Source organism: Xenopus laevis, chromosome 9_10S (assembly GCF_017654675.1).
Source record: "Xenopus laevis strain J_2021 chromosome 9_10S, Xenopus_laevis_v10.1, whole genome shotgun sequence".
Lineage (NCBI taxonomy): Eukaryota > Metazoa > Chordata > Amphibia > Anura > Pipidae > Xenopus > Xenopus laevis.
Window position 1 is genome coordinate 76,386,496 of NC_054388.1, and position 72,089 is coordinate 76,458,584.

A 72,089-nucleotide genomic window follows, 5' to 3' on the forward strand; every position below is an offset into this window, starting at 1 on the left:
AAGCAGAGTCCCCAGAGGAAACCTACACAACTATGAGGAGAACATACTGTACAAACTCTTTGCAGATATGTGTGATGTAAACATTGCAATACATTGTGTCCAGGCACACATATGATAAATGTTTCATTGCTTTAGGAGCAGAACCATTAGTCATAGCACATGGGTGACCGTGTAGAGTGTGCAACTTCCAGGACACACATGTTGTGCTGAAACAAGGGTTCCCCATACATAGATGCCATCAAGTCCTGTTCTGCTGTATTTCCATGATTTCACCACATTGAGAAACTAGATCGTGTAAACTGTGTAGAAATTATGTTTAAAACAGCAAATATGTAATTCAACCTATTGAAGGAAAATTCATCATTCTTCCTCCCTATAAGTTTGGAATTTAAAGCTATACAGTCCCTGTAAATAATAGGCCCTAGGTTGTCAGATGTGAAATTCTGAACAATACCAGCTAAAGGACATGGCAGAAGGCAATACATGATATCCTTATAAGCCATGAAATGGAAAGCCATCCCTAGAGAAGCAGAATTCGCACAATCGCAGAATCAAACACAAATGCTCTGTTTGCAAAGAACTGGACTGTATCGCAATGCTTTTTTTAGGCCAGCTCTCTGCATGGTAAAGCTGGAAACAACTCAGCAGAAAAACAGCTGGGTACAAGAAGGGAATATCTTCAGCCTGGGAATTGAATTCATTTGCATCACACCAAGAGGTGACAAATGAAGGGTTGACTTGGTGCCGCAGAGATAGATTCGATTATACAGCTTGGAAACCAGGGGATGAAAGCTTCTGATAGGCAGGCTAGCATGAAAAAAACTCCCAGAAATGTAGATGAAATCTCAGCCATGAGAAATACACACTATGCATATGTTTCGAAGGGTTTGGATTGCTGAGGGTTCATAGCAGTAAATTTGCACCTATACGTAACGATTGCCATCTTGCTTACCTCGGTGCCACCTTCACAGTAATTAAAGCAAATGCAGCTCTAATGCCCAAAACCCTTTCCACTCAGTTCAATGTCTGTGATAAATGCATAAAGTGGCTCCACCTTGTATGTACTGTGTTGGATTGGACCTCCTAAGTTCCATCTTCTTAATAAAGAGATTGTCAGTGTGTAACCATTCTACAAAGGCCATGTTGGGAAGAATGAATGTATTATGAGAATTACAGACCTCACATCACTAGGCATTATTGTGCTGTATCATTCTACACTAATCCTGTTTTGATCAGTGGCCAACACCTAAACATAAGCTACCCATAGATTCCATTCACACAAAACTCTATGAGCATTTGTACATGGCCCTGAAATCTTGATTTTAAGGTGGCCATATATGGGCTGATAAAAGCTGCCGAGAGACCGAGCTGTCAGCTTATTGGCCCATGTATGGGGGACCCCGACGGGCTTCCCCCGATCGAGATTTGGCCGAAAGTCGGACAGATCTCGATCGGATGTGACTAAAAATCCTGTCGGATCGCGGGCGCATCTGTTCGTTGATGCGGTCCTGCGATCCGACCACCCGTTCCCGTTCATTAGGATCCGATCTTTGGGCCCTAGGGCCCACGATCGGATCAGCCCTATATTGCCCACCTCAAGGTGGGCATATCGGAGAGATCCGCTCATTTGGCAACATCGCCAAACGAGCGGATCTCTCCGTGTATGGCCACCTTTAAAAAAAAAAGTTCTGTTTGATCAATCACCAGCACAACTACAAGCATCTCAAGCTACAGACTGGCCTGACTGGTGATCTGTGTGGGCTTTTTTGGCACGTGATCATGTCAGTCTGGTACTTTCAGATACTGATCTGACCATTTGTGTATTTGACCATTTGATTTTTGCCACAAAGATAAACATGCAAATAGGAGAAATACATTGGTTTTATCTCCAAATTTGGCATGTGAGTGGCCAAGCCATGTTCATTCATGTGGTCTGCAGTAACATAGAAGCTTCAAATACAAAATGAGTACAGGTATTATCTTCAAGGCTTGAGGCATGGGGTTTTCTGGATCAGGGATCTTTCCATAATTTCGATTTCCAAACTTGAAGACATATTAAAATTACATTTAAATAGTAAATAAACATAGAAGGGTTGTCTTGCCACCCACAGCCTGCATCTTATTTACCATCAAGGTATTGTTTCATTATTACAAAGAAAAAAGAAATCATTAAAAAAAAATGTTATTTCCTTCAAAATGATTTTATAGGAGATGGCATTCCTCTAATGTGGAGATTTCTGGATATCGGGTTTCCTGAAAGATGGATTGCAGTAGATGTGGGTCTAAAACTGTGTGAACACCGGGGTGCAGTATAGAAATAAACCCTATATAAAATCAGGTTTAAAAAGTTATATTGAATTAAATGGGGTTAAGAGTTTTTCAGTCAAATACCTTCTCTAAATGAAAAGTAAAAATGTATTTTTGTTATATGAAAAGCAAGCTCCCTGCCCAGCATTCCCTCCTCCCCTACCTCCTTTGCTTCCAATGTGCTGCACGGACAGGTAATCCTGAAAAGATTATTTTTCTGTCTGCTTCATAAAGTCCAGGTGCAGCAAGCTGATATGCCAGGGTTACATTTTCTCATGTGCCAAGTGCAGAGAGCTGCACATGGATGGAACAGATAAGAATTAATAGCATGTCCAGACACACGCCACTTCACAAACCTACCATCAAAATCAAAATGTTCTAAAATGATTCGGCACTTAGCTGCAAAAATAACCTTAAAGTCAAAATAAAGTGAAAATACACTAAAAAGTAGCCACCAAAATGATCTATAAACAACCATCATTTTTTTTTTACGTTAACAGGTCAGTAACTATAAACCATTAAAGGTCAAACAAATGAAAAATAAATATATAGTATTCACTAAAGCAACTGTGAATAGCCAGTAAGACTTACAATACAAAATGTATCAGTACAAATACTAAATGTAATAAAGGATAGTTGCAGCCAATGTTTCCTCTAATTCCCTCTCGGTTATGTGCACAAGAAAACTCTTTTGTGTACACATTTTATACTTGTGTGCGCAGTTTTTAAAAATGGTGTGCTTAGTCAGAATTAATACAAAATTGTGTATTTGCACACAAACATTGGTTGCAGCACACAGTGAATTCCCTTTGCAAGACGTTAGATTTTGCCCTAAGAATAGCTTTATTTTGATTGAAAATGTATAATATACTGCTTTCTATTGAATATTTATTCTTTTTTCCCATAGCATTATCAGCTTTTAAATAGTGAGACTGTGCCCTGAAAGTATACAGTTAGATTAAATAGTGTACTAAATGCTGGACAGGTAGCAAGGGAATTGAACACAGCTTTCTGTCAATCAGCTCAACATTTATAGAGATTCTGTTGTGATATTTATTTCTAAATTACACTGTAAATAATTAATTCTACCATGTAAAATTTTATTCCTAACCCAACAAGTGTATTTTTTAAGTGTAATATTAGTGTGTAGGCAGCCATCTCAGGTCATTTTGCCTGGTCATGTGCTTTCAGAAAGCTAGCACTTCAGGATTCAATTGCTTTCAGACAGGCTATTGCAGTGATCCCCAACCAGTAGCTCGTGAGCAACATGTTGCTCTCCAACCCCTTGGATGTTGCTCCCAGTGGCCTCAAAGCAGGCGCTTATTTTTGAATTCCAGGCTTGGAGACAAGTTTTGGTTGCATAAAAACCAGGTGCACTACCAAACAGAGCCTCAATGTAGGTTGACAATCCACATAGGGGCTACCAAATGGCCAATCACAGCACTTATTTGGCACCTGAGAACATTTTTTATGCTTGTGTTGCTCCCAATCTCCTTTTACTTCTGAATGTTGCTCACGGGTTCAAAAGGTTGGGGACCCTTGGGCTATTGGTTTACCTACTCAATGTAACTGAAGGAGTCACAGTGGGACATGCTTTTTACTATTGAGTGCTGTTCTTATATCTACCAGGCAGCTGTTATATGGTTACCTTTCCATACCAACAGTGACTTCATATAATTGAAAAAAGTTAGAATGGGGAAAAATCCTTGAAAAGAATCTGCAGCCATCTACCAGGATGCTGAACATGAAACAAGGGTGGACATTTCAGCAAGACAATGAGCCCAAACACAGAGCCAATGAAACTCTCAATTGGTTTCAGAGAAAGAAAATAAAGCTGGTAGAATGACCCAGTCAATAACCTGACTTGAATCCAATTGAAAATCTATGGAAAGCTCTTAAGATCAGAGTTCATAGAAGAGGCCCCTGGAACCTTCAAGATATAAAGAATGTGGAAACCCAGATTTATGACCTTACTTTTAAAGTAGTATTTTATCCAGATGGCAGGACAAATGTTTGGGTGCTACTATATTTTGACCCATAGGTCATATAACAGCAGTTGCCAAGACAAGCCAATAAGCCCTTGCACCATGCCAACTCCCAGTCCCCCCCCCCATGTAGTGGTTGCAGGTTTTTGTTTTTTTTTTGAAAAATATATTTTTACTTATTTGCCTTCTTCTGTTGCCTCTTTCCAGCTTTCAAATGGGAGTGATTGACCCCAGCGTAGCTACCATTTTATCACTATTACTTATCTTTACTATTACTTATCTTTCTATTCATGTCTTTTCCTATTCATATTTTATCCCACAGTGCACCATTGCCTGGTTGGCAGGTTAAATTGGACTGTAGCTGCCAAATGGCTGCTAACATTCTGGAGAGTTACTGAACAAAAAGCTATACCACAAAAAATAAAGTGCAGTTGCAAATAGTCTCAGAATATTAAAAGTTCATTTCAAGGTGAACTCTTAATTTCCCGATTTACTGAGACAGGGCCTTACAGTGAATTGAATAAAGCTCACTTAATTTGGGAAATACATCTCTACATCCTAATGGTGAAAGTTCTGCGTTCAGTTTATGCAATGGGAATTGTTTATTCAACATATCTTAAATGCATATACAGGGATCTGTTATCCAAAACTCCTTTACCCAGAAAGATACATATTATGGGAAGTCCTTCTCCCATAGACTCATTTTAAGAAAATAATTACATTTTTTAAAAATGATGAACAATCAATCCTATTAGTTTTTTTTTTTTTTTTTTTTTTAAATGTCAACTTTTTTTTTAAGCAGACTTTAGTATAGTGATCCAAATTACACAAATACCCTCTTATCCAATATAAAAAATACAGACCAAATATTTGTACATCGCTTTAGTAGTACAGGCCTATGGCAGGATGTTTGTAGGATGAATTCAATCCACAATAGCCATTAATATCCTTGTTCTCCCAAATGTATAAGTCACCAAGGAGTCTTGTAAGCAATACAAAATCCTCAATCACTGAATTCCATCAACTTCTAAAAAACACTCATATTAAAGTAAATTGGGACTGGCTCTGGAATTCACACCTAGAAAAATTACAAGGTGTCAGATCAGATTTGCTTGTTCATTATTATTTTTAGCTTAATATTTCAGTAACAAACATGAGTTCTATTACATTTGTTTCCACTTTAAATATCACATTTTAACATTAGCAGACACTAAATTGTTGTTTCAGACACAAAGAAACAACAAGCAAGTAACACTTTGTAAACATAAATGACTATAAAAATGCGGCCCAGGGCCATATTCTCGAAAAAGGTTCCTATAGTTTAAAATAAAAAAACAGAGCACGAAGAATTGGAAATAGAAGAGTGCAGTCAAAACATTTTTAAAAATATATATTCACACTTATATCCCTGCCAATCTAAATACAATCCTTATATTGTTTATTCTGTAAGTATTTGAGACAAAGCAAATGGGCACACAGACTGTAGGAATTACCTTAATACACAACTAAACACGCGTTGTTGGTGAGTGAATTACTGGGACTAATATATAGTTTTCTCTGTATAATACATTTTGATGGGTTCATAGCAATACTTTTGAATACATCGGAAATGTTGTGTCCATCCTTTTTGACTGATAGAAAAATATCTGCTAGTATGCATAACAAAAACTGGCCTAATTGCAGAATTACTATATTTCAAACATTTATAGACAATATTTCTTTCCACTCTCAAATGAGTAATATATATGACTCGCGGTTTTTTTTTCCCCGTTTGGTAAAGACATGCTAATAAAGATCTAACATTTGAATGGAATGCTTGTAACACTCTACAGCTGATTAAAATATCCTATTATAAGGACACGATCGTATGCAAGACTAAAATTACATACACGGACACTCTATTCTTTCCAAGCCCAAATCAGATTTTCTTTTTCCTCTGTTACTACTTGTAGAGAAATTGCACACATTTTTCTATGGAATGAGTTATTTGCTACGGAACTAGTTAATCACAGCGTTATTTAACACTGTAAAAAGCATTCTCTCGCTATTCAAAGGGCATCCGGCAAACAACATACTTCTAAATAGATTTTTTTTATAGCTAAATCTAGATCTGAGTTAAAAAAAAAATACAAATGCACTTTTGTTCCAGTTTGCAACACTAAAAAAGAAAAAAAACTTACCTTAATGACAAATAGGGAATAAAAGCTCCATATTAATAGGTAGTCACATATTAATAAATAGACATTGAGGACACTAATGCTTAGCAGCTGGTTTAAACCCTTCAGTAAGAACAGGGGAGTGTTTGCTAGCCTAACTCTTCAAGCAAAACTCAATGTATAGCAAGGTATGACAAGTTCATTTAACCCAAACATATCTTGCTAGCTATATTAGTGTGAACAGTGGATTCGTTTTTAACTAAAAAGAGCAAGTTAAAAAAAAAAAAAAACCATTGATCAAAAGATTTTCTTTTAAAAACAGTGTACCCATTAGCAACACTGCTTCTATTAGGTCTTCAATATTAAAAAACATAAAATAATAAAAAACTATATATATATATATATATATATATATATATATATATATATATATATATATATATATATATATATATATATATATATATATATATATATATATATATATATATTGGATCACATCCCACAAAATTTCATTCCAGCTGCCAATTGATAAAGCCCCTTACAGCGTGTAAAATTGGCAGCAGGAAGAGATCGAGCATAGTTATAGTTTTCCTTTGTATAGAAGGTGGCAGCCCACATTAAAAAATAAACTGGTTCCAGCTCCTGGAAAAGAGATGCTTGTGCAATGTTGTTCTCAAAAAGTGGGTTTAGTGGGTGACAAGTCCAAAAGTTATGGAAGATGATTGGCACGTTAGAGACAAAAATCAAAACCACATTTTAACTAGTGTTGATAACCCCTGCCAATTCAAAGATTACAAAAAAACAAACAAAAAAAAAGGTCTTTGTCCATTGCATTAAACATTGAAAGAAAACTGGTCCTGTTCTATGGGTTTTTTAACCCAGGCTCCCAGTCCTGTCTTCTGAAAGACTTTGAAGACACATTCTTTTGCAGACTGGTATTCAACCGCCGACTGTTTGGTATCATGGTACATGTTAGGTTTCCCGGTTTTACACCTCATGCTGGAAGACAACTGTTGGATAGAAGTAAATACAAATTATAAACATACAGCCAAGATGTTCTCTCATTATGAGTTTTTACTAGGGTTGCCACCTTTTCTGGAAAAAAATACTGGCCTTCCTATATATTTATCTTTTTTCCCTATTAATAACATTGGGATCAGCCATCATTTTTACTGGCCAGACCGGTAAAATCCAGCCAGGTGGCAGCCCTAGATTCTACACAAAGGTGTTTTTTGTGCATTTCAGACAAGTTCTATGTATATTTGGCTGGTGGGGGACTATTATGTGCCTCCCTTTCCTCTCCCACCCTTTAGAACTGTTTTTGCAGAAGTTGGTAGGACTGTGCCCTTCTGCAAAAATCGCACACCGTCCTGCTAGCATCTAAAAGGAGAATTCAAGCAAGGTGGGAGCTGCAAAGGCAAGCAAGGTGGGGCTGCAGAGGCAAAAAGAGCCTGGGCAGAAAACTGACCTAACACATGAGAAGATTGATTCCATTACATTCTGCGTCTGCACTTGTGCATTCAGATCATTAGGCTAGAAGTGACCAGGAGGAGGCACAGAGTATGTTGATTAGCACTAGTGTCTATCGTAAGGAGGAGGAAAAAGTTGTTTACATGGTACTTTCAGGTAGGCTGTATGTGTGTGTGTGTAAGGACTGTTTACCATCTTTTACTTTTCAAATATTTGTGTTTTTTTTTGTGCCAATTCATGGACTTTCAAAAAACTTTTAAAAATGGAAAAATGTCAAACTGTTGGGAATCTTTTTATAAATCAGCCCCAATATTTTTTCCAAGGAAGACTACAACTAAAGCCAGTGCTAAAAACACAACTTTATGAAAAATTACCTTTGCATGAATTCTCATCCATCGGCTGTACAGAGCATGCTTGCATAAGCGTGATGCACGCCCCATTTCATCTTTGCCTGTAGTTGCATTAATAACTTCAAGGCCAGAGTCTCCAACTGTCCAGTTTACACTGAAACCGGGAGCTTTTCCAGGCTGTCGTGCTTCAGCATTGCTTATTCCTAAAAAGATTCACAACCAGTTACAGTGAGTAAAATTGCACAATATCCTAACATAAAGCCATGAATAGTGTGAATTGGCAGGCAGGCTGGGCTTATTGATAACGCAAGACCTCCCATAAACAGGTGTGGCTAATTCAACTGATATGGTGCTTGGGCATATGAAACTTTTCACTTAAAGCATTTACTAAAAAGTGAAATAATAAGATTTTTTGTCAAACTCAACCCCAGAGATGACAATCATTCCCAAACAGTCAGGAAGGATGTTCAAAATTAGCCCTTTGTGTAGGGTGGCACATTTGAATTCTTACGACTTTAGGATTCTTTCGGAGATTGCCAGGCAAATTTGAGTACATCTTCTGTGGGATCATGTACAGTTTTCAGCTACAAAATTCAAGTTCATTTTTGAATAATACTTTTTTTTTTAAGTTAATTACAATAAAAATGTTTTTAATGAAAATACATAAATTCCAGCAACTGTTCTTAATGTTTTACTACCGGCAACAATTGCAACTGAACTAAATACTGGTCAGCCATGTATTTTGAAGGTTTTAATGGGAAGATACTGCAGCCTTATAAATGAATAATTAGTTCAGCTGTTTTGAGCAAAAGCAAGAGCATTCTTCTGTAAACATTATAATAGAGAGAAACACCAAATACATACCTTTGGGGTTTGACAATACAGAATCCTCCACAAATTATTTGATTTCTGAACCAAATCCAAAATTTTAGCATTACAGAGTTTTTGAATTCTAAGTAAATATACTGTTCTCTCGTTTGAGCTAACTGGCAATCTGCGTTAGTAAAGGAAAACATTTTGACCGCTACAATTATTTTGGTCATTGTCTGATTTAACCTTTACCTATTTGACATTCAATATTTTGAAACAGTTCCTACACTTAGGGGTTTTTTTTTTTTTGGTTTTTTTTTGTGGCAGCCCAGAACAAGGGGCAGAAGGCTGGCCAGTACAAGAAAATTTTTACAATTGTTGGCACAGAAAGGTATCTGCATATGCTGTGAAAGGTTTTGATATATGCCAGCATGCAAATTTTACAGCATTACTCATTGCTAGCTAGAAAAATACTGTGCCCAGTATATGCGAGGCAGGCTATAGCTGATACTATACAATGTCAGATGTGTACTGACAGCATTGTGATAATATTGCCTTGTATCAAACACTGGAGCCTCCCGTTGACCTCAGTAGTGACATTTCAAGGGCTTGCCTACTTCTTAATAAAAGGTATTTGTATATATTTACAGTATATGTATGCATTTTTTTATTAACAATGCAAAACAGACATTTTGACGTTAACAAGATATAATAACTACATGTTCAACAAACAACTTACCACTTAATAAGGGCTTATTGAGTGCGTAAAGTAGGGGTAAATCTTCTATATCCGATATCCGCTGATAGACAGCCCTTGATAGGTGGTCACCATGATACAGGCTACCCAAGATAATGCTTGACAGGTAAATTGGTTCAGCAAACAGGCTGAGCAGGGATCCCTGGATGCCTACAACATTCCACCTGTTTTTAAAAGTAGCATAAACAATTCTTTAGTAATTTGCACTTAAATTAATAAATAAATAATTGCACACTAATTAATAAATAATAGATGTACAATACTGCCACATTATCATCACTGTTTGCTATAACAATAGCAAACAGTGATTCCTCTGCACAGTAGGAAGAATTATACACCAATTGTCAACAGAAATATATATATATATATATATATATATATATATATATATATATATATATATATATATATATATATATATATATATATAATTCAGCATAGGCAGCGGCACTCTGATCCGGATCTGTTAATTTGATGGTGGGTGCTGGATCAAAATTTGTTATCATAGAATTCCACAAAGAACCGCACTCCAAAAAGGCATAATATACCTGGCATAGAAAGGTCATACGGTAAGCTGTTTCTATTACTGCAATCCCTATGTCCTTTTAAAATGACATTTAAATTCTTACCTTGCTAACTTGTCACTGCAGGACATTGTAAGCAACCGCTCTCCTTGTAGAACACCATCCCATGTCTGGATAGTGCTGCTTGATCGAACTGGTATGGTCCCTTCTCCAGACTCTATTTTGGTACGAAGTTGCCCTCTTGCCTTTCGGTTAGGATGCCGATCCCCTTGGTCTAAAAAGAAGATAGATTTATTGTTTGATATGAGAAAAACAGAACTTGACAGGCTACTTGTGCTTAACCTGTGCAATAAATTACTCCTTTTTTTTGTTTCTATGTTTTACAATTTGTGAAATAAAATGTAACTGTACATCAACAGTAGTTATTTACTACCATGGAGTTTGGCAATGAGTGCGCAAACTTTCACACTCAATTGTATATAAATATATATATATATATATATATATATATATATATATATATATATATATATATATATAAAATTAAGGATAACTAAACCCTAAGCCATGAATATAGCTAGAAATGCCATATTTTATATACAGGTATGGGACCGGTTATCCAGAATGCTCAGGACCTGGAGTTTTCCGGATAACGGATATTTCTGTAATTTGGGTCTTCATGCCCTACATCTACTAGAAATTCATTTAAACATTAAATAAACCCAATAGGCTGGTTTTGCTTCTAATAAGGAATAATTATTTCTTAGTTGGGATCAAGTACAAGTTACTGTTTTATTATTACAGAGAAAAAGGAAATCATTTTTAAAAATGTGGATTATTTGGATAAAATGGAGTCAATGGGAGACAGCCATTTCGTAATTCAGAGCTTTCTGGATATAGGGTTTCCGGATAAGGGATCCTATACCTCTACTACACTTATGGGCAAATTTATCAAAGTGTGAATTCCTATTAATTTCTATGGGATTTTTTACAACCATATTTATCAATGGAGTTCAACATTTGATAAATATGCTTTTTTAAAATCCCATAGGAATAAATACAAAGCAAGTTTTTCCGTGGGGAGTTCTAAATTTACACTTTGATAAATCTGCCCCTTATTGTTCCAGCTTAAATGTTCAGCATCTCTAAGGGTAGGGACACACTGGGCGATTTGGGGAGTTTTAGTCGCCTGGCGACTAATCGCCGCGACTTTTCTCCCCGAATGCCTCCCCTTGCTCTGCGCCTGGCTAAAATGAAAAATCGCCTGCGCTAATCACACGCGGCGATTCGTTTTCCGAAATCGCCCGAAGTTGCCTCACGAGGAATAAAGTATGTAAAAGATATATTTCAGGATGGCCAGCTATTAAAGATTGAGCAGTTACGGGCAAAATATGTATCTAAACATTTAACTATGTTTCGGTGCATGCAAATAAGGCATGCCGCCCATGCACAATTTAATATTCAGAAGGTCTTAATACAGACTACAACAATGGAGAGTAATTTGCAAAAACAAGAAGTAAAAAAACCATTGGCTATTATATATGATACTCTCCAAATTAGGGAAGACAGGATAACGCTCAAGTCCTATTTTAAATGGGTAAAGGATGTAGGTGAACTGGACCTGGATAAATGGGAAATGATTATGAAAAACCTTTTAACCCCTTGTATAGCGACAAGAGATAAATTAATCCAGGTTAAATTTATACATAGATCGTATCTAACACCAAAACGATTGCACAGTATAGCACCATCTAGAAATGGTCTATGTAGGAGATGTGGCCATCCCGGTTCATGGATACATATGGTGTGGAACTGTCCTAAATTGGTGATCTATTGGAGACAGATTTTTGAATTTGTATCCAATTTGGTCGCTTGTACTATACATCAGGACCCACTTATAGCACTTCTGGGGTGTGTAAACAATGTGACAGATTTAAAAGAAAAGAGAACGTTAATCCAGATACTATTTTATTATGCAAAGAAGTTAATTATTATCCAGTGGAATAGACATGAGGCTCCCACACTGGATGCCTGGAAAGAATTGGTAAATATAGCAATGCCCAAATATAAAGCAGCATACTATTCCAGGGGGTGTATTGATAAATTTTCGGGAATTTGGTCACTTTGGCTATTAAATAAGGGAACAAACAGTATGACTACATTTTAGAATGTAGCAGGAAGGTTATCCCTTCCCGCTCCCCTTCTCTCTTTTTCTTTCTTTCTCTTTCTTTTTTTTTTTTTTTTTATTATTTTCTGTGTGGGAGGGTGGGGTGTGGGTGGAATGCTTTTCTTTCTTTTTGTATGTAATGGAATGAAAAAAAAAATCTTAATAAAAAGAAGTTTAAAAAAAAAAAAACTCCCCAAATCGCCCAGTGTGTCCCTACCCTAAAACAGTAATGGATCCAGGTCTTAAAAGTTGTCACAGGAGCTCACTATCTTGGACTTTTGTTAGGTGTGCCAGTGACAATGACATACTCGTCGCAAATCAGCAAGCACAAAATGAGGTGTCTGCCATATAAGCTGCATATATATATATATATATATATATATATATATATATATATATATATAGATATATATATATATATATATATATAAATAAAATACATCTGTTATGTAGAAAGAACAATATGTCTTAACAGTACCTTCCTGTCCAGCTTCATGCGGTGAGAAAATACGAGCATCACCACAGGGTGATGTACTAATGTACAAATGAAACTGAACATTATCCTTAAGCTTAAATCCTCCCCGTTCTGACTTCGTAAATATAGACTTTTGATGGTGCTCCTTAGTGCTGGAAAACAACATGATATAAGCAACATGAGCTGTGTCTTTGGTGAATACAGTTACTTATAAATAGTATAATTCCTAAACAAAAAAATATATATTAATCGATTCTGCCAGTATGAAGACAGTACAGGTAATGGGATCCATTATCTGGAATGCTTTGGGCCTGAAGTGTTCCAGATAAGGGATTTTTCCAGAATTTGGATTACCATACCTTAAAAGGGGTACTTTTGAAAAGTAAACATAATTTCAAGCAACTTTGCTATATACATCAATTAAAAAATATGCAGACTTTTCATGATTTATAATTGTTTTGGACAGTTCCCTTAGCCTAGCCCCCTGCTTATCTGTCCGACTACTTTGCTGAGCTGGCTGACTATTGTTACTTTGTATCAGCAGCCATCTGTCCTTAGCCTGCATCCTCCAAACCCCACAATTCCCTGCACATGTAATTTCAATAAGGAACAGAACATCACAGTGCAATGCATTGTGGGTTATGTAGTTCCTGCATGTTGTCTGTAAGATGTGGAGAAGTTGTTACAATTTGTAACATCAGTGTTTAGTCCCTCCTTCCCTGCCAGGATTTCAAATGATGCAGAAAGAGAAGAACTAACAGCTGGATTTCAGCATAGAAAATGGCATTTATTCATACTTTTTGAAGAAACTGATAACTGTGATGTGTTTATTAAGGGTTTTTAGTGTTACCGTACGTGGGCCTCTTTATCAAATTTTGTTTTGAAAGTTGGAATTCCCCTTTAAATGTTAAACTTAAATTTTGGGAGAATAGTAAAAATAAAAGAAAAGCAATTGAAAAAAGTCTTTGTTTATGGTGAACAATCTGAAAATAACTGAATTGGAAAAAAAGTGATTGGAAGGTGAACAACCACTTTAAGTGTGCTAAAAATCATTTAAACATTAAATAAACCTAATAGGGTTGTTTTAACATAAATATGGATTTTTTCATTTTTTATCTACTTATTTAAGAGAAAAAGGAAATCATTATTTGCCTAAAATGGATTCTTTGGGATATGACCTTCCAAAACCCAGAGCTTTCCGAATAATGGGTTTCCAGATAGGTGATCCCATACCTGTACTTCAAAGGTTTGAAATACTGATGAAACCAATCCTGGATGCATTTATATGGGCAGGATTGGACTAGGCCAGCGGGACACCGGGAAAAAACACGGTGGGCCCCCGCCGGCCCAGAGCAGAGCATAACAGCTGACAAAACAAAAATGTCCGCCGAAGCGCGTTCTGGTTCTCGCATACGCGTGCTCCAGTCTGACCATGTATATGGCTCCTCTATATATAAATTACAATTCATCTAGAGGGGAATTTTTCAAAGTTTTAAGGTCGAGATTTGACATGTAGGTGGCTGTGGAAAGCAAACGTATTACAAAAAGACCTAGCTGCTGCATTATTAAATATCTAAGATACTGCCTAAGCAATCCCTTTCCCTAGTAAAGACATTTTATTAAAAAAAACGACTATTTAAAATAAAGATTTTTTGCACACCTTAAAAACAGCTCAAGCTGTGTGTAGAGAAATCTAAGTAGCGACCTGCGAGATATAATTTCAGCATGACAGTCGTTTAAAGCAAGGCCTCGATCACTCATGTACTCCCCGTTGATACACTTAGTTCCAGTGGAAACACATATGACTTGGGCATCTTTAACATCTGTTCCTACAGTGGGAAAAAAAAACACACACACAGGCTACTGTCTGATACTTTCATAATGTCAATTATTTCACCTTATTAAAAAGACAGAATACATGAAGTATTTGTATAAAGCAAAATACTTTTTTTTTTTTAAACAGTGTAAATTACCTGTTGTCATGACAACTCCAGCAAGAACCTTACGGCGTGCGTGCGGAGATGTAAAATTATCAGTCAAGTCGCTGAATTTGTCTACAACCAAGCGTGCAACAGCATCAGACAGAACCTGTATTCAGAAGAAAGGGTAGTAAAAATTGGCAATGTATTTTCAAACATCCACTGACTTTGCACCTGTACTGTCACACATTTAAATGAAACAGCCATCTGGCTCTAGTTTCTTCCTTGCGTTAATTCTAAAGCAGGCCATACACGGGGCGATAAAAGCTGCAGAGAGACCGAGTCGGCAGCTTATTGGCCCGTGTATGGGGCCCCCCGACGGGCTTCCTTGAAAGTCGGCCGGATCTCGATCGGATGGGACTAAAAATCCCGTCGGATCGCGGCCGCATCTGTTCGTTGATGCGGCCCCGTGATCCAACCGCCCGTAAAGCCACCGTTAGGATCCAATCGTTGGGCCCTAGGGCCAATGATTGGATCAGCCTCAAGGTGGGCATATCGGGGAGAAATCCACTCGTTTGGCGACATCGCCAAACGAGCCGATCTCTCCGTTTATGGCCACCTTTAGTCTGCTTATGAGAATACACTTATACTTACCCTTGGTGCAGTAGTAGTGTCCTGCTTTAAGAGCTGCAGATAAGAAAGTGGCAGAATGTATTTACAAGGTCCTGTGTGCATCTACTACTACTTTATAATACAATAAACCAACTAAGTATAGATTTACTAACTGGCACACAAAAATCAAACATGCTGTGAAGCAGATATGCACAGTGCTGTACAGGGATGGACATAATCTAAATAAGTAGCATCTAAAACAAATCAAGAACTGCAGTATCAGACAATTCTTATGATTACTCCTTGGTGCCTACTCCAACCCCTCATTTGAAATGCAGAACTGCTGACTGGAGGCTGCACTGTGTTCATGGAGGCAGCCTCGGGTCTCTGTGCTCAGAAAAGGAGAGCAGAGTCAGGTGTATGGAGGAAGGCAGGTTGCACAGTGCAAACATATGGAGAATCAAGCCCCTTATTATTTAGCACTCTGCACTAAGTGTATATGACCCTTATGGTATTTACTGTATTTGGTGCTTTTTAGTTACGACATCAACACAATATACTTTTAAATAAATATGTTATTTGGCCTGCTAGTTGGGCAGTAATCCATGAGACTTAAATGGCATGTAAAGGCAAAAAAAATAAAATCCCATTTTTACTTTCTTTAATGAAAATATACTTTAATTAAAAAATATGTACCGTTTTTATAAGAAACCTGACTGTATGCAGTGAAATTCACCTTTCGTTTTACTTGCTCTGACAGCTGCAGTTAGGAAACTTCAATCAGTCCCTAACTGCTGTGCAGGGAAACAATCATTCCCAGAACTCGAGCAGCTTTGTTTGTTTCCCTGTAACAACTGGGTAGATTTCTCGAACCCCAGACTTATCATGGTATAGTAGAGCTTAGGGAATACAGGGTATGACAAGGCACAGCATACACAATAACCCCAAAGAACAAGGTAATGAAATAAAATATAATGTAGGCTTTGAGCAAGTCAGATAAAAAAATAAACTTATGCAATGAATCTGTAAATATTCTCAGCACAGACGTAGAAAGCACAACCTTGCTATAGAAATCAATGCTGTGGTAATGAAGGACTTAATGGATTGTGTTAAAATGACTTGAAAATATTTTAAAGGAAAACTATACCCCCCAAACAATGTAGGTCTCTATTAAAAGATACTGAGTAAAACAGCTCATGTGTAAAACCCTGCTTCATGTAAATGAACCATTATCATAATAATATACTTTTTTAGTAGTATGTGCCATTGGGTAATCATAAATAGAAAATTGCCATTTTAAAAAATAAGGGCCGCCCCCTGAGATCGTAAGATTCACTGTGCACACATACAAACCACATGTAAGGTCACATGAGCCAATTAACAGACAGAGTTCTGCCTTTTGCTTCCTCACTTCTTCCTGTTACAGTTAGTGTTGTAGTATTTCTGGTCAGGTGATCTCTGAGGCAGCACAGATAGAGTCACGAAATGGTGGTTCAAGGCAAGAGATGTAAAAGGGCAATATTTATGTAAATATATATTCCAGTTTGGTAAGATTCTTTAATATGTCATTCAATTTGATATAAACTATATGTTGCTTAAGTATTCATTTTGGGGGTATAGTTTTCCTTTAAGCATAAAGAGGATTTTGTATTATTTATAATTATTATATTAAATATTAGTGATTATCATAATAATGGGACTGCCATATTTAAAATTCTTTGAGTCCCTTGTGTTCTTGAAATGCTATTGGAATAGAGATTTCTTGTGTTATTAGTACATCTTTTTCAACACAATTCTGATTTCACTGGAAACTATTTGTAGTTTTATGAACAAATAAGTCCAGTGTTGACAAACAAAATAAGCCTACGGAGGTAGTAAATCCTGAAAATTTGACATTTAGGGGCAGATTCATTATGTAAAAAATGGCGGAGTAATTCACCACACATCGCCGTATAACAAATGGCATATAAATTGTGTGTTTTACATGATTTTTCTTTGAGCAACTTCCACCGGAACTTACTTACAAAGGTCTGAAGCAGTGGAAAATAATAGCGGTGAATCTGGAGTTCACATTTATTTTAGACAGCTTTTTACACTGTTTAAACCGAGTATTTCGGTTTACACAGCATAATAAATAGACCTCTTAATAAACAGAGCATTAACCAGCCTTTGGCAACTTTTGTCACTGGAAATTACAGTTCTGTCATAGCCTGTGGACTACTGGTATTACATGGCTGTTACCAGAGATACCACGTATAGCTATAATGTCACAGGATGAGAAGTTTGCATGCCCAGCAAAGGTTACCGATTGTAACGCTTCTAATTTATTTTATACATTAGAGAAACAGCAGTACAGGCAGAGCCTTGCATACTCACTAACACTTCATCAAAGGCTCACAAGATATCTGACCCACACACTACAAGATAATCCATTAGTCAATGAGCTATTAAACTGGTTTATTGGCCTCTTCTTATTGCCTTAAACAGCTATTAAATTAAAATTTAGCCAAAGATAAGTAATAGTACAAATAGTACAGTATAATATAAATCTCTAGTATCAACGATTACTGTACTATTTAATAAGAAAACTGCGGCAAGTTTTACTGGCAAATATTATATCTAGGCTTATCAGCATTTCTTCACTTTATTTAAAGGGCAGCAGAACCTAAAAATTAAAAAAAACATATACTCTTATAAAGTTAAGGGGGCATATTTATAAAAATCTCAGTATTTTATTAATAAAAGTGAAACCAAACTAGAATCCACAATTGGAACTTATTTATTATTTAAAAAGCAAAATTTAATTCAGAATTTTTTTGGATTTTTTTCCTCAAAAAGTCCGAAATAGTTGGATTTTCTGGCTAATTCAAACACAGACCACAGAAACTTTCAAATAGGATAGGGACCTCTCCCATTCACTTATATACAACCTCGGTAGGTCTGAGATGCCGGATTTTCGTATTCAGACTTTTTTCATCCTCAGGGTATAATACATCTCGAAAAATTCAAGGTTTTTTCCCCCCCACTAAAAATTCAGATTTTATAGTAAAAAAAAAAAATAGAATTTTTGGCATTCAGACATAACCCCCCAATGTGTCAGTTTCTACTTTAGAAAATTCAGCATCTTCTAGAAAGCAAATGAGCAAGTTACTTTAAGTTTCTGCTCATTCAGTTGCCTGGGATTTCTTCACGAGGCAACTTTGGAAAGCAGAAGTGACCTGTATGTTTTCCCACAGCTAATTTACATTATTGCTAATGGGAAAGCATTTCGGGAGCTCTGTGACCAATGGTAGTGCAGATTTAACTGTGGGGACTAATTGCCCCATGTGCTATTGCCCATAAAGCCAAGGTGCCAATTTGCCAAGTGCTGACAAAGCAGTGCAACTAATTCAATATATAATACAACGATCATTACAGTGGCAGTATGGAAGTGCAATGAAAAGAAAATAGAAGTAAAGTTAGAGTCAAAGAAAATAAATACTGTTCATACCTGGGGTAAATGTAATTGTAGGCCTTCACTTGGAATAGGCTGTCTGGAAGGAGTCTGATCCAAGTGCATATTAAAAAGTGATGCAAGAGCAGATTGTGCTGCTCTTGCCTTTGCAAGTTTCTTGTTTCTTCCAGATCCTTCAAATGTTTCATTGTCTACAGTTACTGACATTACAAAATTCTTGGCATGGCTTTCACCACTCTCAGAGACAAAGTCATATTTAAGGCCAGGACGAAGCTCATTTAAAATCATCACAGGATTTTTTCCACTAGCTGGTGGGAACAAAGATGGTGTCGGAAGGGGAGACTGAATAAAGTTACTGTTTCCAATCATCAATAAGCTATAGTCGCTTGCCGAATTAAAGGATTCATTGCCATTAGATCCCAAGAAAACATGCTCAGACTGTTCTGATTTCTCAAATCCATTAAAGAGAGTATCTGGAAAGTCTGCTTGGTCAGAGGTAAAATCAGTATTAATAGACAGAGTTCTGCCCATTGCTAGATGAGCTTCTGATGCGTTTGGGAATTGCACAAATGACCTTAAAGCCTTCTCAGCAGCATTAAGCTTAGCCTTCTTCTTAGTAGGTCCCGAACCTTCAAAAATTTGTCCATTTACTTCAACAGTCATTATAAAGACAGGTGCATGAACAGGTCCAGTCTGAGATATAAGCTTGTACTGTAAGCCAGGCTTTATTTCATTCAGTTGCATAAGAGCATTCTTTGGCAACACAGGGCCCGGAATTTTCTTCCTCTTCTTTGGGCGGAACTTGGAATGGCCATAGTTGCCTTCTTCTAAAGGGCGTTTCCTGCTGTTCCTTCCCTCACTCCCATTGGAAAGCGGAGCCCCCTCTATGGTAGCTTGGCCACTTCCGTCTTTTCCTGAAGCTCCATCCAAGTTACGATTTTCCTTAACATTGGCGCTGCTTGAACCTGTGGTGCCCAGAAAGAGTAACTTACAACGCCTTCGTTGCAGGATCTTGTAAATGCAAAATTTATAGATTCCTTTATCTACTTTTGTCACTGGTTCAGTGTTGTGTGGTCACAGAATGGTATCAGTTTATTTCTAATGTGCATAATTATCCACTTTCTGTATGTTACAACATTATATTTAAGCTTACCACATACAAGTAAATTTTTAAATGTATTCCTATTTAAAATGTGGCAGTTTAAGTATTTATAAAATGTTATTGGCAAACATTGACTGATCAATATAAATGATTGTCTATATAAAACAATGATTACGAAAGAGCTTTTTTTAAATTCAAACCTCTCTACACATGCAGTAAAAAAGACATCTCAATATCATACCACACAACACGTAAATAAGAATATTTAAAGGAACAGTTCAGTGTAAAAATAAAAACTGGGTAAATAGTACAAAAATAGTACAAAATAAAACATTGTTAGCCAAAGATTGTAATGAATAAAGGCTGGAGTGACTGGATGTCTAACATAACAAAACACTACTTCCTGCTTTGCTGCTCTCTAACTCCGAGTCCATCAGCGGCTTGAAGGGGGGCCACATGGGACATAATTGTTCAGTGAGTCTGCAATTGATCCTTAGCATACAGCTCAGATTCAAAAGCAATAGTTATGACCCATGTGCCCCCCCCTCAAGTCAGTGATTGGTTACTGCCTGGTAACCAATCAGTGGAAACCAAGAGAACTGCAAAGCAAGAAGTAGTGTTGTGTTCTGTTATGTTAGACATCCAGTCACTCCAGCCTTTATACATTAAATTTTTGGCTAACTAACTATATTAGAAACATTTTTTTATTTTGCATGGGCTATCTATTTACCCAGTTTTTATTTTTAAACTGGAACAATTCCTTTAAAGACAGATAAGGTGGGGCTTTTCATTTTTTGACTTTTTGCAAAGGATATTCTTCTCAGGAATATTAGCTAAACTAAGCAAACACACACCACTTTACCCAGCCAACAAAGTTGATGGAATTATTGCTAAATTTTCATTTATAACATCCTCCAGCAAAAGCTTGATAGGTTACTCCTTTTGGTGCTCAACAGACCAAAGAAAGGCAAATAGTCATTAAGGGTTAATGCATAAAACATTTGCGAGATTATATTGACACTGGTTAACTAAAAAAGGCAGTAAATGCAAAAGAATAAAGACTAGAATAAGAGCATTGTCTTTCATTCCCCAATAATTATAAAGCAGTGTGCTTCCCAGAAGGCTCTGAGGTGGGTGCAGAGATGGGCAGCTTACAGAAAATGATTGGAGATGCATTCAGCTAAAAGAGGCTGAGGACAACACTGAAACAAATTCATAAATAACAGCAAAAATAATTTAGTCTCAAGGTCAAAAGTGTGATAAAATTTAAAACAGATTTAGGACACAAAATCTAAATATCAAAAGTAACATTTAGGGGGTTATTTATTAAAGTCTGAATGCCTAAAACTCAAAAAAAATTTAATTTTTAGTGGGGGAAAAAACTAGGATTTATAGAGATTTATTCTACTCCGAGGATGGAAAAAGTCAGAATCCGAAAATCAGTCATCTCAGACCTGCCATGGTTGTTTATAAGTCAATGGGAGAGGTCCTATCCTATTAGGAAGTTTATGTGGTCCATGCTGGAATTAGCCTGAATATCCGACTATTTTGGATTTTTCGGGGAAAAAGCTCTAAAAAAAAAAATCGAATGGCGGGGAAAAATGCATGATTTGTGTTTCCGTTCGATTTTATAGTTTTTTTCCCTGATTCAATTAAATCATGCTTTTTAAAAATTAAATAAGGTCCAATCGTGGATTCTAGTTTTGTCGGACTTTATTTTAAATAATCGGATAAATTCAGATTTTAATAAAAAAAACCTTACAGTGCCAAGCTATAGCAAAAAAGGTTAACAAATGACAAAGATGTGTATGTCTCTAAGGTAGGTGGATTCTTTGAATAAATGAAACACAACAGGTCACCGCTTGATTTCTGAAGCAAAGACAAGTTTTCATTTTTAACCTACTTCAAAAAGGTTTTAAAACAAAGTAGTTTACTTTTACTCTGTACAGCAGGATGAACTGTGAACAAACATATGAACCTAGAACATATTAGTATTGAAGTTGATTTTTATCAAATCATACAGTGGTGTGAAAAACTATTTGCCCCCTTCCTGATTTCTTATTCTTTTGCATGTTTGTCACACTAAATGTTTCTGATCATCAAACACATTTAACTATTAGTCAAAGATAACACAAGTAAACACAAAATGCAGTTTTTAAATGAGGGTTTTTATTATTTAGGGAGAAAAGAAATCCAAACCTGTGTGAAAAAGTAATTGCCCCCTGAACCTAATAACTGGTTGGGCCACCCTTAGCAGCAATAACTGCAATCAAGCGTTTGCGACAACTTGCAACGAGTCTTTTACAGCGCTCTGGAGGAATTTTGGCCCACTCATCTTTGCAGAATTGTTGTAATTCAGCTTTATTTGAGGGTTTTCTAGCATGAACCGCCTTTTTAAGGTCATGCCACAACATCTCAATAGGATTCAGGTCAGGACTTTGACTAGGCCACTCCAAAGTCTTCATTTTGTTTTTCTTCAGCCATTCAGAGGTGGATTTGCTGGTGTGTTTTGGGTCATTGTCCTGCTGCAGCACCCAAGATCGCTTCAGCTTGAGTTGATGAACAGATGGCTGGACATTCTCCTTCAGGATTTTTTGGTAGACAGTAGAATTCATGGTTCCATCTATCACAGCAAGTCTTCCAGGTCCTGAAGCAGCAAAACAACCCCAGACCATCACACTACCACCACCATATTTTACTGTTGGTATGATGTTCTTTTTCTGAAATGCTGTGTTACTTTTACGCCAGATGTAACGGGACGCGCACCTTCCAAAAAGTTCAACTTTTGTCTCATCGGTCCACAAGGTATTTTCCCAAAAGTCTTGGCAATCATTGAGATGTTTTTTAGCAAAATTGAGACGAGCCTTAATGTTCTTTTGGCTTAAAAGTGGTTTGCGCCTTGGAAATCTGCCATGCAGGCCATTTTTGCCCAGTCTCTTTCTTATGGTGGAGTCGTGAACACTGACCTTAATTGAGGCAAGTGAGGCCTGCAGTTCTTTAGATGTTGTCCTGGGGTCTTTTGTGGCCTCTTAGATAAGTTGTCTCTGCGCTCTTGGGGTAATTTTGGTCGGCCGGCCACTCCTGGGAAGGTTCACCACTGTTCCATGTTTTTGCCATTTGTGGATAATGGCTCTCACTGTGGTTCGCTGGAGTCCCAAAGCTTTAGAAATGGCTTTATAACCTTTGAAATTTAACTCAGGTGTGATAAACCACAGTTAAGTTATTTGTTAACAAGGGGGGCAATCACTTTTTCACACAGGCCCATGTAGATTTGGAGTTTTTTTTCGCCCTTAATAACGTAAACCTTCATTTAAAAACTGCATTTTGTGTTCAATTATGTTATCTTTGACTAATAGTTAACGGTTTTTGATGAGCAGAAACATTTAAGTGTGACAAACATGCAAAAGAATAAGAAATCAGGAAGGGGGCAAATAGTTTTTCACACCACTGTATATAAATGTAGGAAGATGCATCATGTCATCACATAGAAGAGCAACCTATAAGTGTTACAGCAAATTAGCAGAACTTTTCATAATATTTGTACATATCTGCTACAATTGCATAATTAATCCGAATACACATAAGATGGTAGTTTGTGTGATTCCTTTTTAAACAGTTTGTTATAGCAGTTGCATGGCGAGCAATAGATCTTTGGGGGAAAATGGCCAATCTAATACATAAATTGAGTTGTGGATTGCAGAAAAAGAAATGTTCTGTTGTCCAATCCAATTCACATTATTCAACTAAACTACAATGGCAACTCAAAGTTGTGTTGGCTTAAGAAACACCGGCATATTAAAGGACCAGTAACAAAAAATTATTTTACAAAAATTCGTTAGTACACAACGAAAAAATACACCAAGTCAAATTATACTTTAAAATCAAAAAGTCTTTATTAAGAAATAACTTACAGAAACTCTGCTTCCTGACCTCTACAGAAAAGGCGACAAGGTGACCATCCATGGAGCGGCGTTCGATTTCTCCTCCCTGGCTCTCTGATGCTAGAAGTCAGAGTTTCGCTGCATGACTGCATGTAAAAAGTGTATCAAAGCGCGCATTAATATAGGCCGCGTTTTCACTGGCTCCAGGCCGTGAATAGAACTACTTATGCCATGGTATGAAGAGACAGGCAGGGGCACGGGTGAGTGAACACTTACAAGCAACGTGCATCTCATGTCCGGGATGAGCGGGAGGCAAAAGGTACAGTAGGCAAGACATACCATGGCTTAGGCTACAGGGGGTTCGACTAGCTGGGACTCGGGGAGATCAGCCTCGAGCTCCCAGAACCAGTTTGATTAGAAGAAGACACAGGCGCCCCTGAAAGCACAAAAGTGAGGAAAGCTGTGCCATCATGGAGTTACTCTACCTTCCTGACAGGTTAGCGCGCTGAATCGAACATGAGATGCACGTTGCCTGTAAGTGTTCGCTCACCCGTGCCCCTGCCTGTCTCTTCATATCATGGCATAAGTAGTTCTATACACGGCCTGGAGCCAATGAAAACGCGGCCTATATTAATGCACGCCTTGATACACTTTTTACATGCAGCGAGACTGTCGCCACTGAAGCACGGAATGTGGGAGCTAAAGGATCCAGCAGCAGAGAGCCAGGGAGGAGAAATCAAGCACCGCTCCATGGATGGTTGCCCTGTCACCTTTTCTGTAGCGGACAGGAAGCAGAGTATCTGTAAGTTATTTCTTAATAATTACTTTTTTATTTATAAGTATAATTTGACTTGGTGTATTTTTTTCGTTGTGTACTAACGAATTTTTGTAAAAATTTTTTTGATGTTACTGGTCCTTTAAACAATATGCACAAAAGCAGGTCAAGCACATTTCAATACAGAACATAAATGAATAAATTAAAATTTATAAGTGTCAAAAGTGTATTTGGTATTTTGGAATCAAGACTTATTTTATGTAGTCACAGGTTAGTCGCTGTAAAAGTTTTATAAACATGACCACAACTGTGCAAATTTTTTTAACCTAAACTATATATGCTAATGAGCCTTTGTAATAGTTATTTTGGACTAAAGAATGAAATGTAAAAAAAGCTAGCAGATACTTTAAAAAAATGCAGTCTCAAGGATAAACTCTCATGCAGGTATACCAGTCACCTAATTTTAAACCAATTTGTAGACAAAAATTAAACCTGTGTGAACAAGTCAAAAGGACTTACAGGAGAACTATGCCCCCTCCTAAAGAGAGTCCCAATCTAAAAGGCCCCATTCACCCCCCTCCCTGAATAGTCCAATATTTTAAAAAGTTGTACAGACCTTTCTGTGCACTAGCTAACGGGCGCGATCTTTGGTATCTTACGATACATTCACTAAAGCACCTCCGTTTTTACACATGCGCAGTTGGAGCTGTTTACTATACATGTCTACTGCGCATGCTGAGCACTCCATAAATAGCCAAAGCGAAGAAGAGGATCTGAAGATACCAATGATGGCGCCCAAGAGCTACGCTGTGCTTTTCTTCATGGGAAGGTCTGTGTGACTTTCTGTGTCAATTTTTTTAAATAGTGGTTTATGCAGGGAAGTAGCTGGGAGGGGAGTGAATGCGGCTATTAGATAGGGACTGTTTTTAGGAGGGGGGTTTAATTCTCCTTTAAAATTAAAGAGGTGCCAATACAAAAAATTACAAGAGCATTTTAGGGAGGCTAAATGCAATGAAACCTGCATCAGTATAACACTCGAAAATACAGTGTACTGTAAAGTATTACAAATAACCAAGCATACAATTATTTTTTTTTTTTTCATTTTAAAACTCAATTTAATGTTAATGGTATATTGCTAGAAAGAATATGGACAGCACGAAAATGGATGGGTCATTATTAAATGTGTTACAGGATTATAGCAACATGGAAACATAGGCTACAGTTAGCCTACAATGCACCTTGGGCAATCACGTTTGTGCTTTCTAACCACTGTAGCTGCATGAAAATCATTGCCAGTTTGTTAAGAATCATAAGTTTGGGCAAAGTGTTATCCTTCAACAGGACAATGATCCCAAACATAAAACATTTATATAGATATAATACACAAAAGCCATGAATATCCTTATAAACGGTGAGTAGTGATGTCATCAGTTATAAACGGTGAGTAGTGATGTCATTTCTGTCACATGACTCACTAAAATTTGTGTATTATAATAAATAAAGTACCCCCAGTTGTAAAATATGAGGATATTAGAAGTTACCTCGGAGTTCCATGACCTGTATAAAAACACTCGGCCTTCGGCCTCGTGTTTTTATATGGTCATGAAACTCCTCGGTACTAATAATATCCTTATATTTTAAAAGAGGGGGTACTTTATTCACTATATATATATATATATATATATGTATTTTTTTTTTTCCCTAAAAGGGGCACCAACATTATAGGGGGATGTCTAACTTATTGTTACATTGTCCTTTAATGAATCTAGAAGGAAAAAATAAAAAAAGTCCTTGTAACATCAATATCTTACTCAGATTTTCTTCATCATCAACATCCATTGTAAAATACTTTTGCTGGTTTCTTGAATGGCGGATACCTCTTAACTCTGCAATTTAAAACGAACAAACAAACAAACAAAAAAAAAAACAGCATTACTGTGGAATAGCAGAACATTTTGAATTAAAACAAAATACATTCCAAGAACAAGCCCGTGGCCTCTCCATCAGTTCATGGTTGCTCATGGCATACAAATTGCTTTGGATTCCTGGGAGATTAGTCACCCGCAGTAGAGAAAATTAACTAATCTCCCCGTCTGCCACCACCCTAAAGTCTGATAAACATAAATATTAATAGCTCAAATAAATCAAAGAGGACAGCTTTAGTTAGAGTTAAGTACAAAGTAGTGGTTAATTATTACAGAGAAAAAATAAATATATCAACAGTATCATTATTTGATTAAAATGGGCCTATGGAAGATGGACTGAGTTATCGACTTAATAAGGGATCCTATTCCTGTACCACATTGCTCCCTTTGTCCAGAATCATCACTAGAGGATCTGAACAGTTCCCAGTACCTGTACCACTTCTTAAAAATTGAAAAGGCATTGGAGGCATTAATTTTCATAAGTGGCATTCTTCCTTGTCTGCACATTTACTTAGCTCGAGTGAAGGAATAGTATAAAAAATAATTCGAATTTCGAAGTATTTTTTTGGCTGCTTCAAACTTCAACTAAAAATCTTTCGACCATTCGATAGTTGAAGTACTCTCTCTTTAAGAAAAACTTCGACCACCTACTTTGCCACCTAAAACCTACTGATCATCAATGTTAGCCTATGGGGAAGGTCCCCATAGGCTTTCCTAGCTTTTTTTGATCGAAGGAAAAATCGTTCGATTGATGGATTAAAATCCTTCAATTCAAAGGATTTAATCGTTCGAACTATTTTTCCTTCGATCGTACTAAATGCGGTAAATCCTTCGACTTCGATATTCGAAGTCAAATGATTTTACTTCGAAGGTTAATTAACCCTCGATATTCGACCCTAAGTAAATGTGCCTCTAATGTTAATAATTCAAAATCAAAATGAAGTCTGACAAAAATTCAAAAGACATTGGAGGTAGTAATTTCTAGATCAGGCTTCATTTTCATCCATACCTTGATGTGATTATCCAAACTATTTAATTCACATTTTAGTTTTAACTGATGATTTTTTTTTTTACACCCTTGAATCCCTTGTTAATATAATAATATATAATGGGTTATTCATTTTTTCCAATCAGTTGAGCCCAGGGTCAACAACTGGATCAACTGCATACCCATCAGAAGAGGTCTATGGCCTGTCGATCTCCTGATTGATATCTGATCGCCCTGCAGCAGCACGGGTAGAAGTGCGTAGCCCCAGAATGGTTAAGTAAGAACGCATGTCTCATGCGACGATGAAAACGCTCCGCAAGATGGATAAAGTACGAGGTGCGGTCTATGCCCAGAATCAGGAGTGATCACTTCAGTAATCATGAAGCGGTAATGTATACCGGCATTTACCATTGCACTATTTTACTAGAAACAGTGAGAAGTGCAGCACTCCTTGATATATTATGGGCATTGAAATAATTTTGGCACAGGATATCTATTAAGTAACTGTGTCAACCGTTCTACAGTGTTGCAACTGTGATGTTTCTCTAAGCGGCTGGCAGTAAGGGGGCTGTTAAGACTGACTTTGGCCATATTTTGTTACAATTGTTTCTACCCTGCTTCCGGATGACTTGTTGAAGTGGCAACAGTAACAATTGGCAATGTGATTAACTAAATAGCAGCAGAAGGAGGATAAAAAAAATAGAGCTAGCGTTTCCTCAGTGATTTTACTTTTAACAGGTACACATGGACACTTTTATGAATTCATTCGGGACATTAACAAACTAATCAACTAATGAATTATTACCTCCTTAACAACCAGTCCACAATTATCAATTTGAATATGAATTTATCATGAACTTTGATCAACAGCTTCGAATAATCAAATTTAATATGAACTATGAACTAATGAATGCTATTAATATTGATAAACTTTGATATATATTTATGTGTGAAATTCATGCACTTTATAAATTCATTAATATATATGTTTTTTTGCATACGTGTAAATAAAAGGTGAACAATTTGTACTAACATATGTGTTACTAATTAATCGAATCAGGTGGCTGTGAGAAAAATGCAACATAATAAACTATAGACTAAATACCGAGTTCAGATTTTGAGATAATTTGTAATAATAATCATTTCTAAATTGTTTTATCTCCTGCACCACCATTTTATAGGGTTGAGTACGTCTGTTTAATATATTGGAGAGTGCTGTTCCATCTATAAAAACTCAAATATAAAGTCATGTACCTGGGACTGTGCTAGGCAAATCCATAATAGAAAAGGACCTTGTAGATAATAAACATGGCTGTAGCAAGCAATGCCAGATAGTGGCATTTAGGGAAAGTAAGATTTTGAGCTGGGATTCACGGGAGGAGGGGATCAATCTTCCACTGTATAGAGCACTGGTAAGGCCCCATCTAGAATATGCTGTTGTTTTGGTCTCCATCACTCAATCAGGACATTATTGTATTAGAGAGGGTACAGGAAAGGGCAACTAAGCTGGTAAAATGTATAGAGAATCTAGGCTATGAGGAAAGCTGTGCCAATGCCCAAATGGGGTTTGTTTATGCTGGAGAAGAGGTGCTTAAGGGGTGATATGATAACTATGTATAAATATATAAGGGATCATATAATAATCTCTCTATGCTTTATTTACCAGTAGGTCTTTCCAGCTGACACAAGGTCACCCGTTCCTATTAGAAGAAAGGAGGTTCCTTCTATATATGGAAGGGTTTGTTTTGTTTGTTTTTTGGAAAACGGGGGGAAAACGGGATTATGAAAGATAGCTCTTTCAAGTCGATCAAGGGACTAGTCCGATATTGGAGTCAGGCGGGAATTTAGCCCCTCTGAGGCAAAGTGGAGAGGCTCCAAATGGGGTTTTTGCCTTCCTCTGGATCAACTAGCAGTTGGGCTGGTTATATATAGACTTAAAAGGTTGAACTTGATGGACGTGCATCTTTTTCTCAACCTAACTTGGCATGTTACTATATGCCATTAGATTCAGACTCTCTAAATCGGCTTCAGTATAGGCCATATGTAAATTATGGCACAGTGACTGGCAGTAAACTCTACAAAACTTCTTATGTAAGAACACTGAAACAGCTACAGGTAAGGGACCAGTTATCCAGAATGCTCAGGACCTGAGGTTTTCCAGATAATGGATCTTTCCATAATTCAGATTTCCATACCTTAAGGCTAAATAAATATTACATAAGCCCCGTAGGCTGGTTCTGCATCCAATAAGGATTAATTATATCTTATACCGTTTTAGAATTACAGCGAAAAAGGAAATAATTTTTTAAAATCCTGGATTATTTGGATAAAATAGAGTCTATGGGAGAGGGCATTTCAGTAATTCAGAGCTTTCTGGATAATGGGTTTGCAGATAAGGGAAACCATACCTGTATTTTTAAAAGCAACGGTAACTCGTGAAATATTTTACACCTCTACAAATATGACTCCAAATCATGCTCATGGACCAAGGGGATAACAAGCAGAATGTAATGTTTACCTGATTTTATTTTATAATATTCATACTCATTTTTCATTTACAGTCACTTCCAACTAAAGCAAATGGCCAAATTAATCTGAGGTAATGGAGAGTAACAGCAAGTATATGGTAGCAATTAAAAGTTTATTATAGGAACATTAATCACTGTGTATAATTTTTACAAAGAAAATACAGCTCAATATCGAACTCAGCCATATTCGGGTTAATATATAGTCTGGCAATTATGGAAATGATGTAATTCATGACTGAAACGCTGAGAATACCTTTACTACGACTCAACAAATACCAATGGGAAAAACCACAGTGGGGAACAAACACAGTCACTGCATAGTGACCTCAAAACAAAATGTTTAAGCACATTTGCCAGTGTGTATGTTACTTTTACAGTGGCTTTGACCCATCAATAACAGGGTTTGGTATTAGATTATCAAAAAATAATTATGTATTAAAAGGTGAAAAGATTTATTTACAACATAAATTCAAACTGGGCAATTCTTACGGATTTCTAGCAGTTCATGTTTTTGCACATTCCGGAAAGCTGTCTAGATCATTCAGCATTTTCAGGAATCAATGTATGTATGCAAAGTTTTAGCTTCTAAAACTACCATGTTTGTGAAGACTGATTCAAAAGTTTTAAGCTGCCAAATCAGTTCAATCCTAAGGAATGTTAAGAGTTCAGGGCAGGTTGATAAGTAAGTACCAGAAAAAGATGATTTAAAAATGCATTAATATGAATTAGGGATGCACTGAATCCAGGATTCGGTTTGGGATTCGGCCTTTTTTCAGCAGAATGCAGATTCGCTGAATCCTTCTTCCTGGCCGAACCAAATCCTAATTTGAATATGCAAATTAGGGGCAGGGAGGGAAATCGTGTGAGTTTTTGTCACAAAACAAGGAAGTAAAAAATGTTTTCACCTTGGGATTTGGTTCGGTATTCGGCAAAATCTTTTGTGAAGGATTCGGGGGTTCGGCCGAATCTAAAATAGTGCATTCGGTGCATCCCTAATATGAATCTGAAAAAACATTGCCAACAGCAGCTCATAGTGGCTAGAGTTGAGAGAAGTGGGATGTCTTGTGATGTTGCTCTGCTTAGAACTGATCAGAGAAACATCAGATGATTCTTCTCTGCTCTCTAACATCATTTTATAAGCAAAGCAACATCACCAGACACTTGGGGGTTATTTACTAAACTCTGAGTTTTGGAGGATAAAAAAAACAAATTTTTCATGATTTAGTAAACCCTGAGGATTCTAAAAGTCTGAATAAAAAAGTACTCCATTTAAAACCTGCCGAGGTCATGTAGAAGTCAATGGCATGTGTCCCTTTTCAAGATATCACGATCTCGGCTGGGTTTCGTTCAATAATCTGATTTGTGGTTTTGTACATGATTCTTTAGAGTAAATGTATTAATAAACACTGTAAAAATATGCACAGAAGTTTTTTTAAGAAAAAAGTGAGACATGTTCGGATTTTATTAAATAATCCCTAATTTCTCCATTAATATTTTGCTAATATATCTTAAATACTAGAAAAAAATAATTCCTGTAAATCTCAAATGTATTTAGAAGAGCTTAGAAAAGTGCAACATTGATTCATTTTGAGTTTACCTTTTCTTTTGTTGCTGTTTATCATAAAACAAACATGGACAAATGTAAGTAACCTTGCATTGCAAATCAAGAAAAGCCCACCATATCTGGGAATCATCTTTCACACAAAATTATAACACACTATTAGAAATATTACATCATATAATTTAAAATGGGTTATATATAATTGTTACCGAAAGATGGTTCATTCCAGTTTTCTTTTGACATATTACAATGGTAGAATATCAAATGAGTTTTCAAAGGAATCTATTCAGGTCATACCTTCTGCCATGGATTTGATGAGAATGCCTAAAATCAAACAGAAAAAAAAAAAAATTAGATTTAATGTAAGGAACTATACATGAACAATTTGTTTTACAAAATAAATATTCCTAATTAATTATGCCCATGTTAATTAAAAAAAAAAAAAATCCTTTTTCTCTGTAATAATAAAACAGTACCTTGTACTTGAGCCCAACTAGGATAATTAATCCTTATTTGAGACACAACAATCCTATTGGGTTTATTTATTGTTTAGAGAGGTTTTTTTAAAGATCCCTCATCAGGTTAACCCCAACATTTCGGCCCCACTTGTGAGCCTTCATCACCCTAGTTCTTGTTGGACATATACTGTACTTTTTGCCTATAGTTTTAATCATAAACAAACAGAGATTGAAGTTACTCAACATTTGGTCATTATTAGTATACAGCTCACTGTTTTGTTAGCAGGAGTTTTGCAGGGGAATTTATCTGTGCGCTGGTAACCTAATTTTCAACCTTGCAAGGAGCTGAAGAAATAACATAAAACACATTTTTTAAATAGGCAAAAAGTATGTTCTGCAAAAGTACTATTCATTGAATTCATGTTGAACAAGAAGGTATAACATGAAGCTAAAACATTAAAAAGTCATGTTTAAAAATTTGATTAATAGCAAATGGCTATATTCAACAAGATTACAAAAAATGATAATAACCACAGCAAATTGATAGAAATCTTATAAAGTGCCAGGCCTGATTACAGCCGGCTGCTATCAAGTTAAAATACCAATGAGAAGAGAATAATAGCCAATGCAGTTATCACGCCTGGATAACTCTTTCAATAATGAATACATTTTTTCAATATTCATTTTCCAGCGTGGAATAAAACAGATCTGTATTCAAGGCTACTGTTACTTCATAATAGAAAATGATTCACAACCCCATTGTCAAGCAAGAGCTATGGAGCAATATTTGGTTTCAGGGACAAGTTTTAGGCACAAATATCAAAAATTATGGGCTAACAGTCTTACTTAATAAACTACAAACTACAGCTAAATTGTTAGCGAAGTCATACAAGAAAACACTTCTATAAACCTACATAATCTACAGTCCAACTAATGACTCAGTATTAGTGCATTAGTTATAATGCCCAATTTTCTTTTGCTAACATTCAGCAATGATCATTGAATTAAAGGGAATGCAGGACAAAAATCAGCCCATTCTTCCCTATAGAAAGGAGAATGGATAGCATAGGTATAATGTACAAGTTGCAGAGGGGAAACAGACAGGATGAGGAAAGGGCAAGAATTTTAAAACCTTTTAATCTATATAGATTACAGTAGGAGGTACATTAGCCACTATACATATACCCCAAAATAAGAGCCCAAAATAAATGCTCAGTCCATCATACAGTTCAACGACATCCTCCACATATATTGATAATGGGTTGAATGCAGAGGTTGTATTTGTCTATATGTATTTTGTGGTCACAGCCTCATTGCACCCCCACCTATTGGTTTTGGAAATTAGTGGTGAGCACAACTTTCCCTTGTTTGTTATCAGGCCAGTACCGAGTTCACTTGCTACTATGCATCACCAGTCTTTTCCTTATTCACTTGCAGATTCACTCGCATGCTAGTAATTATATTGGTAGCCAACATGATTAAAGCTATGCAGATGGCTGAAGTACAGGGGGTAAACAGTACCTCTTGATATTCACACGGCCCTTACTCGTCTTGATGTCATAGCTTCTAAGCAGTGAAATGTCACAGAATGAACGGATTGCTGAAGCACTTATTTTAAAAGTACCCTTAATATAAATATTCATACACTTGCAACTTCATTGAAGGCAAATGTCCCATTGTCATTAAAGCTATCTTACAAACAGAATAAAAGGTACAATTTAAACAGGGAAAATTCTGGAATTAGCAGTTAATTGGTCTGGGAATTAAAAAAACAGATTTTTAGAAAATAACCCACTCCCATTTCCTAATGGATTTTAGGATTACAACTTTAACTCTATACTGAGCCTAAACTGTGGTTATTTTGTAATTAAAAAAAAAGCAAAGAGACAAAGCACATCAAAGACAACACTATTTTTTACTGCATTGTGTTCATAAAATGTTGTGGTGGTTGATAAAGAGCCCATAATCAGACACAACAAAAATATTTCTACTAGACAACAATAACCACAGTGACTTCTAAATGTGCCTAAATTGGCTCAGTTAGCAGGAGACTTGGGGGTGAATATGTATTTCCAATTTTCTAGTTTTTAGACAAACTATGGATGAATGGCCAATATTTTCCCTATGTCTGTACCCATTTCTTGAGCTAGGGTGTTTTTTAGTAATACTGTACTTTCTAATACACAAGAGCAATGAATACACTGTGAATTATATATTCATTATAAATTATATCATCTTTATTAAAGGTGCTTAAGGATATTATCAGTCATAATTAGTGTTTAGTGATGTAACCTGTAACATAACTGAAATTCTTCAGTGATTAGATTTATGCCTCATTCACGTTAGCTCATGCCCCAGCTCACAATCGAAGGTCACTATTGCATTCACTCATGCTTTTAACAGGAACCAACTGCCTGTAGGTTTCTAGAGCACCGAGAGGAAACCCACCCAAGTTCAGCAAGGACACACAAACTTCTTGTGTATTATGTCCAAGCTGAATTCAAACAAATGAGCGCAAAGAGCAATGGAAACCATTTCTTTGCAGCAGGGACACCGTTACAGGTTTAGATTATAATTTATTTACAACTATGCTATTACAATCAATTTAGAATATGGCTTGCCAACATGGAATGTGTTAGAAGTAGTGTGGCATTGCTGTTGTATTGTCAAATTAGAGGTTATATAAATGTTAAACAGGCTTAGAAACTGTACAGACCAGTACATTCTATTCTGGCAGCACTATCGTGGGAGATGCTGAATTTGTTCTAATATGACTGACACATAAGAAGAAAAAAAAGTCTAAATCTAGCAGCACATTTGTCATTCACATCTACTATCATTCATAGCCAGGCCAGCGCCAATGGTTTTTACTAGCTCTGAAATGTAGTATAACATGCAAAATAACTTATATAAGAAGACATTCTCAAGTGCTCTGTCTGATGTACGGGGCAGGTTGGCATTTACATGGCTAGCCTAACAGGGCCAGAAATGGCCTAGTCCATAGCAAAGAAAGCAGGATTTTCTCATTACCTGTACAGTAATGCCACTGATATGGTATTTCACTTTAATGAAGTCACTTTTCTTATCAATTAAAACAGCTTATTTGTAATATTGTTAAAAACAAGTACAGGAGCAGTAAACATTAAAAAAGTCCTATAGAAACAAGACAATCTTGAAATATGCACAACATTATTATTATTATCTTTATTTATATACAGGTATGGGACCGGGCATTCAGAATGCTCTGGACCTGGGGCTTTCCGGATAACGGATCTTTCCGTTATTTGTATCTTCATACGTTAAGTCACTAGAAAATCATGTAAAGATTAAAAAAACTCAATAGGCTGGTTTTGCTTTTGAAAAGAATTACGTATACCTTAGTACTGTTTTATTATTACAGAAAAAAAGGAAATACTTTACAAAAACTTGGATAATTTGAATAAAATGGAGTCGATGGGAGATGTCCTTTTCGTAATTCGGAGTTTTATGGATAACGGATCCCATACCTGTATAGCATCATCGTGTTTACAGAGCCCTTTACGGAGACTGTTCATCACTCACATTGGTTCTGCCTGAATGAAGCAAGTTTCCTCTATTACATTTACACTGGGTCAGTGAACTATAAGAATTACAGCTATTATTACTATATATATATATATATACACACACACACACACACACACACACATGTTCCTATTCTACATACCCAAATAGTGGTGAACTACATCCATACACATCAGATATTTTTCCAATGAGAGGAAGTTTAATTACATATATATATATATATAACATCTCTGCTATCAAGGATCAAACAGTGAAAATGTTAGACTTTTAGGTGGAATTGTTTTAGTACGAAACAAAGAGAAAGAAATGCTGTTGTAGCAAAACTCTTCACCGATATTTATATATGAATATTATTCAGCCATCTCACTTCACAGCTAAAAGCTGCATATGAATGATTTGGCTAAAGGATGGAACTCATGGGAGTATTTTACAATCTGTATGATAGGAATTGCTATACTAATTCCATTCTCATTATGGCTGAGAAATACCGAAAGAAGGGCTGGTTAGCGTAATAAATTAATTAACCCATCCACTACCAGAGAAGCTAGAATCAGAAACCAGGGAAACATAACTATATCTATTAAAAAAAAACATATTAAACCTGTAGCATTGTTTATTATTCTTTATTACAGAATTAGGGCAAAAGAGTGCAGTTTAGGGATATCTTGAGAATAAAATGGAGCAGCATGGGATTCCATATATTCTGAAAATGTAGAAACGTGGCAGCCGTATAGCAAAGCTGCTTGTAGAAATCATTATTGAGCCTACGTTTTAAATAACTATAGCTTATAAATAGGTAATGCCACAGTAGGTTTACAAATGAAATTATCTTGTTTTAAACCAAATCATACATTGCAATGTTACAAAGTAAAAATTCTATTAACCACTTAACAACTGGATCTAGCAAGCCACATAGAATACGGCAAGAACTGTACAAGCCTGGACTATGGCATCGGGTGAAAAACATATATAAGTAAGTTGTACAAACACTCAGCTAAGTGTTATTTTTTTGTGTACACAAACCGAGTCTAAAAACAGTAAAAAACAAAGATAGCCCATCAGTCAGAACTACAGCAAAGGCAAAAATGCACACGAGTAAAATATCATTAGATACAACAGAAGAAATAAAAGGAACCTGCATTTCATACCTTTCTTTTCAGAACGTTTCTTGCGCCTTCTCTTAAAACGCCGCCTCACAAGGCAGAAAAGGTTCCCTATGTAGCAAGGAGCAGCCAGCAGAGATGCCATGGCAGAAATCTCCAGACTGGGTGCAGTCAAGGTCGTCAGAGTACTAAAACTCAGTGTGGAGAAGTCAGTATAAATGTAACTGGCTCATTAGAAGGAGCACACGAGCACTACTAGCAGTCACCCTCGCTCCAACAAACACATATGCCAACCCCAACATGAGGTGATGCTCCTCCTTTTATCACCTGCATACAAAATGCTTTGACAACAGATACTGCTCTCATCATTAGCCATGAGGCAAGTCATAATTAACCCTTTTTTTTCTTTAAAATAGGGAAAAAAGCTGCATTTTATATTATACATTTCTGATTCAGCTGGGGCACTTATTATTTAAGAAAATGGGGAAAATGGTTTAGCAAGGCACATTTTTGCCCCTTTTGTATGACAAACAGATAATATTTTAAGTTATACAGGTATGGGACCTGTTATCTAGAATGCTCGGTACCTGGGGCTTTCCGGATAATGGATCTTTCCGTAAATTTGGATCTTCGTGCATTAAGTCTACTAGAAAATCAATTTAACAAGCCCAACAGGCTGGTTAGTTTGGATCAAGTACAAAGTACTGTTTTATGATTACAGAAAAAAATGAAAATATTTTGAAAAATTTGGATTATTTGTATAAAATGGAGTCTATGGGAGACGGCCAAAGTCCAATGACTGCAGCACGTCATTCCATAATTCAGAGCTTTCTGGATAACGGGTTTCTGGATAACAGATCCCATACCTATAACTTACTGCAGTCATGAGGGTATTTTATTTTCTGCCCCATGTGTCTCTTGTCCTGCCCATCATGAGCCATTTATACAAATAGATGGTACATGTTGGACATATCAAAAGATACATTCTGCGTGTGTCTTAACTGCCTTGTCCATAAGATGCAAACCTCACATTTACTTTTCCAAAGCAGAACCTATATCATCAACCATGACAAATATGCAGCATTCTATAGAAATCCATTTCTTAGTCACTGTCCTGAAATCAGTTACCCTTGCTCAAACGAGAACATTGAATGAATCTTGCTTAGAAGAAGACACAAGGACCCCTTTGTTTAAATAACCATACAGAAAGAACTGCTTGTTTATTTAAATCACCAAATAAGCTTATCTTTGCCCAATTTGGCAAAAAATAAACTTTCTTTATATCCATCATAACATTGTCTTTGAATGTGGTTCATAAGTTTGCCATAAAAGTATTTGCCAGATGCTTTTACTTTACATTTCTTACCCCCATGTTCCTCTATGCAGCAGTAGTCTGTTAGCATTAGAAACTCTGAAGGGACAGTCAGGTTAGCAAACAGTCAGGTTTAGGAACTTCAAGTAAACAATTACTTACAAAAGCAGAAAAAGAATCAAAATGATCTGTAGGTAGATTTTAATGTAGAAAGTGCAACTTGTCTTGGAATATCACTCTCTATATCATACTAAAAGGTAACTCAAAGGTCAACAACCCCTTTAAATGAGAAGGAAAGGCATTCTGCACTTGGATGTGCCAAATGTTAGGCACCCCCAAGTGATAGTATTGACTTACCTGAAAACCCCGGGTGGTGCTCCTATCAGCAGAAAACTGCACCGGCCCAGGGTTATACCAGTGAGCACCATGGAGCGCTTCTCTTCTGGCTTCTTCTTTCTTCAAATTTCCTGGGGCAAACGCATGCGCAGTTGAACAAAATAGCAGACTTTTTAGTTAAAGTTCGGCTTTACGTTCTACTGTGCTTGCGCAGCCGCGCAAAGAAAGAGGAAGACGGAAGAGAATCGCTCCGTGGTGCTCACTGAACCAGTTTTCTGCTGATAGGAGCACTGGCCCAGGGTTTCAGGTAAGTCAATATAATCACTTGGGGGTGCCTAACATTTGGCACCCAAAGAGCAGAATGCCTTTCCTTCTCCTTTAAGAGAAAACGGATAAACTGAAAATTTATTTGCTTTACTCCCAATGTTTATGTTCAATCCAAATACAATTGAGCTGATTTGATAACCTTTCTTAAATGTCTATTAGAAATGAGTTTATAAAGGGATTTCAATTTTTAGTTAACTATAGTGGAAGATGTCTGTAGATATTGTCATTGTGTGGGGTTTAACGAAATAATGTAATTGATACTAAATAACATCCAACTGCAGTGATTTCTATAAGGCCCCATGGTGGTACTGAACGTCAAAATTTTAGGCTTAGCCATCAGTACCTGTATCCACCAGTTGCTGGTGGGTGCAGGGGACTCTGAATACACGTGTGGCGGTACACTGAACTGCATAAACCTGATGTGTGTGCAAGTTGTATAACAATAAAGCACATGCCTTCTCTTCATCTGGTGCAGACATCATTGATTCTGAGCAAGCACTTCAGAGAGGCCACAGCACTTCGAGGGGCAACAGCACAGCTTGAAAAGAAAAATGCTTATAAAATGCCAAGTTCTATCTTAATTGTATGCAATGGACCACCTTGTTTTCCACAATATGTCCTCTGCTTGTGTATATTTAGCCGTCAATGTAAGAGCTGTGCATTGATTTACACTGAGGAGGTTATTAACAAAAATCTGATTTTTTGAGTTTTTAAGGGGAAAAACACCAGGTTTAGTAGAAATAGAATTTTTCATGATTTATTAAATCCCAATCCACTTAAAAGTCCAAATAAAAAAGTACTCCATCTCAAACTTGCCAAGGTCACGTAATAGGTCAATGGCATATGTCCCGTTTACAACTTCAAGATATCATGATCTTTGCTGGGTTTCGGACAATAATCCAAATAATTTGTGGTTTTTCGGGCGATAATCTGAGTTTTCAGGTGTCAAATCGTACTATTTGGATTTTTTCACGATTTCATGAAGTCTTTTGCTGCACCAGATTTGAGTAAATTTATTGATAAATACAATAAAAAAATTCACAGGAGTTTGGTCAAAGTGGTAATTAATTGTATTTCAGTAAATAACCCCCTGAGTGTATCAAAAGATGTGCACTAGTTACAGAGACAGTGAATTTCTGTGTGTATGCCAATTAGAGCTGTAAAGTAAAAAAGTAAGTAAAATATCTTAAGAAATTCTGCCCTGCCGCATGGCAGCTACTCATATTTCAGGAAGGTTTCCTTAAAACATGCTATTGTATTATAAGCAACTTTGTAAGGAATACAGTTATAAATCTGTCCACAAGCCAGCTGGGACAACGCAGCACATAACATACATCACAGTATAAAATATACATATGTGCAAAGACAAAGTTAAATAAACAGGTTTTTTTCATCTTGGCATTTATCATGGCATAAATATAAACAAAGTTTACCCATAGAGGTAAGGAGCAGTAATGCCATAAAGCAAAAACTATTTTATTTACATTTTAAGGTTATTACTGTTGTCCCAGTGCCTGGAAATGAAATGTATTTATTTTTTTAGCAGCTACAGTGTTATTTTATGTGGGAATGCTTTTCATCTTTTAGGTGTGTAGGGATCCATGAATGACATTTAACCCATTGATCCCTAAAGACAATGGAGTTCCTCCACTAGTGGAAGCCAGGAACTACATGTATGCTTATGAAAGTTCTAGTTTAATCAAAACTGCCTGTACCTGCAGTGACATGCAGTTTCCAAAATACGCAATGAAAAGTGAAATGGTCTTTTTATGCAAATTTCAGCTGTGGGTGAACCTGTTTGACATTGCCCTTTTTTCTTGATCTGTTATTTGCAAATGTGGGTCCTAAAAATTAGTTGGAACTGAATGCAGCCCCCATAGTTGTACAATATTTTATCTATTTTAAAGGGATGCTGTCATGGGAAAAAAAAATGTTTTCAAAATGAATCAGTTAATAGTGCTGCTCTAGCAGAATTCTGCACTGAAATCTATTTCTCAAAAGAGCAAACAGATGTTTTTATATTGAATTTTGAAATCTGACATGGGGCTAGACATATTGTCAATTTCCCAGCTGTCCCGTCATGTGACTTATGCTCTGATAAACTTCAATCACTCTTTACTGCCGTACTGCAAGTTGGAGAGATATCACCGCCTCCCTTTCCCCCCACAGCAGCCAAACAAAAGAACAATGGGAAGGTAACCAGATAGCAGCTCCCTAACACAAGATAACAGCTGCCTGGTAGATCTAAGAACAACACTCAAAAGTAAAAACCCATGTCCCACTGAGACACATTCAGTTACATTGAGAAGGAAAAACAGCAGCCTGCCAGAAAGCATGTCTCTCCTAAAGTGCAGGCACAAGTCACATGACTGGGGGCAGCTGGGAAATTGACAAAATGTCTAGCCCCATGTCAGATTTCAAAATTGAGTATAAAAAAATCTGTTTGCTCTTTTGAGAAATGGATTTCAGTGCAGAAGTCTGCTGGAGTAGCACTATTAACTGATGCATTTTGAAAAAAACATCTTTTCCGATGACAGGATCCCTTTAAGTATATTAGCGTTCCCAAAGCATACACACTTCTTTTCAGTGCAGGGTATCAGTGCAGTCTATCTAAAATTGCTCTGAAATTCTTTCATTTGTTTGTTTGTTTGTTCTCCCATGCAGAGGGATACTCTGGCTACTCTTCCCACAGTCTAAAACACTTTAATAGATTTACTAACTTCTGATAAAATGAATCACAGCATGTATAAGAGACACCTAGACTAAAACTTAATAGATAAAATTGAAGAATAGTAGTACCTCTTTTGGTAAGGGTAATTTAAATCTAGTCACTTCTATTACTAAGGTTTTATTTCCAGCAGATTTTCATTTTCCTAAAGTATAAGCTAAAACAAATATCATACTATAGATCACCTTCTTACACCTTATTTATATTCACACACAAGTTATTTATAATTAAGTCTGCATTAAAGTTCCATCGTTCTTTAAAACTGAAAAATATAATCTTTATAAGTAGACAGAATGCACTACTTTATTTTCAGCAGACGTAGACCAAAAGTCATGAAATCAGGAATGAACAAGAGTTTTTTTTACTTGACAGTAGCAGTCTGACAACTTGGTAACCAAACTGAAACAACACCACCCCCTACTGTTTAAAAACAATACCGAATACATTTATTGCAGACTGTATTAATTCATATAAGTTTAGACACCTGGATGAACTGAAAATGTATTATTTTCAACTATGGGTCTGCTGAACTGAGCAATGAATGTTGCTATGTCCAAGTTCACAAGCCTAGGTAGAGAGTAATATAACTGCTTTTGGCTGAACCTGACCGTTGCTGCATTTAAAGAAACCTCCTTCTATTATAGTACTACTATTTTCATGCATTTATAAAATACCAACACATTCTGCAGTATTGTACAATAAAAGGGTGAACACATTAAACATACATGAAAAATAAACAATAGCCAATACAAGAGGTAAAGAGGGCCCTGCCCAAAAGTTTAAATTCCCTATAAAAACACAAAGATTTCTAAACACCTTTTTTGGTTCCACTGTTTTTATTGCACAGCACAGATATTGATTTTTAATATGCTTTCTATTTTTAATTATTGCCCATTTTTCTTAATTAAAAAAAATATTTTCACCTTCTCGTTTCCTAGGAGTCGCTCAGTAAGAAAGGGTGCACACTCTATAAACAAGAGCATATGCCCAGAGGTTTCCTATGGTCAACCGTTACAACTGATACATCACAATGATACATAACAATTGCAATTAATATATTAGTTGCTCTGATGCTGCTAAATGTATCAAATAATGTGGAAAACTAATAGTTTAAAGTTTGCTGAATTACTGAACTGCTACTGGGCAAATCCAAAGGGAGGAAAATTTAAGATTAAACTAAAGTATTAGAAAAACATCACAAATCATTTCAAGGAAGCAGTAAAATGTCTTTATTGCTATTTAAAAACATCTGAACTTTCTTTTTCTTTTTATCTATACAACAAGATCAATCAGCTATACTATTTCCGAAACTAAGAGCACTGGATGCCACACGGTGGCAGTATATCTCTAATTAATGCTCCATTGGAAACGGATTGTGGATGAAAACGGCATATGCCTCATGAGAGGCAAAACCCAGTAAAATGCAGAATATAATTAGTACAGCAACTACAGACTGTAAAGAGACATTAGACTAAGGCTAATAAAGGCTATGGAGAGTACACTGTATTTGGGATTCTTTAAGATGCCCAAATCAATATGTTTCTTAAAGACCTTGTTGGCTGATAAATATCAGCATTTGTTTCACTTTGTTTGTTTCTTTTCTCAGGAAAGAAAACAAATGTTTCAAAGTTCTGAAACAAAAAAAGTATCTAAAAGTGTCTAAAGTATCAATATTAATTCCACTGTCTATGACAGTATTGATCTACCAGTCTACAGGAGCATTGAACAACATTAATTCACCAGTCTACAGCAGGGCTGATTTTAACAGTAGTGATTCACCAGTCTACAGTAGGTAAATATCATGTATATAACTATATTTATTATGATACTGACATTTTCCCATGAATGACAGGAATTATAACCAAGTGCAACCAAGTAGTACTGGCATGATTCATGTGAAGGATCAGATATGGATCAGTATCACATTAACATTAGTTTACCAGATGCTAAAACATACATTTGGGGACAGAATACTTATTTTTGCAGGCCATGTCCACTTTTGACACTCCCTATTAAACCACACTATTTAACAACATATCCAGTAACAAACACACATTCCAAAAACAAACAAGAAATATGTATTTATGACGGGTAAAAAAAAAATTATTTGAACAAATATAGCTATAAATAGCATACAGCTATTTTTTTCATGTAACTGCACAAACCATGTGCCAATGGTGATTTCAACTGCTATTCACTGTACCCTCCAAACATCACAGACACAAAAATAATGAAAGCAGAACCTGTAGAACTACTGTGGGGCTCAGTGAAACACTGCCTGATAAGAAGTTTCATAAAAATATGTTATTCCTAGCAAAAATTCCCCAGCGTGACGTCATTTTGCCACTTCGCCGATTTACTAATGGGCGCTGGCGTAAATCCGCTAGCGAAGTGGACCTACTCTAGCGCTACTTTGCACCCTTACGCCATGAGAAGTTGTGCTCTGGCGAAGGGACATAACTACGCTAATTCACTAAGTTGCGGATTTTCGTGAACAATACCTCTTGCGGCAGACTTCGCCACCTCAGACCAGGCGAAGTGCAATAGAGGAAATAGGACTTGCTTCAAAAAAAGTTTAAATTAAGTCCCAAAAAACTCTGGCGTCTTACTTTTTTAAGGGTGATAGGCTGAAAAAGATTGTAAATTTTTTTGGGGGTACCCTCCTTCCCTCCTACATTTCCTAACATATGGCACATAAACTATACAGTGGGCACATGTATAGGGCAAAATAACAACTCTATTTTATGAAGCTTTCCCAGGCTTGTGAAGTGTAAGGTACTTGCTGCTACATATACGTCCATTGTACTTTAACTTGGCGCCGTATGCAAATTAGGCATCGCTAGCGTAACTTCGTACCGCTGATTTAACATCGCTAGCGCAACTTCTCAAACGATCGGTAACTTGTGCGCAACTTCGGATCTTCGTGAATTTGAACAGCCCTGGCGAATCTACTGCTGGCGAAGTGCGGCAAAGCCAACGCTGGCGCAACTTCGGAGGTAAGTAAATTTGCCCCTAGGGGTGTCATAAAATTATTTTTTCCATGGGGCCCACTAATTTCTATTTATACCACTTCAGGATACATTAGTTTTGTATAGAAGGGAAATTTTTGTGGTTCCCTAAACATGGCCTGTCCTTAGAAAGGGTGAAAGATATTTATGACACATAATTTGTGAAGATGCCTACATTAAGTGTGAGCTCATTTATGATTATCCGAATTATCTATTCAAACCATTTCAGTATAAAATTATCCTGAAATGTAATTTTCCCTTAGAAATGAAAAGGAAGATGCAGTGACAAAGTGGAGGAAACAAGTATTTTATTCCTTGGCAATACAGTAACAAACTGTTGTGAAAGGGCGGGTCCCAAAAATCCCAGCAAAAAAAAAAAAAATCATACATGTCCATTCTGTTTGGCTGAAATCTACATAACCAACATGCTTACCAGAACCAAATTATACACAGACATATTTTAACAAACAAAACAAGCTGCAGATACCACTGCACATCTGCCTTTACTTATAGAGACACCAAGCATTTTTATTTGGTTTGAAAAACAGACTGCGTGAGCAACTATATATTATGTTTTAATGCCTATAAAAAAAAACACATATTAAGTCATAAGTAAGCCAAAAAGCCCCAGCTATGCAACACAGATATATAAATGCATACCTTTTGTGACTACAGACATAAAATCTAAACTTTGAATTAAATCTTTACACAAACACAGTTTGCTGAGAATGTCCACAAATAACATGTTTTACCAAACTTAAGCTTGCACTATCTTATTGCAGACAACATTTAAATGCTAGCTATAGCCGTTATATTATCTTAGCAGGAATTTGCATACTACTTACATATATTTAGATAAAAACAAAAACAAGCCAAATGATTTCATTTATTAATTTCCCCTCTATAAAATTCTGCCCATCAAACAAGGAATTCTTCACGTGCCAGGATGTTTCATACATTCCATATTGCCAATTTCAGGCAAAAAAGAATAAGTAAGACTGCAGACTCCACCCAGACCAATCCTGGCACCCTTCTTCTCTGGGCCCTTCCTGCAGTCATAGGGTCTGTGAGATTGTAGTTATTCAACTGGAAATTAGTGTTAGAAATTAGTAAATAGTCAGTAAAGTAATATAAAGTATATTTTAGGTGCAAAGGCATCCCTGACCCCTCTGACTTACGGTACATGTGAATCACCTGGAAGCACCTCTTCAATGGTTTGGCAGATTTATGTTCAGTTGTAGGCTGGCACAAACCAGACTTCACTTCGATATTTGATGCAGATGAAAAGTAGTTTTATTTAACAAAAAGAGCCATCTCAAAGGATAGCCTTACGTTTTTAGTGCCTTGTAGGTACTTAGTCATAGGCTTTGGCAGGTTCTATGTGGCACACCCTACTTATTTATTAGGCCCTGAAAAAAAAGCATTTGCTAATTTTAAGCCTGTGGGGTACTTAACGAATATTGGCAACAACAACAAACAAACTATTATACTAAAGATACCTGTATTATAAGGATATTTATTCAGCAAAGAATATGAACTTTGGCTGTAATGCTTAAGGACTATTAATCCCCTTTACTAAAATGTGGTGCTGTTAGAAACCCTAACACAGGCTTTTTCATCTCACCTGGCTGCAAATATTTTCAAGGGAGAACAGAATAATAATTTATAATTTTAATAGTAATAGCACTTACAAATGATTTTAAACATTAAGAAATTTGGTATGCATTTTGGAAAATTGCTTAGAATGTATGTTTTTTTTTTTCATTGCGCAAAAAATGTAAACCCTTTAAAAGATCTTTAATATTATGAGGCAAAACCTTAAGTTGTTGGTCTACAGTTGCTTAAAGTTAGATGCATTCATCCTGTTCTAATAAAATGGAATGTACTGTTTGTGATAGAAAGTAAAAAGCAATACAGGTATGGGACTTGTTATCTAGAATGCTCGGGACCTGGGTTTTATGGATTAGGGATCTTTCCACAATTTGGATCTTGAATACACTAGAAAATCATGTAAACATTATATAAACCCAATAGGCTGGTTTTGCTTCCAATAAGGATTCATTGTTTCTTAAGTTTGGATCAAGTACAATGTACTGTTTTATTAAAGAGAAAAAGGAAATAGTTTTTAATAATTTTAATACTATATTTTAAAAATTGTGCATACTATACTTGTACCTATATTCAAATTTCCAGATTGCCTTCACAAGGTATAGATGTTTTCATTTAAAAAAGTGGTTTCATGTTCAATTTGCAAACGAGTGTTATTTTACAGTTTTTTATGTGTGGATAACTGATCCCTTTAATCCAGCTGCAATATTTGATGCCAGAATAGAACTAGATTTAATTTAATTTCAATCAACAATTTAAATCAACACACAAAAACGCTGATAGGTGAACTCACTAACCCCATCAACACAAAACAGTTTAACTGTGTTCATTGTTACTTGCCAGTTGGATGACTAGTGAAACGTCTTCAAGGGAAAAAAAACATACAGTAGCAGTCCAGTTGATTTGACTTATTTTTATAGATGTGCATTGTTACTATTATTCTTGTTTTTTGTTTCTCATTTTTGTTGAGTCCTTCTCTTAATTACACGTCATTTTGACTTGCAAAACCCCAGTAAACCTATAGCAGTTTAAGTTCTGAGCCTGACACAGAACAAATACTTCATACTTCAACTATACAAAAATCATAAATTGCAAATTATCTTAGAATACTGTTTGTGGCAGCCTAAAAGTTAATTTCAAGGTGAACTACCTCTTTAGAATTTGTACAATATCAATCAAAAAGGAAAAGTACCACTATCGCTTAGAGAAATATTTTGCTCTGACATTACTCATGGTCTTAGAAAGTCTATTTAAAAATATCAGAAGTCATCTGAATGAATCCAATCAAGCCTAACAGCAAAAAGCAGGCATGTAATTCTAGCATCAGCAAGGGAATTCCATGTTCTGATTACAACACTGATAAAATACACAGCACAGAACTACAAGAACATGGTGTGAGCTAAATAACAAATCAGGCCCTAATTCTGCCTATTAATTATAGGATACTGGTGATGTATATACAGTAGATGTCAAGGTGGAAGATTTAATTATCTCCTATAACTCACAATTAAGACCAAAGACAAACTGAGAAAGAATCTAAGTTATAAACATAGCAGGATCTTAACCGGCTATCAACCACCTACTATATTTCATAACTCATCTGAAACAAGAATTAAGATGGGAAATATGATAGGTACTAGCAATCGCATTCATTTTACACAAGGACTATACATCAAAAACGACACATCAAAAACGACACATCAAAAACTCCCTAGTTCTGTGCAACAGAAAGGTTGAGTTATTGGTTTGAATTATTAAAGACAGCTCACAAATTCACCTTTTTCACAAATGGGTTCAGATCAAAAGCCAGAAGTCCAACCCAGTCTATTGTTAGGGGCAGATTTATCAAGGGTCGAATTTCGAAGTGCAAAAAGCTTCAAAATTCGACCATCGAATAGGCTAGTTCGACATTCGAAGTCGAATTCGTTGGATTTTTAACATCGTACGATCGTACTTCGAATCGAACGATTTAATTGTACAATCTTACTTCGACTTCTAAAAACTTAGCTAAATGTTGGCTATATGTTCTAGGAGGTCCCCATAGGCTAACATAGCAATTTGGCAGGTTTAAGGTGGCGAAGTGTCGAAGTTTTTTAAAGAGACAGTACTTTGATTATTGAATGGTCGAATAGTCGAAGCATTTTCACTTCGAATCGAAGTCGAATTTGGCCTATTCGATGGTCGAAGTACCCAAAAAATACTTCGAAATTCAAAGTTTTTCAATTCGAATATTTACTTCGAATTCACTTCGACCCTTAGTAAATGTGCCCCTAAGTCAATGTAGACAGAAATGTATAAATGATTTGAAGTGTAAGGCACACCCATAGTGATTAGCTATTTCCTTGCCATTCCTTCTCCTTTAAAGAAAAAATTCTTTGTGGTGGAATCTGTCCTTCCTAACCTTAAGCTTCAATATGGTTAGGAGAGGGGGAAATAAATGAAAGCTAAGAGGGCACATACGTTGCGTGAAAGGGGTTAAAGTGAGTTAAAACAGTACAGTCAATACCCGATTTTACATTTATATTTTTTACAGTCCCTTCATGTTCTAATGCATTTCAATGGAAACATTTTCCAGGATTTTCCAGTTGTTTTTCCTGCATTTTATGTAATAATTTGGCCCATTTATTTTAAAAAGCCCTGTATATTACACCAGTTATTTGAGTGAGCTCCAATACATCTGCTAGGAAAGTAGCCCCCCTATAAGAAATATTGGATCTAACTGTCAATGATTATCTGATATCTAACTGCTGCATGAAGACAGAATAAAGAGAAACAGATGATGAGAGAGGAATAGTGAAGATAAACTTGATTATATCAGAAACTATGCAGGATATTTAATTGATTGTATATAGAAAGATTATGTTGTGGACAATACAGTGCCACATAAACAAAGGTTCATTGGTCTGGTTGATACTGTTTGTACATAGATAGGACTAACTGCCTAAAATATGGTGGTTGTCAACATTACATTAGTAGAGTTTTTAGTGGGTGTCACAAAGTTCTGTGTTGGGTACATATTTAGCTCATTAATGTGTTTGCTCATCAAACCCACAAATTCTGAGTGGGATGAAGGTCAAATACATTGTACAGGTATGGGACCTGTTATCCATAATGCTTGGGAGCTGGGGGGGTTTGGATAACAAGATGTGTTCTCACTTGTTTTCTCACTTACAGTCGATACATATAATGGTTACCCTTTTAATACAAAAGTTAAGTCAAGGCAAGATTAGCTTTTAGCTAATTCAAGTGTAAAAACACCTCCTTTATATATACAGTTTATGCCGTCCGCAACATCTGTAAAACATTCTAAACATTAATAAGTTTACACAAATAACTATGTTCATTTTTGCAAAACAAAAAACCCCTACCCTTAACTATGTAAGGAAATGTTCATAGATCAAAGTAGCAGATGGCAGAGCTGTGACCAAAGAAATGGCACACATTACAACTAAGCAAGAACAAAGCATGCAATCTGTCACTCACAAAGCATTAGTTATTTTCTTTGTTGCGCACACCAACCCTATAGAATATACAAGGCCACTATACATCCTCTATAGATATCTTACAAAATTAAACATAATCTTATTCATCTGACCGTACGTAGCATTTCTCAAAGAAACAAAATTAACAAGTGGATGATTTTTTTTTTTTTTTACCAGGTTCACAAGTAATTGCAGAAATAAATGACAGAAAAAATACGATATACATTTAGGGCAGTGTCTGCTGGCAGCAGGGTCACCATCAGTAACCATAGGGCCCCATTCTATTAAGTCAAACACTTTTTTCAGTTGGTTTCAGATAGTTCACCAAATACTTTCTATTTGTGAACATTTTTCTAATATTTAAGTGTAAAGTTTCATTTTTGCCTTCTTAGGTCTCTCTAAATCAGCTCGAGGGGGGTTCGCCAACTCTATAAACTGTTCTAAATTGATAGATTTAGTTCATACATTTCTTTCTTTGCCCTGCTGAGCAGTTTCATTAAAGGCAGTTATTAGAATTGATACAATAGTTGCTAATATTTTAAAGATATTTCAGAGAAATGTATCAACTAATGTAGCCACTAAATCTGGCAAATTGTAACAGTTGAGAATATGTGCCTGAATTCTTGAGCTGTCCGACTGAGATCCCAGAGACAGGAACATTAACATTAACCTTAAATTTGGTGGAAACTGTAAAAAAATAAAAGATAGAAAGCAATTGAAAAAAGTTTTTTTTTTATTTCTGATGAACAATCTTAAAACAATTCAACTGGAAAAAGTGTTTGGAAGGTGAACAACCCCCTTAAAAAAAAGCAGGTTGCCTTCTGGACTGCAAAGGGTAATATCAGGGATCCCCAACCTTTCGAACCCATGAGCAACATTCAGAAGAAAAAGGAGTTGGGGAGCAACACTAGCATGAAGATTTTCTTGGGGTGCCAAATAAGTGCTGTGATTGGCCACTTGGTAGCCCTTATGTGGATTGTCAACCTAGATTGAGGTTCTGTTTGGCAGTACACCTGGTTTTTATGCAACTTAAACTTGCTTGCAAGCCAGGAATTCAAAAATAATCTCATGCTTTGAGGCCACTGGGAGCAACATCCAATGGGTTGGAGAGCAACATGTTGCTCACGAGCTACTGGTTGGGGATCACTGGGTAATATGGTTAGCATATTGCTTGAGCTCATCACTATATTCTACAATCCAATCTCCTGCTTTATGCGACATGCAGTCCATATACATGCAGACCTTTGCAGTTTTTCATATATTTGAAACGTTTGATGCGTAGGTGTGAGTGCACCTAAACATATGAGTTAATTGATTCCTATTGCCCGGTTATGTCCACAAGCCTAAATAGATGTATGGCCACCTTTACACTAATGCATACAATAGTTGATGTTAAAAATGACACTGGCAAAAACAGGGTTTAAAGAACAGCATAAGTACACAATGGGGATTTTTGGGTGGGTTTATCTGTTATTTATGTTCTCCAAAAATAAAGAGCTTGTGTATCATAAATTACAATACACCCCAACTAATATTTAGAAGGGAGATACTAAGAATGTTTAGTACTTGGTAGATTCCAATATTTAATTTGCAGAGCAGAAATTTCAAAACTTTACATTTGTTGGACTTGGATTCGACTCCAACATGTTAATTCTAATGTACTGATCTTTGTAGTTGGATTGGATTGACAATAGTCAGTCCAAAAGCAGTTGTACTTTCAACATTACTCTATTTTAAGACCTTAATCATACAAATGTATTAATTTTCCAATAATAGGGAACAACTGACATTTACCCTCAACTTTTACTGGCTGTTTTATGCCCTATATAGTCACCTAACGTATCTTTGAGAAAGGTTCCGTGTTGTACTTAACCCAATCTAATATGATGCACACAAAACAAAATTAAAGCATGCTCACAAGTCACCCAAGATTGTAGAGGAAGAAAAGGGCAAAGGGAAACTAGAACTTAGAGCTATGCATTTATTTTTAAAAATCTATTGTGTATTATGAGCATTTAACCTATTGGAATTAACTAGGTCTGTCATCCAGGGTAAATGTTGCACCCCATTCTTGGGAAGGGGTGGGAAGAAGGAAAACTGTGCTCTGCATTGCAATATGAATATCACTCACTCCCCTTCTCAATAATCCAACTCATACTCAAAGATGTATAAATCATTGAACAGCTGCATCTTTAATCGACATTGAAGCAGGTCATCATCCGACCCTGTCAAGGCACTTACATACACCAGTTTCATTCAGAGCAACTAAAATAATGACTATGGACATTTCTTTAGCTGTCTGTGAAAAAAGAGCCAAATAAAGCCAAAATATCAGTTAAAGGAATATAATTAATATACACCGGCCCGAGGTTATACCATTGAGCACCACGGAGCGATCCTCTACTGTCTTCCTTTTTCCTTCGCTCGGCTGCGTAAGTGCAGTAGAACGAAAAGCCAAACTTTAACTAAAAAGTCGGCTATTTCTTTCAACTGTGCATGCGTTTGTCTCAGGAAATTTGAAGAAAGAGGACACCGGAACAGGATTGATCTGTGGCGCTCACTGGTATAACCCCCGGCTGGTGCAGTTGTCTGCTGATAGGAACACCGGCCCAGGGTTTCAGGTAAGTCAATACAATTACTTGGGGGTGCCTAACATTTGGAACCCCCAAGTGTGGAAGCCTTTCCTTCTCCTTTAAGGATTTCCTCTCTTGAAAAAGAAACAAAACTGCTGTGTGTAGTACATGTCATATGTGGACAAGCATGCTAGTATGGAGCTTAAGGATGCTGTGATCAGCTTTATAATGACAGGTCTGTGGGTGGGGGATGGTTTAAGAATGCTGCTGCAGGCTTTCTGTATGCAGAGCAATCGCAATGTAAATTACATGAATGCTGTGCCCTTTATAGGCCATACTAATGCTGCTTTAATGAATGCATTTTCATAACATGACAGGTGGCTCTTGCAATTGCCACCAACAATAATAAAACAGTTTGCATTGACAGCCCTCTAAGCCACTAAAGACAATTAGATGAAAAGCATAAAAAGATGTCCAAATGTCAGGTCTGATTGTTTCAGATATGCAAACTGAAGAGTTCATGGAGATCACAAAGAACAATTACACAAAATCTGCATTATTCATTGGTAATTCACTGTTGTCATAATGCCAACAAAAAATGATTCATTTGAATCCTTATTATGCTCTTTAGATTTTAGTAGTTTCTTTTAAACAAAGCTACTTCCTCACCAAGTCTCACCCTGGCTTTAGAAAGGCATCTCTTTGACCCAGAACTGTCGAATAGCAGAGGCCAGTGTCCAAAAGGATGCTTCTTACAGGTGAACCAGAGAATTATAGGTATATATGAAAGGAAACGATTCTACACTCAGGTATAAATGCCCCTGAGCAGACAGACCCACTACCATGTAAGCAGAAAAACTGCAGCATACTAGAACACCTTTTACAAATTACAGAGTAGCTCTAAAGGTCACACAACACACAAGTAAGGTACTTGTTTTAGGCTGACAAATAAGAAGTCATTCTAAATTTCAGTATTCTGATCTTGGAGAATATCCTTAATAAACAATGCAATTAACTGGTTAGAATTAGGATAATGCCCATTTTACAAAACATTAAGCTAAAAAAAAACAGACATATCAGTAGTACCTTCCCTTTAAAGCCTGATTAAGCATTCATTCAAAAGAACAGCAATTCTGCAGTTTATGCATACAGTGGCTCAGCTGTGAGGTCCCTGAAAATGAAGTTCAAGCACATGAACAGTTCAGCATGTATTTTACTTCAATAAATGTCTGTATACATTTCAGTGCAATCCGGCCAATCCGTCAAATTATCGTGAGGTTAGTGGGAATCGAATGATCGTGCATTTTACGGTTTTTCTTTCAGAAAATTGATCGGCCAGGTTAAAAAAAATTTATCGGCCCCAGCATCTGTGTTTGCAGGGCCAAGCAGGCAGCTACCCTCAGTTTTACTGGCAATATCGCTTGAAATTGTCTTTTTAGTTGATGGACAAATCGCACATTTAAACGATCATTTCGAGATAATCGTGGTCTCACGATAACAAAAAGATCTTTTAGAAATCTTTACATCTATGGCCAGCTTTATATGTGTTTTAAACCGTCTTTTCTCCTGGCCCCTATTATGAACACACACTTAAGGTGGCCATATACTGGCAGATTAAAGGTGCCAATGTGGGTACTTTAGACCGATTCAGATTATCTTCCAGTGTATGGGGGCTTCCAATGGGTTTCCCCAATCAATATCTGGCCAAATATTGATCAGGGAGGTTTGATTTTTTTGGTGATCAAGGACCACATTGGCTAGTTGATGCGGCACTCATCCCGTCTGTGCCCATTCTCTCCCATTTCTCATTCGTTCGGATTAACTCGATATAGTCCTGCCGTTGGTGGGCATATTGGGGAAAGATCCGCTCGTTTGGCAAGCTCGCCAAACGAGTGGATCTTATTGTGTATGGTCACCTTTACTACGGAAAGTAACACAAAGCAACAGTACTGGGAAACGCTGTATGAAATCACAGCGAATAATATGACTGATAAATACAGTGGTGTAACTTAAAAGTCATTGGGTCCACCAATAAAAAATATTTCTTTCTATCCATCCTAACTTATGCATCTTCACTGACCCAAGAACCCTCTTATACCACAGCACAAAAAATATTTTTCAACTATACCCAACTTTGAGCGACCTCATTGACCTGTGAACCCTTTTTTCTCATGGGAGGTGGTTAATAGATGTGCTTTCAGTTTCCATACTAGGGCCCATTTTCTCTTGGGTCCTGTGCAGCCAAGAGGTGTGTTCCCCTCTACACAGGTAATTGCACAATTTTAGGTGGTCCCTCACTCCAATGTGTATTAGGGTTCTTCTCAATGGCACCGTCCAGGCCACAGCACTTCCAAGATCAGCATAAATTAAACTCCGGAGAACCACAGCGAATTCAGTGTGTTTATTTCATAACAACATGTTTCGGATAAACAAATCCTTCATCAGGTGCTAGCTTCAACTAAAGGATATGTTTATCCGAAACATGTTGTGATGAAATAAACACACTGAATTCACTGTGGTTCTCCAGAGTTTATTTTATGGTGTTCCTTCTATAGTTACACCCCATATTAAACATATCAATATGATCACCTTGCTAAGGACTAGTTGAGCCTGTGCTGGGCATCCAATAAAAGGTCATTAACTCTGTAGAGTTCAAATATTGTAGGTACCTTAAAAGTTGATATCTTAAATAGAGTGCTAGCTCCTTAGTGCAAAACATGTGGCACTTGGCTCAGATGTGCTGGTGCATTGGTGCAACTGTCACTGCTATGTGCGCTTCAGGCAGTGCCCTTCCCATAGGTTACTATAGGAAATGGTGACAGGTGAATAGGAGCATTTTGATTACCAATTCCACCTAATGACAGTTGCAGTCAGAGTGAGTCCAGAATGTCATTTAATCCTGTTTGTGCCTGTACTAAAACCACAGCATTCTATACAGGTTCTTTGCTATGTCCTATAGAATTTCCTGCTGGATTTGCACAGACACCTTGGGCAGAGAGGCTTATTTACATTCAGTGTTTTAAGACTTCACAAGTGTGGGGTAACAGTCTACTAAATTCAAATGTATGCAAAGCCCCGGCCATGTTCCTCGTCCTTAAATAGAGTGCTAGCTCCTAAGGCGAGAAGACTGAATAGTGATTGTGCCAATGGGTTAGATCACTGGGTAGTGGTTAACCGAGACCTTAGGGGCGTGAAGAGAAAGCAGTGAATATAGAACGTGTGGCCTTTTAGTTATAGCTAAGATACAACACTCAGTTTCCACTCATGCGACTGACCTGGAATGCTGGGAATTGTAGTTCGGCCAATGCTGCTGATCAGCAGGTTGAGGCAATAAGAAATCTTACCTTCTAATGCTGAGCAGGGCACGGGTCTGACGGGATTAGAAGAGGAAAGATGTGCAGGGTCTTGCCGGTTCCCTTGGATGAAACGTGCTTGCCCTCGGGCAGAGAGTGGCAGGTCTTCTGGAGCAGTCCTTTGTGCCCCGCTAAATCCTTTCCACTGAATGACAACTCGACCTTTTCCGCTTGTCTGTGCTGGTGCCCAAGAGTCCCAGTCCTTCTCCCGTTCGGCGGAGCACAGTGTCTATGCCTCCCGGTGCTGCGTACACTCAATCAGCTCACAGGCAGCCACACCAAGCAACAGCTCCCGCCACAGCGCGTGCATGACAACAACCAATCAGACAAAGCCGCCTACAAGGCCGACCCCCGCCTATTGCGCGTGCACCGTTCAGCTGACAATGGACGAAGAGTCAAGGGGCGTGGCCGACTGAAACACAGGCTGCTAATGCTAGGCTACCGCTCAGCTAGTGACTGATGTTAGAACCAGAGGGCTGCCATCTTGAACGTTTGGTCCAGGCTGCCGCAAATTCAAAGCAACCCTGTACCATATAATTACTTTTGGGAAAGCTCCCATTCCTATAAAAGATTCCAAGCAAAGACATTTCTATGTAGAGTTTAAATCCAGTGACAAAAGAATCACATGTGATGTGAATGATGTATGAGGTTTATTCCTTCTGCTGAATGATTGCAGCCCCAAGCACTATATATATATATACAGGTATATATATATACACACACACACACACACACATATTTGGAATGTGCTACTGGTGATATCACAGGTCTCCTTGACCACAACCTGCCGCTTAAATCAGCATATTTAAATATTCATTTATGGTATAACGGTCACCGCTCCTGGTCTCTGGCCCGGGTGCAATGCCCCGAACCAGCAGTTTTGGGAGACTTTCACAATCGACACGATACCCTTGCGGCGTGCACTCATCAGATCAGCAGACGTCGGTGAAGTAAAACAGATTTATTTTCCAAACATTTTCCCTAACGCGTTTCGTGCGATCCCACCCCTATGAGTACACAAAACGCGTTAGGGAAAACGTTTGGAAAATAAATCTGTTTTACTTCACCGCCGTCTGCTGATCTGATGAGTGCACGCCGCAAGGGTATCGTGTCGATTGTAAGCTCCACTGGGGCAGGGACTGATGTATAATCACTGTAAAGCTCTGCCAAATCATACAACCACTATATAAATAAGTGTAAAGAACAAGAACAGCTGACTGAGCTGAGAGACGTACTCGCAAAATAATATATGAAGGTGACTTTGGAAGTGCACAGCAGTTGATGTCTGCAATGTTTCTGAAGAAGTCTGCAAAGTCCTGAAAAGAGTGTAGAAAGATGAGTAGTTCTGTTAGTGAGGGGTGATGAGAGGGGTGTTGAGAGATAAGTGTCATAGATTTGTATGTTGTTTATGGGTAAACTATCTTGTTTGTCCTGGCGGAGAACAGGAAGGTTTCGCACACATCATTTCACATATCCAGATTAACTCATGTAGATCAATCGTGTTAACTTTTTTATTTTTTGGTGGGCTAATTTATACATATTGAGTGCACTGTTAAAGTATTATACAGTGTATTATACAGTAGGGATTCACCAAAACCACTATTTTGGATTCAGCCGAACCCCTGAATACTTTGCAAAAGATTTGGCCGAATACCGAATCCGAAGGGGAAAACTATTTTTACTTCCTTGTTTTGTGACAAAAAGTCACACAATTTCCCTCCCCCACCCCTAATTTGCATATGCAAATTAGGGTTCGGATTCGGGTTCGGCCAGGCAGAAGGATTTGGCCGAATCCTGCTGAAAAAGGCCAAATCCTGTCCGAATTCCAAACCGAATCCTAGATTCGGTTTATCCCTATTATACAGTGCATGTACCGCTGTCTGAGAACGAGTAGCTTTTTGAATTTGAGCATTTCTACCTTCCTCCATGCTGTGGGCTGCTAATCTGTTTTATTCACTTGTCTATCCATGAATCAGGTTCAGCTACTTGGTTGGGTTGCATAAATTCTTTGGAGTTCAGCAGCAGGCTGAAAGACCAAAAAGAAAAATAATCCATGAGGGTTATCTATCAAGCAATTAATTAAACAGCTCTCACTGGATACTTAGAAAAAATAACTTCGCCAAAATCCCCCACAATCCATAATATTTGTTTGGACAGTAGATCCTTATCCTCATCTGAAAAAGATAAATCACCATTGCTACAATAATTACACACCAAATATGCAATGTATTGTATGGTGCTTTACAAATGAGCTATAATAATACCATTATTCTGAGTGAGGCTTGGTATTTGTCAGAGAGAAATCAGGTCACCAGATGGTAACCTTTTAATCATCAAACACTAACCAGGTCACCTTTACCAATCAAACCTCTCTTAAAGAAACAGACAAATTATCTTTGTAAAAAGATACAGACTGTAGTTTTCAAGTATATACAGAATGCAGATGTTTTCAATCTCTTGAAAATACAATATTTTATTTCACTTGTGCTGCTTTTTAGAATTTTCTCTTGATAATAATAAAAACCTACTTTTGTTCCAGAGGACAGCTGAACCTATTTAGAAAAAACTCATGAAATCACCCTTCAAAGCAAGTTCACATGCAACTTACCTGCATTTCCTTACACAGAAAATGTCACCACTGAATTTTTTTTTACCAAGCTCAGGACATGGCGCAAAGTGAAAAAAAGGTGCATCAGTAGTGTAACTACCCTTGATCCCCCCCATGACTTGGGTTCTGCTTCCTCTATATTTACAGCAGTGGCCATCATGTTTTACTGTATATAGTACTGCATCCAGCCAAGCAAATATAATTTTAGAAATCTGTGAACTCAGACTGTGTTCAATAATGCCATCTTCATGAGGTGGGCCTGGAGGACTCACATGGACATATCCTATGCTATGTCCTAACTTGCATGTAATTTACATGTGCAAGTTAGTTCGTTTTACCAGGCATAAGGTGCACCAGAGCCCAGTGTTCTCACCTTCCCATGACAGGCATTAGGTATGGGGCTACCTTGCCCCCAACAGCATTGGGCTCTGCACCCAGTACCAGATTTTTATTCTGAGAAGGGAAACAGTGGCAGACCTTGCAGATAACTGGAAGCTTGGGGCTAGAGGGGGTGCAATGAAAAGGGCTGTGTACCCCCCCCAAAGAAGTTAGGGGCATTTGCCCCGGGTACCACCTAGGCTGGGGGGGAGGAAGTTGGGTCTACAAAGGGTAGGGGGCTAGGGTTTTTTTATGTTATGGATTTGTTTCTCCTTTAAGGGTGTGAACAATAGAGGTGTTACAGGTAGTGAACAAAACAAGGGGATTACAGGTGTGAACACTGAACAATACAGAAGAAAGGAACTGCTAAAGAGCGTTATTATTTTACAGAATAAACCGTTTGTCATCAACATACAATGCATATGTCTGTCAGCCAGTGTATATGGTGCTGTGGCACCCAAGGCAAGGATTGCTATTGTGGGCCCCCAATTGCCCTTTAGCAGTCCCATATTTAACCATGATCTCTTAGATATTAAAAAATATAATATATCGTTAAATACAAATCAGTCAAAATGGAAACATTTGCAGAACACTGGCCTATATGGGTTAATAATAAGGTTTTTGATTGTTGCTGTAGCGGCCTGGTTTGCTGTCTAGACAGGAGTTTGATCCGCTGATTGCACACGGCCAATGTACTGTCAGTTCCTTCAGTCCCAATTAATGAGAAAAGTCTACAGTGATCATTGGCAGCACAGCCTACAGTCTATGAATTCTTCCTTCAGGGATCATTGCTGCTGTCAGTGGCAGTTCATATGAAAATTTTGAGGAATGTACACACCATTAGATATCTTTTCACTGAAACGAAATGTATTTAATCTTCCTCACATCTGCAAAAGAAGAAGTAAAGTTTTACTGGCAAAAACCCAGCATCATCGAGAGTCATTAGTGAAATGTCCATTTTATGTGAAGTGCCAAAGTCATGCAGAAGTACATAAGAAAGTGGTGCATAAATATGTGTGTTGTTTTTCTGTTTGTTGATCTTTCCTCTACAGAACTAGGTCATTCATTAACTGCATAACTGTATTTTCCCACCCCAGAAGTCAGATGAGTTTCCTCCTCACATTGAAGTTACATAGGAGTTAAAACAGTTCTTATATTCCATGCATATTCCTTGTAGGTTGACATCTGGGACAAAACAGTGTTTTTGTATCTATATTACTACTCAGTGCATGGTACCTTCTAAGTCAAGGGTCCCCAACCTTTTTGTTACTTATGAGCCACATTCAAATGTAAAAAGAATTGGGGAGCAACATCTGTTTACACTGGAGTTATTTTTGGTGCCTTTACTCCCATATACTAGAGTCCTGCACAGGTCCAATTGGAAGGACCTGTGCCTGACCCATACCTGCTAACCCTAAACCTGAACCCCACCCGCAACCCAACACATCCCTCTACCCAGAGCCACTACCCAACCCCGACTCTATAAGTTAAACTTACCTTCCGACCCGGGACCCGCGGAACCGGAAGTGACATCATCATAGAGTGGAAATAACATCACCCTGCCACAAATTCATCCGGAAAGCTAAAAAAATTGCAAGAACATGAAAATGGCATAGCAGAAAATTCTCCTGTGCTATAGAATCCTAACATTTTCAAATAGCTTTTGCTGTTTTTTTTTTATTAAAAAATAATGAATGATTTGTTTTAAATTTTAACCTTGCATTTTCTAGTATTGCTCTATAGAAATAATAATTCTATAATTCTGTAAAAGTACAGAGACAATGTCAACTGTCTGCAATAATAGATGTTTCTCAAAACAATTCAGTCATTTATCTCTGATTCTATCAAGGTTCTGAATATTTTACATTTATTCCTGTTACAACATGTCCTTTCATCTCAGCATCTATTATCCTCCTATGCCCAAAACCACTTCTCTAATCCACAAGACTGTTCAATGCTACTGTACAGGCCCAGATGGGCTACAGACCTATCACATTAGTGTCTCTCTAATGCTAGTTTGATAACTCAACTAACTGTGCTGCAATGTAAAAAGGGCACTGAACACTTCCTTTTCTTTTTACCATCTAAAGAGCCCAATGTACACTGCTTCCAGCAACACTGTGTTTATGGAACTTTCTTTCTGATTTGATCAGAGCATATACCATTGCTTCTCATCAATCCCTAGCTTAGTTTCCCATGCTATTACAATGTAATAACTGCCCAAATGTGGGGGTTGAGATTTGGGTGTCCAAAATAAAGATTCTACTTTATATGATTCTGTAAATATGTTTTCAAATGAACCCAAGCTGTGGATCCTGTAGAAGAGGAATGGTTGGCAATCAGACCTCCAGACAGAAAGTGTGGAAGTGTGGGAATTCCAAGCTTCATGTGTCTCTGGATATATAAAAATTGGACAGATGACCCTATGGCAAAGCCCTTCCCAAATAAAGGAACACCCTTTTCCATCTCAAACTAAGAGTGCTAAGGTGAAAACCCTTAAACAGGCAAATATATAGCTAGATTATAAGTGAAATGTTGGCTCCCAACCCATCATCCTTCTCATTGAAGTGCCCCCGTGTGTCAAAATATGTTGAGGAAGCACAGGATTGTGCTCCCCCTGTTTGGAAAGCCTTCATTCCTGTGTTAGTGCCTTATAAATTCTGTCTTTTCTTTAGGCTAGTGTAAAGTCCCAATGGGCATGTGAGTGTGATTCACAACTTTTTAAGAAAAGGGGAAGTAGGGAGCAAAGGTCATGGAACACAGACACAAAGTTAGGCTTGGGGAATTATATATTTAGTTCTGAAGTAATGCTATACCTTTGGTATGTGAGGTCACAGAGCATCACAGTATTTACCTCCATGTTTTATAGGAAGCTTCATTTCTTCCGACAATGCAAACAGAAGGAGTGAGTTGCATTGTTCCATGTGACATGTACAGTAGCAAGTGTTTAAGCCAAAGAAATTTGTCTTGATGGGAATGATAAACCAAAAACCTCTTCTGTCATATTTATATTGCAATATCTATGAGTAAAATTAAAAACATGTGCTGAGAAGGATTTTTATTTTGTGTAATAGGGCACTGATATATACAGCAGCGCAATAACCAATAATGTATGCACAGCAGCTCAACCATCACAAGTATCAACTGTTTATATGTGCATACCGAGTGGCATAACTTTGGAGCCAGACCCAGTGTGTGCCAGCCCCCCCTTGCAAAAAAATTATTTGGAGGGGCCTGGCACACAGCAATCCTTATCTGTCCCTGCCTGCCTCACTCCCCTCAGCTCACACTCTCGCCTACCTGCTTCCTCCCTTATTTGCTCACTGGGAGAATTCTTTTCTAAGCTAATAAATCCCCCCTGCACATTTTTATGGGGTCAACTGCAAGCGAGAAAATAATTGCAGGTCACCCCTGATTGCAGGGAGGGGTTGATTATATCACCCATAACCTTTACTTGAAAACCCTCCCTTTTATGTGGGGTTTTTGTAGAAATCCAGATTATTGTCTCTTGCTTCCAGAAATTTGCATAATTTATAAATTATACGCAAAGAATTTTGCATTTATGCAGAGTTATATGTTTATTCTGATTTTAAAGTGTCTTTTTATGGGGTTATTTGTGAACCTCACTTAGTATGTCAGTATTTCACCTGAGAATGTGTTCAGAACAGAACTAGCAGCAGCAGTAGTGGAATTTACAAAACAAATACAAGAACTATGCAAGCGCACAAGTGCCTTAGAAGACCACACAGAGGAACTAGTAGTAGCCCTGCAAGCTGATAACTAAACCCTCGAGGGGTTCTGAGGGGAGTATATAGAGACTCATGGGGGGGTCATTTATCAACATTGGGCAAATTTGCCCATGGGCTGTAAACCATGGCAACCAATAAAATTTCTTCATTCATTGTTCTACGTGCAGCTGGGTTCAAGAAATTAATCACTGATTGGTTGCTATAGGTAACTGCCCATGGGCAAATTTGCCCAGTGTTGATAAATGAGCCCCATGGTCTTCAAGGCAGATGCTGTTCCAGGGCCCTTACCTGCAGGGCTCTTTTGTCAATAACAAAAGGATCAATAATGTAGGTACCTGCTAGACATACAGATGCGCCCTTGAACTCAGTACTGCTGCTTTTTACTTGTCAAAAATCAGGGAATTACTTCTTATCAATCACTGGACTTTCAAATCCGAATAGTGTCCATGGGCAAAGAGAATACACCAACCTGACTGCAGCTGGGCACCGGAATTCTGCTTACTATGTATGTTTTGTAATCAGAGGATTTCCCTGCATGTGGCAGAAACACATTGCCACAGAACATCACAGTAAAACCCTATTTTCTCTCTTTTTTGCACCTATCAAAATTCCTGCTATCTCACATTTCTCACAAGTTCCTATTTTGTTATTAACCCCTCTCACTCCTTTCATTTACCCTCACTCTCCTGCTTTTACGTTTACACTGTGTAAGCCAGAAGAACTACTCAACTATCAGTTAGGCAGGTTTTATATAGACTTAAAAGGTTGAACTTGATTGACGTGTGTCTTTTTTCAACCTTACTTACTGGGTCTCATTTATAAACACAAGGAAAATTTGGACCTGGGCAGTAACCCATAGCAACCAATCAAAGGTTTGCTTTCATTGTTCAATTTGCAGCTGGCTGAAAAAAGTAAGACACTGATTGGTTGCTATGGGTAACTGCCCAGGTGCAAATTCGCCCAGTGTCTAGAAATGAGTCTCAGTTACTCTGTTGTACAGACAAGTCTAACTGTAACAGAAATGTCTGTTTTTCTTGTGAATGATGCAAAACGTCTGTAAGAAGTGGCTGAATATGTCGGAGCTAAAGAGTAATAATGATAACAAGCACCCAGAATAGCAAGGTGCTGGTTGGAAGTAAATTTAAAAGACATATTCTCGGGTGAAATACTGACATACTATAAGCACAGTTAGGTCCCATCAATATAACTGGAAAAAAGTTTCTCAAACAGCTTTCTGTGAATTTGCTTGCAGACAACAAAAATGCAAGTATTTACCAACATAAAGAATCTATGAGGCTTCAGTCAGCTGAATAGCATTATGTGCTGATGTGAGGCTTCAGATGACTGTGGGATCTCTCCATGGTGCTGACTGCTGACATGCGGCTCAATCACAGCTATTAACTCTTCTTTGTAGTGTAAATCTTGTGTATGACTTGGGGAATGTTTTATTAAAGCTGTGGCAAACATTATGCTTGGTGCTTTTATTGTTAGTATTGAAAAAAAGTGCCCATACTTTACTAATGCGAGGTCTTCTTTTAGTGATGTTGTCCCGTTATGATCTACAGCCATAAAAGCATTGTTAGCATTCTGTTTCATTGAAAATATTACCTTAATGTTGATTTATGAGAACATTTTATATTTAATAAACAAATACATTTCCTATGTAACCTTAACATAATAAATATCTGAATGAAAAGCATGAAACAAGAGGGTGATATAGACAAGCTGTTAGCAGGACTTAGAGGTGACGCATTCACAGCAAAACCCACCCAGTTCATCACCAGAGGTACTGGAATTACTATACTCTATACAAACTATGTTCAGAACAGTTCCGAACAGAACTAGCAGCAGCAGTAGCAGAATTTACAAAACAAATACAAGAACTAGGTAAGCGAACAAGTGCCTTAGAGGACCAAACGGAACTAGTAGCAGCCGTGCAAGCTGATAACTAAACCCTCGAGCTCCATAAGGAACACAGTTTGGAGGAAAAACTCAAACATAGGCAAGCCTTCCACTGGTACAATCACTTGCATCCAGACAGAGCGGATTTACATAGCAGGTGCCCATACGCACCCTGCTGTTTATCCCCGTCCCTTCCTTTGTGCACATGCGAACATTTTCAGCATCTGGTCCAGAGTGTCAGACTCTGCAGGGGTTCAAGCCAGGGACCTTTTGGTTTCTAGCTCTGCGCCTTAACCACTGGGCCAGGTGTGTTTACTAAATGTTACTTGGCCTTTGTAGCCCTAGCCCAGCAGCAGCCTGATTAGTTTGCAGTCAGCCAAACAGGGCTGACTCTGCCCTATTTAAGGCCAGCCCTCCAAACACTCCTTGCCTGAGTATTGGTACCCATCCTAGCAGTGTGGCATTGTCCTTAGCTATGGGTTCCTGTTCTAGCCTCCTTCCTATTCTGCCTTGCCTTGTCTTGTCTGAACCCTTCCCTGTCTTGTCCTGCCTGGCTCTGAACCTTGTCCTGTCTTGATCTGCCTTATCTTCCCCTTCCAGTTCTGCTCCGGCCCTGCTTTAAACCTTGATCTTTCCTTGCTTTAACCTTGCCTTGACCTTGCCTTGACCTTGCCCTGCTCAGCGTTCCTTGTTATTCTGAATCTTGCTTTGCTCCTCACTCCAAACCTGATCTTGCCTTAACCTTATCCTGCCTTGACCTTGACCTGAACTTGCCTTTCTGGTTTCTGCTTCCTGTTTTGTTCTGACCTGTACCCTGTCTATATCTTCTCTCGTCTTATCCTGCCTTTTCCAGTCCTCTCCTGCTATCTGCTCCAGTTCTCTCACTATCCAGTCCTTTCCTGCTATCTGCTCCAGTCTCCTCCCGCTATCCAGTCCTCCAGTTCCCAATCTCAAGTCTGCTCCCAAGCTACACCCGCACTGTCCTTCCTATACTTCTAGTCTGCTCCTGTCTCCTGATCTGAGCTACGCCGGCGTGCAACTCAACAAAATCCGATGGCACACAGGACTAAAGGAATTCTTCCAAATTTTTTTTCAAAGAGGAATGCAAATGTAACGTTTTGGGGAATAAAACCCCTTTGTCAAGCATCCGAATTCAGAAAAAAAGTGCACACATATAGACAGATAAATTATTCGATTAGTGTGTCATAATTAATTGTCCAATCAAATCAAGTGGAAACCACAACATGCAAAACCCACTTTTTTAAAAAAACGGTTTCTTTAAAAAAATTAAATACATTACTTAAAAAATCCAGAGTGTAAGATGTTAATACAATAAATATCAATGCTGTGTAAGATGATGCAATAAATTACATTAAATACACAAATTTATACAAATACAAGAAACATATGTATATTCCCATACCCCAACTCCTAAAAATGTTTAAATTCAGTGAAAAATCTATAACCTAATTAACATGAACAGTAAAGGGTAGTTATATAAATTTACTCTTACCCTATAGAGGGAGAACAGGAGCAAGGAGAAGCTGACCCTAATATATAAATAAACCCGACACGGTAAACATGTAGTGATCATCTGTAAAAGAGAAAAATAGAAATATTTTTAATAAAAACATCCTATCAAAACATTTTTTACAAAAAGCAAGACATATTAAAGACATATTAAGACCCTTCGGATCGCGGGTCTGAAGAAGCCAGATCCAATAACACTCTCTTTGGAGGGCACCTTTCCCTGTAGACAATGCGGACATTGCAATGGCATTATTGCTGGAGATGTGGTGGTGCATCCATCACAAGGGACCAAACATTCGATTAACTGTTTTTCCACTTGTGACAGTCAGAATGTTATATATTGTATCAAATACCCGTGTGGTAAATCCTATGTCGTTCAAACCACAAGACCGATCAAAATTAGTCTAAATGAACATAAATCGGTGATACGTAATTTTAAACCAGAGAAAGTGGTTGAGGCTAAGGAAAAGGGCAAAACAAAAAAAGAGACATTGTTGGCGAAACATTTTTTTATTCAAGGACATCAGGTGTCACAAGTCAGATGGCAGATATTAGAGAAAGTAACTGCTTGGCAAGGACAGGACATTAAAAGGCTGCTACTCCAAAGAGAGTGTTATTGGATCTGGCTTCTTCAGATCCGAAGGGTCTTAATGAAGATTTTAATATGTCTTGCTTTTTGTAAAAAATTTTTTGATAGGATGTTTTTATCAAAAATATTTCTATTTTTCAGCTTCTCCTTGCTCCTGTTCTCCCTCTATAGGGTAAGAGTAAATTTATATAACTACCCTTTACTGTTCATGTTAATTAGGTTTTAGATTTTTCACTGAATTTAAAATTTTTTAGGAGTTGGGGTATGGGAATATACATATGTTTCTTGTATTTGTATAAATTTATGTATTTAATGTAATTTATTGCACCATCTTACACAGCATTGATATTTATTGTATTAACATCTTACACTCTGGATTTTTTAAGTAATGTATTTAATTTTTTTAAAGAAACTGTTTTTTTAAAAAAGTGGGTTTTCCATGTTGTGGTTTCACTTAATTTGATTGGACAATTAATTATGACACACTATTAGACAATTAATTATGACACACTAATTGAATAATTAATCTGTCTATATGTATGCACTTTTTTTCTGAATTCGTATGCTTGACAAAGGGGTTTTATTCCCCGAAACGTTGCATTTGCATTCCACTTTGAAATAAAATTTGGAAGAATTCCTTTAGTCTTGTGTGCCATCAGATTTTGTTGAGTTGTACCCTGTCGTGAGGTGGCCGAGCCTCTACCCTTGTGCACCAGGCGTCTCTGTCGTTCTACAGGGTGTGCGAGGTCCTGCACTGCTTTGAACTCTGATCTACGCCTGCACCGTCCTGTTTTATCCAGTCTGTTCCTGTCGCTACTTCACCCTCTTCATCCTGTCTAGTCCAGTCCTGACCTTCGCCCTCTTCATCCTGTCTAGTCCAGTCCTGATATTAGCCTTCTCCGTCCTGTTCTGCTCTGCACCTGTTCCAGTCTGACTCAACGCCCTCTTCAACCTGTTCCTGCCTTACCTTTACATGTTCCCTAGGCACATACAGCTCCTGCCTCAAGGACTCACCCATCCCTTATCAGTCTCCACATAATCCTTGACACAAAGTACTGGGGATTGGTGCACAATTTTTAAAAATGATTATATCTCCTGTGAATCCCTAGTGCTTCCAAATCAATGCGGGTGTGGTTGGACGGCATGCCATTCCTCCTAAAAATCTGCCGCCCACAAATCCGGGCGTGCATCAAGATGTTATTTCCAATACAGGAAACCAATTGTAGTAAAGAATCCCACCTCCATTTTTTTCACAGACAATACTTTAGATCAGTGCTGTCCAACTTCTGTGGTACCGAGGGCCGAAATTTTTCTGGCCTACATAGTGGAGGGCCAATAATGGAAGCCAGTGTTGGCCACTCCCCATTTTTTAACCACACCCACTTTAAACCACACCATGTTACCACAAGATCATGTCCACATTTATTGTGGTAACACACCAAAAAGCCAAATGGTTGGTGCTTACTGCAGGGATATCACTTATCACTCATATGTGAAAAAAGTTGTCATATTAAGGCATACCCTTAAATCCACATTCCTCCTCTTCCCCTTGGATAACACAGCACCCCAACACCTTAGGGTCCCCTAACAATAATTGATTTTCAAATGCTAACAAACCCCCAGAACAAATACCAGGCTTATGTTCCACAGGCAGAGCAGGGCACACACAGGCAGAACAAGGCACAGGCAGAGTAGGGCACACACAGGCAGAGCAGGACTGCCCAGATACCCAAACTCTATGGAAAAAAACATTCCTTTAAAACTTTTCTACATGCAAATCAATCCTTGCCCAAAGGTTATACTCCTGGGATACAAATTAAAAGGCCTAAATAATTCGGCACAGTGGCACAACACACATATGTACTGTATGGCAGCCTGGATCCACATAGCTGCCCAATGGAAATCTAACTGGCTCTCCATCACAAAAGTTTTGGATAAAATAGAATATATACAGTATATGCTATCAAATTACTTAAATATCATCTGGATAAACAGATGGAGCTATACACCACAATATGGGACACTCACACAATATTTTATTCTCTTTCCATTCTTCCTTGCAGTCAGACTGTCCTGTGGCAGCACATTTTCAAGAAAAGAAGGCACAAAAAGCAGGATGAAAATAATTAAAACTTGAAATAATAATAGTCAAAACAAGAATTTCTTGATTTTTGTCATTCTATGGTAACAGAAAAAGTCATGAAAAATTAATGCAAATAATTTCCAGATTTACAATTGGCTTCTATTATGTTTATTTATCAAGTGATGAAACAACGTTTCCAATCAACCAAGTAATGTAGCACAAGTTTACAAGTTTTTAGCCCATAGGATACAATGCATAATGAGTTAACCTATCAAAAATGTTACTCTTTAAAACCAAAAGATCCTGGATGATGGGGCTGTTTCCTCAGACTTTTTGATTACTATATAACGATTCTAAAAATGCCAGAATATGAGTTAATGTTGATTAATGTTAGTGAGAGTAAGGACACTGACCATGCCTTATTTTCTGCTAAATAAACAGCTAGAAAACTAGGTCTATAAGGATGTAAAATGAAATTAGCTGCCTCTTACAACTAGAGAATTTACCAATATTATGGTACCATTTTGTTTTCAATAATGATCTAATTAACTTAACATTTTATATATTATTTACAGTTGTATTTTTTGTTTTTAGATGATACAAGAAGCTAACAATGATGTCCACAGATTGTTTTGTGTGCAGACAAAGTGAGTTTTGAACTGTATTGTACTTGATGATTAAACAGTGTATAATTACATGGCCACTCATTACCATTGCAACTATGACAATAACCTGCTTGTGGAACACATGTTAATTATATGAATTAGATGTTGATTGTTGGCTTCAAAGTTAGCGGCATGGTTTAGTTCCATGTGTTTTGTACAAAGTGAACCATTTGCAAGAAAAATGTGGTCTTTCAGCTTTAATAGCAAATTTTAATAGCAAATAGCAAAGACATGTGAATGAGCCTTGCTACCATTTTACTCAGCTTCCATTTTATTAGGCTTTCCTACATTCCCCAAACATATCCTGTAATGGTGTGGGATCCATTATCTGGAAACCAATTAACCAGAAAGCTCTGAATTACTGAAAGGCCATCTCCCACAGGCTCCATTTTATCCAAAGAAACCAGATTTTTAAAAATGATTTCCTTTTCTTCTATAGCAATAAAACAGCTATTCCTGAAATCAAAACCAGCCTATTGGGTTTAATTAATACTTACATGATTTTCTAGTAGACTTTCAGGGAAGATTTAAATTACGGAAAGTACCATTATCTGGAAAACCCGAGGTTCTGAGCATTCTGGATAACAGGTGCCAAAACTGTAAATTGACAAATTTGAAGCAAATAATTTATTAGGTTCCATCACTTACCATTGAGAACTTAACTAAATAAATAATTTATCTTAAACATACCATTGGGTTTTTAATTTATAGGGCTTCCAAGCTGTAATAGGAAATAAGCTGACCCTGTCAAAGTAAAGTTTAGTAGTATTAGCAGTTATTCCCATATATAGTTATACCTGTATCTGTATTAGTTTTACCACTAAATTGATGTTACCAAAAACTGAAGGCATACACACCTTAGAATGCTTAGTTATTTATGCCGTGGGGATGAATTGAACCTCTGCAGGTATATAATTTGTTATCCAGAATGCTTGGGACCTGAAATTTTCCAGATATGGGATTGTTCTGTAATTTGGATCACCATATTTAAAGTCTGCAAAAAAATCATGTAAACATGAAATAAACCCAATAGAATTGTTTTGCCACCAATATGGATTCATTCAGCTCATTTAGGATTATATTATTACAGAGAAAAAGGAAATCATTTTTTAAAAATTAGAATTATTTGCTTAAAATGGTCTCTATGGGATATGGCCTTCCTGTATTTTGGAACAAAATACGGGATAACAGATTTCAGATAAGGGATCCCAAACCATTGAAACACATAGCCATACCCATGTGCACCCAATGAAAAAGGGATGAGCTGCATTTCAGTGTTAATTCTATTCTGGCTTAGGAAAAGCTGGATAGTGGGTCCCTGGAGTGAATGGAAGAGAGCAGGGTGGGCTTCCATTCCTTGCTTCATGTAAGGGTTTTCAGCTGCCAAGCTAGAGGCAGTTAAGTAATTAGCTACAGGTTTGATGTAAAAAGTTAAAAGGAGGTGTGGAGCAACAACTCAGGGCTTCTTCCCCTGGATATCTCCTGGCCTGGAGGAGGGTGAGGGGCCACGTGAGGACCTTCTTGAGTGAAGGAAGGTGCATGTGTGTAGCTGGGAAGGAGAGTGAATCCTAAATAAACCCAATAAAGGATTTTGCTTCTAATAAGGATTAATTACACCTTAGTTAGAATCAAGTACGATATTCCTAAGCTTTTGCAGTTCTTATGAAAGCTTAAATTTATATCTTTAAATATATATATATATATATATCTATATATATATATATATATATATATATATATATATATAAGCCCAAGTTTGAAAGCACTCACAGCAGATTTCATCAGTGTATAAAAAGGTTTATTCACCGCTCACATCTACGCGTTTCAACCCTCAATGGGTCGTCATCAGGATAGTGTATCCAAGTGAGTAACACACATTTAAAAATTCTCACACCAATCAGTGTAGTGTTTCAATAGTGACATCATCATCCAATTACCCTTAATAATTACCTACACAGCCACTATGTAGATACATCTCAATTTAACCCTCTAACTCAGACACATTCCCAAAGAGGAGGAACCTGTATATCTAGATCGAATATATAATATATTCGATCTAGATATACAGGTTCCTCCTCTTTGGGAATGTGTCTGAGTTAGAGGGTTAAATTGAGATGTATCTACATAGTGGCTGTGTAGGTAATTATTAAGGGTAATTGGATGATGATGTCACTATTGAAACACTACACTGATTGGTGTGAGAATTTTTAAATGTGTGTTACTCACTTGGATACACTATCCTGATGACGACCCATTGAGGGTTGAAACGCGTAGATGTGAGCGGTGAATAAACCTTTTTATACACTGATGAAATCTGCTGTGAGTGCTTTCAAACTTGGGCTTATGTGAATTATGGTTAGCACCCAGCTGTGATACGTTATTTGGTGAGTGCCGTTATATGTGGAATTATATATATATATATATATATATATATATATATATATATATATATATATATATATATATATATATTTCGTATCCTGTATTTTCTTTAGCACACATCCTTTCAAATGCATTACTGTCCCTGGTAGGTTTTTGCTGACAAATCTCTTGCTTATAAACATGCGACTTTCATTAACAAACTTTGGCCTTAGGAAGGAATGACTAATAAACCAAATAACTCAAATAAATAAATTGGTTTCTTTGAGTAAACAGTATTCCTAGATGAGGCTGACAACAAAACAGAATTTGAATGATCACAGGAAAAATGCTCTAAATGAGATGTTAATTGCTTTTTTACCATTTCTGGTATAACCTGTGTGACACTTGCATTTACACAGTATAAGGCATTTAGGCACTGACCATAGATAATTGGAACATTACTACAAAATGTGCAGTTTGTATCCGCAAAATATATAAAATTTCTGTCCTGACCTTCAAATAGCTGTGTGATAATGTATTATAATTTGCATTTAAATACTGCTACATGGACCCTGTGCCTCCAGGGAAAACTTTTTTCCACTAAGGGGCCGATTCACTAACTT

At 37.2% G+C, this 72,089-nt stretch overlaps 1 protein-coding gene across 2 annotated transcripts; it reads right to left on the minus strand.

Annotated features, from left to right (window-relative positions):
• Positions 1–7,141: 7,141 nt before the first annotated feature.
• On the minus strand, positions 7,142–55,967 carry adarb1.S (adenosine deaminase, RNA-specific, B1 S homeolog). 2 transcript variants are annotated; one of them, XM_041578225.1, is made up of 11 exons: positions 55,593–55,967; positions 32,047–32,073; positions 26,559–26,633; positions 19,026–19,954; positions 14,978–15,092; positions 14,665–14,833; positions 13,008–13,156; positions 10,468–10,636; positions 9,821–10,002; positions 8,296–8,474; positions 7,142–7,461 (listed from the first exon to the last, which is right to left on the minus strand). In XM_041578225.1, exons 2-11 carry the CDS (start codon positions 32,054–32,056, stop codon positions 7,285–7,287), a joined length of 2,154 nt encoding a protein of 717 aa, XP_041434159.1. In that variant the 5' UTR covers positions 32,057–32,073; positions 55,593–55,967; the 3' UTR covers positions 7,142–7,284. The 2 variants fall into 2 exon arrangements, with proteins under 2 accessions (XP_041434159.1, XP_041434158.1); XM_041578224.1 differs by having other exon boundaries at positions 31,959–32,073.
• Between the last annotated feature and the right edge of the window lie 16,122 nt (positions 55,968–72,089).

Coding starts and splice junctions, on each gene's coding strand:
- adarb1.S (XM_041578224.1), bottom strand. CDS start 31,992: ATGTCAAAAGAAAACTGGAATGAACCATCTTTCG. Junction 13,157..14,664: donor CAGCTTGAGCTGTTTTTAAG/GTGTGCAAAAAA, acceptor GTTGTTTTCCAG/CACTAAGGAGCACCATCAAA. Junction 10,637..13,007: donor GCATGAAGCTGGACAGGAAG/GTACTGTTAAGA, acceptor TCTTCTTTTTAG/ACCAAGGGGATCGGCATCCT.